A 72,089-nucleotide genomic window follows, 5' to 3' on the forward strand; every position below is an offset into this window, starting at 1 on the left:
AGTAAGTACTGCACACCTGACTCTTGAGGCAGAAGTTGTAATCAATGGGGAACATAATATATGTAACTGAGAACAAGAGAAAGGAAAGGTTATAGTGAGTCATCCTTCTTCAAAACACTGTCTACAAATAAAGTTCTTGCTAACACTCTACCAGCCATATGGCGTCCAGGGTGCTTTTGTATTTCATATTGACAAATGAAGCCTTAAACCTTTTTAAGATAATGAGCATACTGGAATGTAAGTGGTCAGCATTTATGCTATATGTGTCTCATAGACACATGTACCTGCATATTTCTGGGGTTTGTAGAAAATATAGTGTGTTAGCACTATATTTGTTACTGAGAAGATGTTATAGCATAGAGTGGGAATACAGAACCAGGGAAGGGAAAAATATGAATTATTAGTTCTAAGACTCAACATGGAAATACCTATTGCAAAGTCCCTTCTGTTCATCTCCAATCTGGTGCATATTTTCATATTCTGCTTTAGGTACTGTTTTGCAGTAATGTAGGGACAAGCCTTTCTATTTAAAAAATAATTACATTAGAGAACTATATTTTATGCAGAAAATAACTGGTTTGGAGACACAAGTTAAATAGAAGTAAAGATTTTTCTATTAAGAACTCTGTAGTTCACATGTAATTGTTGAACGTCGTAAGATGGAAATTATAGTTAGACAGATGCTGAATTATTCTCAGGTAATGCTGGCTTTCATTGAAATTATCCATTCTTCATGTGTGAAAATATCTATCTGCAACAGTGTATTGCTTTATAGGTCCATTTCTTCTGTTGAAATTGTCATTGTCATCTTCATTGACATAAAGAAAGACAAGTTCTAAACACCACCAGGTGGTTTACAGAAAGACTGATGTGATGTTAACAGACTAGTGGAGGATAATTATTACTAGAAGGATTGACTTCATTTTTATTTTCACCATGGTGATTCAAAACACAACTTTTCCCTGCAAGAATGATCTTATTTATATAAAACTTTCTGAATCAACTGGAGAATAGTTATTGGGACTAAAATATCAAGCTCTTTACTACTGCTCTGGATAGAAGCCAAATGACAGTAATTGCTTCTATGCAGTGCCTAGAAGCAGGTGACTCACCATCTGGACGTGTGTCCTCCACTTCAGTGAGCAGGACTGCTGATAAAATGCTGCACTCCTGGCCTTCAGGCAATGAAGAGTAGGGGAGAATATAATCCTATAGCTCAATAATAACTTTCTTTTCCCTTAGGGATTGAGAGCCCCTGTGCGTTTGGTGACGATTTTAACAAAAAGACCCAGGGCAGGAGATTGAAAGGTGCCTGTTGTCCCAGACATTCAAGGTCTGATTGTGGTTGAATGTTTCTTGATTTTCTGATTGTAATCCAAAGTGTTATCATAGTCATAGCCTCATAAAACATTGCCGAGTAGCATGTGAAATCTACCAATGTGGATCCTGAATGGAAGAGCTGTGTTCTCCATCCGGGAGATCCTCTTTCCATCAAATGTAATTTGGTAGACCTGGCCAGGAATCTCAATGCTCCACTTCAACCAGCCATCCATCTTCTTTCTGGGGCTGTCTTTAACATTTCCTGAAATCTCTACTTTTTCTCTCCTCAAATCAAGAAGCATTACACCCCTGGTCATCTCTCTGTGACTTAGATGCTTGCCCCTTATGCTTAAGTTCTTAATCCAATAGCCTGGACTCACCCGAATTCACTTTCAGAACAGTCACTGGTTGCCTTGTAGCTATTACTTGACAAGGCTGTAATTAGTTGGGCCATTTTACACCTGCTTGCCCAGCTGGGCACTATTCTCTGCTTTGCAGTGATTTGTATCAGAACTGAAAGGGCCTTCTTTCAAGAAGTGAGTTCCTTGTATCCAGAAATTGCAATGAAATGTAAAATTGTACACATTCTGTATGATAGACACCAGACAGCAAGGAAAATTTATTCACCTGTCCATACATCCTTCTGTTCCCTATTTTTCTTACACATATATTTTTCTTCTACTGTGTTGTCCTTTTTCTTGGGCTTAGTGAATGGGATCCAATAGAGAAACCCAAATTGAATCTTGGTGTGTTGATAGCTCCTTGTTTAACAAATAAACCTGTTATTTCAGAAGTGTTTCAGGTAGGATGGATGTTCACAATACTTATCATTACAAGCAAGACTAATTCATAGGAGTATGCCTTCTAAATACGTCAGCAGATATCTTCAATAACCCTGAGTGCAGAAATTAATTCTCATGCCAAAGTAATATTATTAAAATATGGCAGGCAAAGATTGCTATTTGTTGGTTTGTTCAATGTTTGATGTCTCCAGATCTTTTCACAGAGTGCTGGCCATGAAGGAATGTGGTCCAGCGAAATGAAGTAAGTTCTTCCAAATAAATCCTTGGTGTCAAAGCAGAGTATCTCACAACTTTCCTGATCTGCCATGTCTGAGGAGGCCAGAAGAGGCCATTGGAACCCTAAAAACTGCAGTTGTTGGCAATTGTGAACCACGGTATGGGTGTTGTGAAAGAAACCTAAGTCCTCTGGAAGAGAAGTCATTAATAGAATTTTTTAAAAAGATTTAAACACAAGGGTTAAAAGAAAAAAGAGACACACAGAGCTGGATGAGTAAAGCTCCATCCAAGAACAGGGATGTAGGTTACTCTAAGAGAGTCTTTTGCTCCTCTTTCTAATAAGGTTTACTGTAGTTTTATTTACTGATATTAATTCACGTTTAACTGATATTTGTTTGTGAGAAATACAGAAGAATTATAGAAATGACAGTAAGTTCCAAGAAATAGTATGTAAACATATAGTTACTGACCTGATAGGTCATCCTTGGAGCCAGTATTTGGAGAGTAGTGAACTTCAGTTACTACTCATCAAATTAATTATTTCTACCAACAACACCATCTTTAGGCTTATGTTTTGATTCAGAAGTCTTAAGAGCAGATATAGGGATGCCTAAAAGCCCTGAGTTAATTTCTCTGTAAAGCACATTCATCCCAGGAAATTAATATGCAAAATATCATCCACAAAATTTTAATATTTTTCCCCTGTGACCTCTGAGAAGAGGTCAAAACTCTGTCTCTGATTTCCTCTGCCTATCATTTTTTTCTTGTCAGTAATGACAAGCATCCCCTTTAACAAAAGCATTGTTTATTTGTTCCTGAAACACCCCATGCACCATCTTCTCCCCTTGCCTCTCTGTGCGGCTGTCAGTCTAGTTTAGACTCTCAGTACATCATGCCCGACTTTCTGTAAAAGTCTCATCCATCCAGCTTGTCTCCCTTTCTCCAGATTGTTCCACTCATGTTGCCAGAGTCATTTCAACATTTCACTCTCCTGCTGAGCGGGTACTCTTTTACCCCTAAGTCTTTATTTGTCGTTCAGCAACAGCCACAATCTGTTACTAAATTACCCTTTCCTTATTTCTGTTGATCCACATAGAAAAGTTTTTTACTTATATTTACAGTTGGTTTTGAATATATTTGATAATTGGTTTTCCATACCTCAGATGATGCAACTATTTTTCCATACTAATGCAATTCAACTCCTGACATCTTTTTACCTTATAGTGAATTTTTATTTATATCTGCTTTGAACAATCTTGTATATCTAAGTAGTAACCTACACCCTAAAAAAACATATATATGCATAAATATTGCTCATATATTACCTAACAATATCTCTTCTGTTTTTATTTATGTTCCATTTCTTTTCATTTCTGCTATTCATTTGTTAGTCTATGTATAATTAAAATCTTCTAAGCAAATATCTTACTCTAAATTGTATCCTTATAGCACCTGAAAAATGGCCATTGTGGAATGAAGGCTCAATAAATCTATGCTAAATATACTGTTTCTTTTGAATTTTGAGAATTGCATGCTTATTGCAATTCTGGATAATGGAACTTCTATTATACTATTAAATAATCATAAAGTGTGTGCCCTTCTGTGAAGCACTTGGTTATAGCAAAAGAACGATGTTCTTTCATTTCAACACTCTTTGGAAAGAATGTCTTACATATTCTCTTTTGAAAATCTTTTATAATAACGACTTGTTAAAATGTAACGCTTCCACGGAACAATGAATTGCACATAAATTGAACTCTTTCTTGCCAAATTCAGGTTGCCATAGATATGCGTGCTGAATGTACACAAGGCTACTTTTTCTATGGCAGTGTATTTGGAGCCCACATTTGGAAGCCAGTTATTTTGATGTGTTTTTGGTTTTAAATGTCTGTTTAAGTCTATTATCATATGAATATTAAACAAAAGCAGGTATCTCTAAATTTAATTTAAACACCAAATTATTTTTATTATTTATAGAAAAATAACATTGAATCTAAACATTGATTAATTTTATATTATGACTTACACGGTTTTTGTTTCAAAGAGTGACTTTAGTTGGAAAGATTAACCATCTTCAATTGACTTTGTCCACAGTGCTTTCTAGATGATCTTTCTTTTATGGTGATAATCTAGTAAGATTTTATGTATTCAATAATCTTGTATTGGTCTAAATACATAATGTCATGTTTAAATCTCTAGTATATTAGGAAAGAACTGAATTCTGAATTAAGTGAAGAGCACTATTTTTCAGATTAAAGTTGTATATTATTTACATTGAAGTATGTATTTATATGATGCTGAGGCAAGAACATCATAATTATATTTCCTAGGCTTTTTTGCAGTAATCATTCTAGATCCAAGTTAGATCTAGATCTGGATCAGTTACATATATGTCTGTGAACCTTGATTATCGAACTGACTCTTACTGGGAAAAAAGGCAGATTTTGAGATGTTGACCTCGTGTTTGCAGATTTTAGCATCTGAAGTGTCCAATTTCCAAGGTCTTTGCAACCTTTCTGATTCTTTAGCTACACAATCAGCAATATTTCCACAACAATCCACTCTGTCTGCATTCTTCTTGAAAACAGTAAAATCTGCTTCTATTTTTAAAAATATTTATTTTATTGGTTCTTTATGAATTTTCACATCATGTACCCCAATCTCACTCATCTCTCCCTTGCAACCTTCCATACTACAGAGGAAAATAAATCACATTGTGGAAGCTTATAGTATGCCACAGTGTGTCTCACAGTATACCCTTTTGTCTATAGCTCTTTGCTTGCAAATGTTCATTGCAGTGACTCATTGGTCTGGTACAAGACCTCCCTGGCTTCTATTACTCTATAAACACTGGAACCTCACTGGAACTCCTCTCAGATATCCACTTGTTGCTGTATGTCATGGAAACTCTGTGGGTTTGGATCTGTAGCACCAGCCCCTTTATGTGCTCCAGCAGTTCATCAATGGGGTAGATGTTGTGGTGGGCCAATTCAAAGCTCCGGATCTGAGCCTTAGAAGTATGTGAGCTACTCAGCCTGCTGGTTCTCCTACTCTCATGCCCTTGGGGCCTGCTCACCAGCCTCTGCTGCTACCAGAGCCAGCTCTACCTTATTGTCCAGATGGCATGCAATGTCCACTCTCCCAGCTGTTGCAGTTGGTAGGAGACATGGCCAATTCTCCCACTCTCATTATCCCGGGGAAAGCTCTCCTGCCTACCATAGATGTCAAGACCTGAGGGAGGGTAGAAGGACACCTCTCCCTCATTAGCACCACTGCCCAACAAGCAAGAGGCAGAGTTAGCTCTCCCATATTAAGAACCTTGGTATGAACTCATCTGCAACCCCCATAGTTAGGGCCAACTACTGTGCTTCCCAGGTGAAGCACATGGCCTGATCTCCCACTCTGTTATCTGTGTGACCGTTCTCCTACTTGTCATTAGTGGCAATGGACAAGACAGAGGCAGGGGCCATCATCTCTCCCTCACCCATCCTGTTGCACACCAGGCAGGTAATAAAGACCAGCTCTCTTAAGCTCTCACCTTCGGGGGTGGCTTGCCCACATCTCTGTCGCCAAGGTCAGGTCTACAGTGCTGCCCATGAGTTACAGGGCTCTGCTCTCCCAGGTGCTTCGACTGGTGAAGGACAGGGACAGGTTTCCTGCTCTCATACCACCAGGGCCAACTCTTCCAGAATGCCCAGGTGAGGGTTGGGTCCATATCTGCAGAACTCTCAGAGTTCAGCATGTCCCTGGGTAGCATCCAAGACCAGAATGTCTGGCTGACCTTTGGTGGTTACAGATCCCTGTTGCTCCAGGACCACAGGACCCGGATATGGTCTTCAGTGGCAGGACGGGCAAAGACCCTGCCAGATGTTCCAGATGACATCATTGGCTACTCATGTAACTACCCCCGAGTCTCCAGTTATGGCTCTCTTTACTGTGCCCACATCTTTCTGTTTCTCTTTGTCTTCTATTTTTCTTGACTTGCTCCTTCCTCTTAGGGATACCCAGTGTCTCCGAGTACCTGGCATCATCTCAGAAGTTGTCTCAGAATGCTACACTCCATTCATGCATTATGGCTACCAGAATAGGTCATCTTCAGCATGGTCTCCCCCCACCCCAGGCCTGGGCAGTGGCTGCCTGGTGGTCACTTAGACGCAGAAGATACCTGTGTAGGGCCATTTGGGTGAGTTGAATGAGGATTAAGCTGAAGATGATCACCAGACTAGCACTATGCCCCCCCACCCCCACGCCAAGACAGGGAGCTAGCCTGAGAAGACCACATTCTTTGATTTCTTCATTTCATGGGCATATACTCTGTGTATTTTAACTATGAATAGTGTCATATTTTGATTGGTGTCTATATCAGGTATAAAGATTTAATCAGAGTAACTTGAATATTCATCATCTTAAGCTTTTGTAATTTATTTATATGAATAAATACAAATTCCTTCTCAAACAAATCTCTAAATTGGTATAAATAATTTAGCATTTACTCATTTAGAATAATTTTTATTTATTCTTTGAAAATGTTATATAACATATTTTGATTACTTTAATTTCCCTCTCCTGAATCCTTCCAGTTCCTTCTCAACCTCCTTATACTCTCACCTTCAGAATTTGTCTCTCTGTCTGTATTTTTACTTCTATTGATAAACCAGCCTGCCTCCATCTTAGGCTTGAAAACCACCTTATAATAAAAACAAACTAGATTCATTCCTGTTTATGATTAAATCTGTTTCTCATAGATTTGGCTATGCCCTACCTGTAACTTTAACTACAAATGGTTCTGTACGGTCTTTTTTCAGGAAATGACAACCATGTCTTTATTTCAAAAGGTTACTATGGCCAAGTTGTTATGACTACCTTGTCATGACCACCTTGTTATGACCAGCTTGTTATGATTGCCTTGGTATAGCCATCTTACAACCATGTCTTTGTCTCAGGAGGTTGCTGTGACCAACTTGCTATGCTGTTGTTTTTCTCCTGTAACTCTACCCATTTGCCTGCCAAAGCCCCCCCATTTGGAAACCTCCTACACCTGAACTATAAAAACCCCTATTTTACCCATGTTTATTGCTGACCTCTCAAACATCACCTTTAGAGAGAGACAGCCCAAGTACAGGAATTCAAAATGCTTACTATAATTAATTTAGCGATGGGTTAGTTTTTCTCCTTGCATCTATAGGATTAACACCATGTTTCTCTATCTCTTACAATAATCTAGTTTATGTTGGCCAACTACTACTATTGGAGTATGACTAGTCTGTGAAATGTCACTCCACTGAAGAAACTGACTACCTCTTCAATCAAGTTCCAAGAACTCCTTAAGTAGGGAAGAGTCCTTGTACCCACTTCCCATGCTTTATGCTGGAATTTTGTTTAGTTTGAGCTTGTTCAGTTCTTATCCAGGCTCTCACATTCTCTGTGCTCAAGTGTACATCTACCCTGTTGTGTTTGGCAAAATGGTTCCTTGAAGTTATCCACCATCCCTGACTTTTTACATTTTATGTACCCTTTTCTGACTAGATCCCTAAGCTTTGAGAGAGGACTGTCACATAGATATCTCGTTTAGGACTAAATGAGAATTCTAAAGTTTCTTATTGTCTGCCTGTTGATGAGTTATAGGTTTCTGTGTTAAGAAGATATCTAATGCAAGAAGCTCCTCTGGGGCAGATCATGTGACAGCCTGATCTATGCAAGAGGGAGGTTATGTGATAACCTGATCTATGTGTGTGTGTGGGGGGGAGGGGTTATGTGATAGCCTGATCTATGTGTGAGATGGAACTATATCAAGAGGAGGTATTTTACTGCTATGTTCACCCCCTCACTGATAACATTCAGTTTTGTCATTTTATCCACTCAGTAGACATCTATTGAGTGCCTTCTGTTTGCCAGCAGTGGATCCCAATGAGCAGGAAGGTCACTGCAATGGGGAAAACAAGATCTCTATGCATGCATAACTTAGTCTTCCACTTTCAACTCAGGTTGTATTAAATCCCCATGTAGCTTGGCCACCAAATCATTTAAAATATGTCAAAAATTTAAGATACTGGCAATACAGCATTATTTAGAGTGCTTACATTGAAGCTTATATTGCAAATATAAAGCATAGCCTATAAGTAATTCACAAAATGGGGGGTTATATTTTTTTCCTGTAATGAGCATGGAAAAATAGTTCTGAGATGAATCACTTATATGTGGATAAATCAAAGTTAATAATCTCTTTAGCTCTGGTGATAGGAACTGTAAGCATTTTTAACTTTCAGCTCTAGCAGTAATGTGGAGAATCTGATGAGAAGCAATAAAAGCATCCTTCAACAGCTTGCATTAAAATGAAGTTAAGGTTGTTATTATTGCAACATGTACACCACTTAAATCATCTCATGAGCAGGAAAGCTCTATGAAAATAGCCCATCAATTTATCTGCATTATAGTCAACTTTAAGAAAAGAATATAAAGGAAACGTTCCAAATTGTAATGAATTAATTTCTGTTTCAAAAGCAGCAGTCCCAAAATAGACTATTCTTGCAATTTTTCTGTTAAGCAGAAAAGTGGATGTAGCTAGAGTTTGAATATTTTTAGTTACAAATCCCTTATGTATCAGGATGTTTGCTGTAGAAATATTCAAGCTTCATAATATTTGTCTCAATTTGAATATAAGTCCTTATATAAATATCTAATTATTAAAATTAAAATATGCATTTTATGCTGATTTTCATAAAGCAGAAATAGAGAAATTTGACTCTAGCTCTTTAATAGGGAATGACTGTTAGCAAAGAAGAATGTTTGCATGGAAAGAAAGACAATCCATTTGCCTTTGTCAATTACATTGCAGTTGTGTTCCTATGCCCATTTTTTTTTTCAATTTTCTTCTATGAAACACATGAGGTAGAAAGAATTTAAAAGATATTAGAAAATTCTCAGCACAGTCATAGGATGGAACAAGATGATGACAGTTTACAATACACCAAAAGGTGACAATGAAAATTAATACACAGGAATGAAAATTTAAAATTAAAGCACTATTTTCTGGAACATCTACTATAACCAAAGTAAAAGGCAATGGGCAAGAAGTTAGTAATAGAGACATCTAGAATGGGAACCAAACTTAAGATATGGCAAGAAGGGAAAAGTATCTGGTTCATGTCTCCTATTTTCTCTCCAATGACGTTATGTTTTATGAAAGTTTGTCCCCGTCTAATAGAACTTAAATAGATGCCTAATTTTGGCATATAACTTGTATTTGCAGTGACTTCTAATGGCTGAGAATGCATTAGAATGTTAAGTCTTGTTAGTAGAGGAACCTGTTAGATTTAGCATTGTAGGCTCCAGAGAAAGACAAGATGATATATGTGCATATCATTAGGAAGCTTGCCTTTGCAAAGATTAAATGATCTTGAATCAAAGACAGAGTACAGCATCTTGGTCTATGTAGAGATCTCAGCAATTTTGACTGTAATGATTAAGAAGCATAGACTTACCCCTCTCTCTTGCATCTGAGTTAATGTGAAAAGACACTCAGGCAAAAGTAAGCCATCTTCAGTGTACTTTCTACATCTTTGTCAGATTCCATCGCTGTATTCTTGTCCTGTCCTATCAAGTTTCAATTCTTATTACCTTGTTTCAAACAACACTTTGAATCCTTTAAAACTGTTCTTATACCAAACTTTAGATCAACCCTAAGGCAGGGTCCTACTATCAGCCCTAACAAATTCTTTTTTGGATGGTCATAAGATGTTTTCAAACTTCTTAAGCCCCTGCCTGAGCACCTACACATTAGTTCTCTCTAAGTACTCCAAAGTCATCTGCATGTTTGAAATGAGGCACGAATTACATTTCTTATTCCCTTGAGTGAGCTTATGGTCCAAGCCACAGTGATTTAAATGGCTGGGCAAGAGATTATCTGAATTTTAAAAAATGGGGGAAATTGTAAACAAGCTAAACACTAGGAACAGGAAGAGATGCTTACTTACATTGTGTCTCCCTGTGCATTGCCTAAGATACTGGATAAAAACCTGATCAAAATCTCAATTGAAAACTACAAAGTAGGAATGAGTTAGTTTTTTTTTTTTTTTCTTACAGCTCAATTTCATTAACTAAGCTGAAATGACCATTTTTTCATAAAGCCTTATATTGTCTATGTCATGTTGAATCCTTTCTCATTTTTAAAAAATTTTTATTAGGTATTTTCCTCATTTACATTTCCAATGCTATCCCAAAAGTCCCCCATACCCTCCCCTCCCCCAGGCCCCTACCTACCCACTAGAAGTAAATGTGCCTGGTAGTGGTGGCGCACGCCTTTGATCCCAGCACTTTGGAGGCAGAGGCAGGCAGACTTCTGAGATCAAGGCCAGCCTGGTCTACAAAGTGAGTTCCAGGACAGCCAGGGTTATACAGAGAAACCCTGTCTTGAAAAACAAACAAACAAACAAACAAAACAACAACAACAACAAAGGCAAATAAATAAATAAAAAATAAATGCATTAAATTTTTACTTGTTTTCCAATACATTGTTACTTTCATTCAGTTTCGTCTTTTGTTGTTGTTTTGTTTGTTTTATAGTTTTCAGTTTTGTCTAAATGTGCATTTTTTACATTCACCTTACCTGGGCTATTTAATTTTCATTATGTCAGCAGGAGTGTGATAGAAGCATAACTCTGGTAATCAAATAGAAATCTTTTACCAACTAAGATAAGGATATTTACACTATACCACATTGTACTAGAAGTATGTGAGTTGGTTTTAATTTTACAGACCCTCAGAGTAAAGAGATTTTCTTGCATGTGACCCCATCGCTTTTCTAAGGCGGGGTTTGTTTTAGAGACTGGTGTCTAGGCAGAAATAAAGAAATACAATGTGGTATGAAAAAAGAAATTGGATTTTGTTACCTACACTATCAGGAGAGTAAGTGTGGTAAACTAGATTAGATGACAGCCTGTTTTCTCATTTATATTGGGTAATATAAAAGTTCTAAACAGATTGATTAGTCAAATGGTAAATTATGTAAATTCAATGCATTATCCTCAAGCAAAGGCCTGAGACCTACCAACTAGCTAATATATACTAAATATCCTCAGATTATTTGAATATTCTAATTCTCTTTTACTGGCTACCTAAAAATTATTTTAAACATATAATTAATGTACACTCTTGGTGGACAATGCTCAATGAGATAAAGAAGAAAAATTAGTGCCAAGCAATAGGCAATGTGAACAAACACTATCTAGTGATGCCATTGAACTGAAAATTTCTACCTGAAGGTCATCAAGAATAGATTGTGCCTTGCCTTTCATTTCTCCTAAGGCTTATTGACGTTTCCCTTAACCTTACCTCTGAATGTTAATTGTTTCTAATGAGAATAGCAAATATCAGTAAAATAAACCATTTAGTTATACGAGTTAATTTAGTTTCAACCTGCTACCTTAGTGAATGAAAGTGGACTTTGATGCAACTTACAGACAACACGATAAGTGTACATGTACATTATTATAAACTCCTCAAAAGTTAAAAACCCACAGAATGCTTCTACATTCTCCTTTCTTTCCTCTCTGTAGCTTTGTCTACTGTTCAATATATCATATCATTTATCTTCCTAGTTTCCCCTTCAATTGTGTGTTTTAAACACTCGCTCATCAACTTGTACCTTCAGCCTTACCACTTCACTTCACAAAGGAAATTGAGCTATTGTTGAGTGTGAATGGGTAGAAATCTATGAGAAACAAACTTTATTCTACTCATTCTTACTTCTTTGCATCGTGGTCTCTTGGTTGCACTATCAACTGGGAAACTTACTGAAGTCTGTTTTATTCATAGCTGAAAATACTGGAAGGCTTTTTCCTACCTATAAATTTGAAATGGGGGCTCCTGAATATATTTTTGTAAAGCTAAAACTTGAACATGTTTGCATTCCTGATGCATGAAACAGGTGGAAAGGAGTAAAGTAAGGGTAAACAGGATTCTTGTGAGGTTTGGGGGAAAGGTCTTGCAATAACAACAAGAGTTTCTCATGGGCAGATCACAGATAAACATAGAACAAGCTTGTGCTGAAGGCCTTTCTCCTAGTTTCACCAGGCCCCCTCTTTTGCTTGTGATGGCTCACCTTTATTGTAAACCTGGTGGAATCACCATGGAAATAATGTTTTCGATGTGTGAGAGATCATCTAGGGCAGTGGTTCCCAACCTTTCTATATGCTGCCACTCTTTAACTCAGTCCCTCCTGTTGAGGTGACCTTCAACAAATGAATTTATCTTGTTGCTACTTCATTACTGTAATGTTGCTACTGTTATGAATCTTAATACAAATATTTGAGATGCAGGATGTGAGGATCATGGCTCAGAGGTTGAGAACTGTTGGTCTAGATTAAATTAACTGAGCTTGGTGGACCCACTATAATGCGCCTCATTCTAGTACCTAGAGTTCTAAGCTGAATAAAAAGGGAAAAGTGAGCTAAGGTTATGCATTCATTGCTGTGGGTGCAATTTAACCATCTTCTCCACCTCTTGCTGCACACTTCTCCTGCCAGCATGGACCATATCCTCAAACCGTGAGCTGAAATAAGCCCTTCCCCCTTTAGGCTTGCTTTGTCAGATTATCTTGTCACTGCAAAGAGTAAGGTAAATAATACAAAACTTTTATCCCCTGTACTTCTTCCTGCTCCCTTGGACTAGAACTAATTCGACATGCATGTTTTAGAGTAGGTACACATGTAGTTAGTGGTTCATATTGATCGATATTATACATGAAGATACATAGCATCTTCCGTGACCCAACTCCCAACCCAATATATCATCTATTCCTAGGCTTCTCCAAAGTGCTGCTTCATGATCCAGCAAATAAAGGGCTAATACCTCATGGGAGGTGAATTCCAGGACTTTATTCCAATGTATGTGCTGTTTGCATGACTATGATATATGCCATGTAACACAGTTTTAGGTAAAACAATCATCTATACATTAATATCTGTGCCATCAATTACATTCATAGAAAGTCTTAGGAAAAGAGAAAGATTTATAGAAAAGACAAAAAATAGATAGTATTTCCTAGTTCATTTCTATTGGTACAGTAGACTAGCTTAGAGTGGGTAATATAAAGACATGCTTAGAGTTTTATTTTGGTTCATAGGACTTTAAGTCCAAGACCATATAACCAAATGTGATTGGCTTCTATTGAGAACATTGTGCTTGTTTTACCCACAGCAGAAAACAGAAACAAAAGTGACATCACAGAAACGTACAAAATGTCTACCACAAAGGGAGAAGCCAGACACAAAGAAACAGTATGCTGCAAGGACTTAGAGTACTTGTGAGCAGAAGGAGCTATTGAAGAACCTACTGACAGAGTAGCATGTGGTTAAGTATGAGGGTTGGCCCCTGTCTGTTCATAGCACTCTTTCCACCTAAGACACTGGAAGATTAGAAAATAAGGGACAATGATCATCCATGTCCTAGAATAATGGGAGGTGGCCGCTGTGCCACTATAATATGAAATTTTTCCAAGGAAAAGTTTACACTTATTCCTCTCTATCATCTCCCACCCTCATCAAATGTCTGTGGAGATGTGGAGAGATAGCTCACCGAGCATCGTGCTTGCTGTTCAAGGATGGAGAGTGGAGTTTAGATCCTTGTAACATACATATAAACAAGTGGGACTGTCAGCACATTCTCATATCACACATCATGTGTGGGGAGCGGGTGTGGCGGCAGTCCCAAAGGCGCCAGGGACTGCAGCTAAGTCATATGACTTGCACCTGACTTCCTCATATAAGACACAAACATCTTGAGTGCTGCGCAGGTGTACCAGGATACAGGTGAATCCAATTTGGTGGAGATTTGCCCTTGCTGCCCTGATTAGCTGAAGCCTCGTGACTGGCGAGGGGGCGTGGCCTGCAGTGCGTGGATGAGAGAGAGTATAAAAGGAGTGAGAGGCCCAGGGTTCAGGGGAGATATAAAAACAAGGGAGATATATAAACAAGGGAGATATAAAAACAAGGGAGATATAAAAACAAGGGAGATATAAACAGGGGAGATATAAACAGGGGAGATATAAACAGGGGAGATATAAACAAGGGAGATATATGGAGAAAGAAGAAACAGGACTGAATAAATGTGTGCAGAAGGATCCTGTAGCAGCGTCGTTCTTCCTGGCCTGTTGAGCGCGCGCAACAAGTGGTGCTGAGACCCGGGAAAAGAAACATCTTCAGGCAAGAGCGAAGACCCGCTGCTACAGGGAGGATTCAGAACTGCATCACTGGGAAGGAGCGGTTAATAAAGTGTTCCCGTAAAACAGACTGTTGAGAAGGATCTGGCGTGGATTCAGAACTCTTCAGCTGGGGAACGGTACTGATGAAGAGAAAGAAGAAAGATGAAGACAGAATAAACTGCTGTTAGAAGGACTGGTGGTCGCGTCGTTCTTGCTGGTCGAGAGCGGGCGCGACAATTGGTGGCCCGTACGGGGAACTGACTCCCCCACCGAGTTCAGAACTTTCAGCAGTCAGTGGTTGCCGGCAGGGTAAGTTCACGGTGAGTGAAACTTGCGACCCCAGGAGTTTAGGAAGGACCTCGGATAAAATAGAGGTGAGCATAAAGTTGCCAGGAAGTAGGCACAAAGTAACCCAGGAGTTTGGGAAGGACCTCCGATAAAATAGAGGCGAATATAACGTTGCCAGGAAGCAGGTACAAGGTAACTAAAGGTTCATGGCTTTGGGACAAGTTAAGGTTCACGGTTTCAGGACAGATTAAGGAACTATGATAACCTCAGTGTAGTGATCAATAGATCCTCGCTGTGTAGTTATGCTTTTTTCTCCCGTTGACCCTTTGTGGGTAGGTCTGATAGTTTTGGTCTTGTTTGTTCTGATATATGGACTCTGTTACTGTTTGAAACTGTGTGTAGAGGCAGTCAAGACAGGTCAGAAAATCCTTACAGAGCAACAAGAAAGTATGTTGGAAGAGGAGAAGGGCTTAAAAAGAAAAAGGAAAAAGAAAGACACAGTGTTATCAGGTGAACAGAAAGGACAAAATAACAGAGCTCAGGCGGAGGAGGAAGGTGAATTAGCTTCTGCTCCCCCTCCCTATGCCTCCTCGGCAGCCATCTATGGGCAGACCTTCTGTCCGGAGGTCTGGAAAGAGGATAGATTCTCCTTGCTGGGATGTCCTATTTTCACTGATCAAGCTGAATTTGCATGGGATAGAGATAAGTTGCTTGATCAAGGTCGATTTGCACAACAACAGTCAGGATATCCAGTGCAGGTGTTTAAGCAGGTAAATCAGATTGCCATAAGGGCACGGAAATCATTGCCCAACAGAGGGGAAGCTAGTGAAAACTTGACTTTCATATTGACTTCCCAGATGGACACACAGGTGATTGAGGTTATGGTCTCATCACCACGAGGTATTGTGTCCATCTCCCCTGGGGATCGAGTAGATCAGGTGTTGACTTGGGCGAGAAGGTCTGTTTGTGTTTCCACAGGACCAGACAGAACCTCTTTGGGTGCCGGAGAGATTGGTGAGACGCTGCAAGAATGAGGCTCCTGATCCAGTTGCCCCTGTGGATGTGGTGGATGATCCCACAAGCACAAAGGATGGAGCTGAGATGGGAGATCCTTTCGGTGTTCCAGAAGCCGATACCAGCTCGACATGACATTCAAATTTTTCCACGCTTTTTGATCCCTGAATTCCCCTTAAAGAGATAGCCCCGCTGGCCATCTATCCCTTGCTTCAGGGAAGATGAGCAGGGATGAGAGCCCTGGGATGTATGCTTGTTATAGTGTGTGTGTTTTTTGTGTTTGGCACATGTGTTAGGTGCAGAGTGTGCGGCCCGCACTTTCGCCATGGTAGCATAGGCTTTTGCTGCAGTGGAGGCGGGACAATCTCCTCAGATTCGGTTTGCTGCTCTAAAATTATGCTGCGTTATGCCATGGGTTGCGAGGCTAAGCACTGCACAGAGGATAGCTTGCTGTTGGCATCCTGTGGAAGGTATGTCTGATTGCATGAAGGTTCAGTGTCCTAGTTCCCTTCCCTCAGGAAAAACGACACGGGAGCTGGCCAAGACCTCTCTGGGTGATGAGCCTAAGAGATGGTTTTGTGTAGGGCCCCTATGCTTGCACACTGGGGATCAGACCTCTACCTTCACCCATGAGGCTTGCTTGCAGCAATTAAGATCTGGCCATAGGTTAATTAATATCCTGGCCTTTTGATGCACCTGCCACAAGCAAAACACAATCTCCCCAGGTGTGGCTTGGCATGATAGAGAGGTGGTCAGTGATAAGACTCCCTGGGCATGTCACCAACCTAAGACAGGGATCAAACCAATGCTGTTTGTCACCCAAGGACGGGTAAGGGGCATGGCTGCGGGGGGCTATCTACAGACATTCTCTCTGCCAAAAAAGAAAAAAGGGGGAATTGTGGGGAGCGGGTGTGGCGGCAGTCCCAAAGGCGCCAGGGACTGCAGCTAAGTCATATGACTTGCACCTGACTTCCTCATATAAGACACAAACATCTTGAGTGCTGCGCAGGTGTACCAGGATACAGGTGAATCCAATTTGGTGGAGATTTGCCCTTGCTGCCCTGATTAGCTGAAGCCTCGTGACTGGCGAGGGGGCGTGGCCTGCAGTGCGTGGATGAGAGAGAGTATAAAAGGAGTGAGAGGCCCAGGGTTCGGGGGAGATATAAAAACAAGGGAGATATATAAACAAGGGAGATATAAAAACAAGGGAGATATAAAAACAAGGGAGATATAAACAGGGGAGATATAAACAGGGGAGATATAAACAAGGGAGATATATGGAGAAAGAAGAAACAGGACTGAATAAATGTGTGCAGAAGGATCCTGTAGCAGCGTCGTTCTTCCTGGCCTGTTGAGCGCGCGCAACAATCATGTATGTTCAGCACATGTGAAGACAACTCTCCTGAAGCCAGCTGGCTAGTCTGACTGAATCAAATGACAATCTCTCAGTTTGCAACAGACTGCCTCAATGTATAAGATGGAGAATAATGGAAGGAGCTATATCAATTTCAAGCCTTAACACAGAGGCATGCCCCATCACATTCACCCCTATACATGTGAACATGTATACACATACACTACACTACACACAGACACAGACACACACACAATGCCAGATGGTTAAATCTCCTTTCTTTATTTTTCATAACAGCCCTATTTTTTTAAATTAGGTATTTTCTTCATTTACATTTCAAATGCTATCCCAAAAGCCCCCCATACCCTTCCCCTCCACTCCCCTACCCACCCACTCCCAATTCTTGGCCTTGGTGTTTCCCTGTACTGAGGCATATAAAGTTTGAAAGACCAAGGGGCCTCTCTTCCCAATGATGGCTGACTAGGCCATCTTCTGCTACATATTAAGCTAGAGACACAAACTCCAGGGTTACTGGTTAGTTCATATTGTTGTTCCACCTATAGGGTTGCAGACCCCTTCAGCTCCTTGGGTGCTTTTTCTAGCTCCTCCATTGGGGGCCCTGTGTTCCATCCAATAACTGACTATGAACATCCATTTCTGTGTTTGCCACACCCTGGCATAGCCTCACAAGAGACAGCTAAATCAGGGTCCTTTCAGCAAAATCTTGCTGATGTATACAATGGTGTCAGCATTTGGAGGCTGATTATGGGATGATAATAATTTATCAGCTAAGAAAAATAAATGTTACTGATTATGTACTGTCTGTGATTCTAGGCATCATGCTATGTGCTTTCTACACATCGCTGAGACATAGATGTTCTGATGGTTCTAAGTGATAGATAAAGGATACTAGGTCCTAAAAGGCAATGTATAGTGAGAAGATGATCAATAATAATATGTAGGGGACAGAATGGACTTGTGAGATGGATCAGTGGGTAAAGGTACTTGCAACACAACATTGGCAATCTAAGTTGAATCCTTGGAAGTCGCATAAAGGTGGAACTGGATAATTAAACTATACTATGTTGTCCTCTAATCTCCACATACATGATGTGATATATGTGCCCCTGCTATGCTGCCCCAATCATGTACATATAAATAATAATAATGATAATAATAATAGAGAAAATATATCTAAGAATTTGCAGTAAAGTCTAGAATTCTCCCAAATCCATAACCTTTGCACTTTACAACTTCTATCATACATGGGGAAGGAATATTTACTTTTATCTTCTATACTTGTGAAATAGATCAATTCCATCCTTGGTTATATTCCTTATCACAATAATAGGACCAGATATTTGCTGCAGATAGGTTCTCCTAGGGACAAAAGGTATGTGATGGTTTGTATATTCTCAGACCAGGGAGTGGCACCATTTGGAGGTGTGGCCTTGTTGGAATAGGTGTGACCTGGTTGGAGTAGGTGTGTCACTATGGATGTGGGCTTAAGATCCTCACCCTAGTTGCCTGGAAGTCAGTTTTCCACTAGCAGCCTTTGGATGAAGATGTAGAACTCTCAGCTCTGCATACACCATGCCTGCCTGGATATTGCCATGCTCCCACCTGATAACAGAGTGAACCTCTGTACCTGTAAGCCAGCCCCAATTAAATGTTGTTTTTTATAAGACTTGCCTTGGTAATGGTGTCTGTTCACAGCAGTAAAACCCTGACTAAGACAGGGTACTAACATGTAAAGCACTCTAGACACATTAATACTGGTTTCCCTGTCTCTTTAGAAGGAGTGACATGTCTCTCAATTGAACTACTATATATTTAGTTACAATGACTGGCCTAACAATGAAATCAGACTCTGCTGATAACTCTTCTCTTGGCAAAGTCAAAGTCTCTCAAGAGTTGGAGAGTTACATCACCCCCATTGTTGGCAGCACCTCACCTATTGGCTAGGTTCATAGCCACACAATTACTCCAATGATAGGGTTTCTGCTAAATTTCCCTTCTTATGCTTACCTAAAGTTAGTTCTATTTAACTCCTTGTGTTCTTTTACAGGGAGACTAATTCTTCCACATAGCAATTCCCAGATAATAAAATATCCTACTGACTCCATTCACATAAGTAGACACTATCAATTTCTCTAGTTATTTAATGTGCAATGTTTCCAAAGTCATCTTCATCTTGAAACAATGATTTTATTTTCTTTAAAATGTGTCTTAAAATATAGTGTCCATGTCAGGTAAGGTTGTCAGCTCATTGAGTGAAGTTTAAAATTATACAGATGTATTTCTTTGTTTAGTATCATAGTAGCATTTCATATCATAGTACCAAAAATTATTTGGTTTTTGTGGTTTTTAAAAAATGTTATTGCTAAGCCATGTTTTGATGTCTACTTATATAATTTTCCTTACTTCATTAAAAAAAATAAAATAGTAACATTTCACATGTTCTTGAAGGATTCGTTTTACTAGGGTGTGTGAATTCACAGAGGCCCCTTAAAATTATTATCATAAACTTTTGTGTAGTCATTCCACACTTTTCTCCAATGACAACAATTTGTAATACCGTCATCAGGATATTGACACTAAACAGTGAGAATGAAGACTACTTCTATGACTGTGGGGTTCTTTGTATCAATTCAAGATTTTAAAGTTGTCAGCCCAAGGTTGCTGGACTCATTATTCTGCTGTGAGGATGAATACATTGAAAGCAGTTCTCTTCATCACTTCTGGAGAGCAGAAAGACAAGATAGAGTCCTCAGAGACGCTACGCTCATCTTCTGCCTCCACTGGGGCTCCTCTCTTAGATTCTCCATCACCTCCCAGTCATAAACAGTGACTTCATCAATTGATTCATTGATTAGATTCGTTGAAAGAAACTTTGTATCTAACCCACAGCATCTATACCTAAATCTAACATCCTACCTTCAATCTTTCCTGTAAGTCTCTAATGGAAGATTAATAACAAAAACCTCAAAAGCAAGGTCAAACTTATCTCTGTCCAGAGACTCTTAAACTCTCAAGTGGTTTGTGTCCTGTATTTAACACCTTAAGATTATGTTCAGCCTTGGTATGAATTTCTTTTGATTGTTTCTACCTGATTCAGTTTCCTTGAAGGGCTTTGGCACTTTGCCATCTGTGTCTTAGTCTTTATGCAACTCAAAGCTCAGCGATGGTAAAAAAAAAAAAAAAAAAAAAAACAAAACATTTCCCTTTTAAATTATTTGGCTTTTTATTTTTGTTAGAATAGATGCAATGTTCTCATGAGGCTTGCTCATATATATCTCGGTGAAAGAGAACTCCTAGGGTATATGTCATAATTAGCTCACAAATAACAATCACCAGGCAAAATTGAAATGTGAAGTTAGACTCTATGATTATAGATGTTTACAGAAAATACCACAAAGGACACAAATCATCACTATGCTGTCTACCGTCAACAAGGGATCAGATGTGAAATGTGTAAATACATATTTTAAATTGATAAAGAAAGACAAGCTACTTGTAATGGAAAAAGGATAAGGTAAGTAAGTCCTTGCAGCTAAACATAAAAAAATATCGAATAAATATTAAAGCTATGCAATCTTACAGTCATCAGAGAAACAAAGGGAGAAACTAAAATGAGCTGCCATTACACAGAAAAACAAAAGTTGCTAAAATTAGGAAGACCAACAACATGAAGTTGAAGGCAGGAGAGTCCATTGGTGCAAACACTTTGGAAGAAAGTTTGACACCATCTACTCAAGCATTTGCTACAGCTTAGCAATTTATCCAGTGGGCATTGAAAAAAAAAAACCCAACAAAAAACAGAAGGGTGTGTGTTGAGGCATATGTATGGATTAAGTATAGACATTTGTAGTAACATACTCTTTATAGCCATGCTCTGGAAATTGCCCAAATGTTTCTTAATAGAGTAATAGTTGGAAACTATAGTGAGTTTATACAATAGAATACTAAGCAGCAGTGAGAATAAACCACTTCCTGACAATAGGTTGTCTAACAAAAATGCCATGTACAAATGAGCACTCTTGACCTATTTATACATCACTGGAAAAGTTGAAAACCTAAAGCAACATGGTCAAAGTTGGTATAAGAAGGATCCGAGAAAAGAGACTAAGGTTGTGGGAAAGCAGAGGCTTGGGGAGGCTTTTTATTTATTTATTTATTTATTTATTTATTTATTTACTTATTTATTTATTTTCAGATTTAAAATTCTCTATCTTCTCTATCTTTCTCACCACTTTGTGACCTCCTGCTCAGTCTCTCTTTTTTTAATTTTTAAATTTTAATTAGGTGTTTTCTTCATTTACATTTCCAATGCTATCCCAAAAGTCCCCCATACCCTACCCCCTACTCCCCTACCCACCCACTCCCACTTCTTGGCCCTGGCGTTCCCCTGTACTGGGGCATATAAAGTTTACAAGACCAATGGGCCTCTCTTTCCACTGATGGCCGACTAGGCCATCTTCTGCTACATATGAAGCTAGAGACACGAGCTCCGGGGGTACTGGTTAGTTCATATTGTTGTTCCACCTATAGGGTTGCAGACCCCTTTAGCTCTTGGGTACTTTCTCTAGCTCCTCCATTGGGGGCCCTGTGATCCATCCAATAGCTGACTGTGAGCATTCACTTCTGTGTTTGCTAGGCCCCGGCATAGTCTCACAAGAGACAGCTACATCTGGGTCCTTTCAAGTAATGTTCCACTTATTGATTTGAGTGTTGGCTAGTTGGATATAGCTATTTTGTAATAATTAAATGAATTGAGTACTTATCATCTGACTTATTATCTATTTATAGTCTTAATGAAAGTTATACTTCATTACAAGTGGCCATTTATTTAAAATTTTTAACCCCCCCCCTTTATCTTCACCTAAGTGGGGATAGGTGGATGGTAAATGAAGAAAGGGATTTTCCAGGGCAACCCTTTTAGAATACATCCCTGAGGTTTTTATTGGTACATCTTAGTCAAGTCCTGGCTGAGGTAATGTTCATAGAGCTTTTTGTGACAGCTTTAGGTTAGCATCCTCTTAGGCTGGTATAAAAATTACACCCAAAATCTATAATTTTTTACAATATCTTAAGTGACTTATTTTTCCAAATACAGTCACTTTCTCAGTTTCATGTTTTGAGCAGTACATTTTTCCAAATTTTGAAACACAAGTTTTGTCTTGGTATTGCAGCCTGGTGAAGTCATGACTTGCAAGTGGGCATGTGAAACACCCACTAAGAGCCACCTGCTAGTGTACAGATCTGGGTTTTCCTTATTGTAACTGATGGACTTGACTGTGAAATGTGTTTGCGATTATGTTGGTGTCTTAAAAGGCTCTGTCAAAGAGCTGCAGAGGCAAGTGTAATGCAAGCTCTCTGCCTGGTGTGCTTAGGGCTGATGCCTCCTTGGCCATTTGTGTTCTGTACTTGGGAAAAGCTTGTGATCTCTCTTATATCAGCTTCCAGGGCTCTTCCCACATCTCTATTGAGGGCAAATGTCTTTGAACAACATTTTCCCCTTGATGTTTCATCTTTGCCTGCAATCATGATTAAAGTTTACATGATAAAAGGGGTGCTGAAAAGGCAATTAAGGTTACTGGTCAGTTAACCTGGAAATCATCAAAAGCAACATTATTTTGGTGGGATAACTGATCACATGAGTGCTATAAGAGATTTTTCTCCAAAAGATGGCAGGATAGAATGTAAGTATTAGGAGGCAGTGAACTAGTGATGGCTTTCAGAAACACATATAAAGGACAAGCAAGTAGCCACTGGTTGCTGATAGCATTATCTGGCTGGGAGCTTATGTGGGAAGAAACTGTGATCCTACAACTCAAAGGACTTTGCACTGCTAGCAATCTGAAAGTCCGTCAAAGTGGATTCTTCTCTAGCACCTTCAGAGAACTCAGTCCTACAGATAACCTGCTCTGGCCTTGGGAAATTTTATGGTGGTTACAATGTCCTCAAAAGTTCACTGATTAAAAATTAACCACCAAGGCAACGGTATTGAGAGGTGTGACTTTTATATGCACTGTCATTAATAAACTGATTCTGTTCTTATGAAACTCAGTATCTTGGAAATGGTTGTTATCAATGGATTTCTCTCCTTTTTCCCTCCTACACGGCTGTCTTCTTACCTTTCCAACTCTTTCTATGGTGTGATGCAAACAGATGGGAGAGAGGTCTTGATCTTGGACTTTCTAGCTGTCAGAACTGTAAGAAATTAATTTCTATTCTTTATAAATTTCTCTGTCTCCATTTTTCTCCTACAGTTGCAGAAATGGAAAACCCTTAACAGAGAATTGGGCCAAATCTACCCAGATGGCTGTTATACAAAACTATGGAGTAATGAATTGATGCTTACCATCTGACTGGACCACCAGACTGCCAGTGTACAATACTATGAAATAATAAATGGATGCTTACCATCTAACTGGATCCTGGTAAACAGGATGGTGAATTTATTATATGATTCTGACTCAATCTACCGAGTTTTTCAGAATCTTTCACACAGTGACACAGAATGAACACACCTTGCCAGATCAGGGTTGCTGCTGATTTCCATAATATGACAAATAAATGTCCTGAAGGACAGTTTGGCTTCTTACAAAGTTTTAATGAAAATTTAAAAGTTAATCATTAGGAACGTGTTATAGGTTAAAAAAAAAAAAAAACTCTAAACAAAACTTAGAAGTGAAGACTCTGTTCTTTCAAAGGCATTGAGCCTATTATTATCCTAAGTTCAAAGTACCTTTTAAAACATTGCTTGAGATTGTATTCATTAGCCCAGAATAGGTGTCATTTTAAAATGTTATCTGCATAGCACTCTCCTCCCTGGATAATGAGTTTTCATGTGTTATCTGATGTATCTTTATGACAATCCCGTGAGGCACTGATTGTTATGCTTAATGTAAAGATGAAAAAAATAGTGAGATCCAAGACATCTATCATTTATGTTCAAGGTCACCTAGCTAATAAAAACCAATAATGGGATTGGAAACCAGTCACTCCAACACCGTTTCCCTCTTAATTGCCGCACTTGGCTCTCTCTCTTGGTTCAACGATAACTATCCACTGTGTCTTATATCTTCTCTCACAAATCTTTAAATAAATTGCAATTGACAGAGTGATTACTCTGCAACACCAGGTCATGCTGAATAATGTTTCTTCTAAAAACCCCTTGAGAAAATCTCTACATCATATCCATTACAAGGGTTTTGAGGGTTATTTATTTAGCAAATGAATTGTCTGTTCTGATGGGCATTAGAGATATAATATTCATCAGATTCAGTTGTTTGCAGTGAATAATCCCACTTCTTTGGTCGTGGGTCACCATCCCATATTTTGAAAATGAGTTGAGTAGAAGCATTTTGTCACTTTTCTTTAAGCTTAGGGGGGGGAGTTTTATTTTAACTGTTTCATAGTGGGGGCAGGACAGTGGTTTTGGCTTTGATTATGGAATCAGGAGATGATGGTACAACTTGTTACATCTCCATAATTCAAAGAGCAGTGTTGTGTAAGGAGAGACAAGGCCAAGCAATAATAGATGACCTTACCACTAGTGACTTGCACCATCCAAACCCTTACCTCTTAATTATCCCCAAACATCTCCAAACATTATCATCTGGGGACCAAACATCCAAACAACTGTCCCTATGAGGACAATTACATTCAGCCCCTGCTTTCCATAGGCCTCAACTGTCTCATATGCAACAATGCTTTGATGCAGCTTCAAAAGTCTCCATACTTTATGTTGTATAGCCCCATATAAGATAGTGACCCACAACCAAAGAAGTGGCATCATTCATTATAAACAACTGAATCTGACTACAGTTCCAAGACTCTCTCAAAGTCAAAAGCTTACGATGCCAGAAAATCCCTTTACTGTAAGGTCCTGTAAAATTAAAACCGAATCACATACATCTAGTACAGTGTGGCCCAGTGTAAATAGCCTTATCTCAAAGGACAGGAATGGGATTCAACAAGAGACGATCTGAAGGAATCCAGACTGGAAGCCAGCAGGTTGAACACCAACCCTGCCATTCTAACTGTGGATCACCTGGCTCAGGCTGTCATCACCAGCGGCTCATGATGTCATCACCAGCGCTTTAATAAACTTAGCTATAGAGCTGCCATCCAGCTGTTACCTGTGTTGTGTATGGCCATCTCCACTCAGTACCTTTGTTAAGTATTTAGGATGTTGCTAATATTCTAGCATCTCCACTGAATCATGAACTTTTCTTTCCTGGCTTCAGATGAAGCTCACTCACTCAGGAACTCCATGCAAGGACTCCAACTCCACTGCAATGTGCAGCATGTCTGGATTACTGAAATCTTGCCACAAGACACCATAACCCATCAGCTCCTGCTTAACTGCAAAACTAGCACTGTGGCTAACAGCCATTGAAATCTGCTGCTGGCTTGAGAGGTAGTGATCTAGATTGAATCACAGATGCAGCCACCTTGAGTACCTGCCTGTCTGAACCCCTACAAAAAGGGGGTACCAAGTGAGTCTCTCATTTCAAATGGAAATTTTTCAAATGAGCTTTCACAGGAATGCCCTGTAGCTGTCTCTCCATGAGGGCTTGCCCTCAGGGCACTTCTCTTAGTGCCCCTAGTGCAACTAGGCATTGATCTCTTTAACATTTACAGCCACTTCACCAGCAACTACTCCTCATCTAGGCTCCTTTCCTTGCCAAATCACATTTTTCATCTGATTCTGCACTCCTCTCCATTATAAATCTAAAGCAAGGGAGCAGCAATCCCGCTGCTGCTCTGACGTTATGCTGCCGTGAAATTCTTCCATCAACAGCTCAGTCCATTTGATTTAGCCTCAGTCAAAGATTAAATATGGGAACAGAGTAGGATCAGGTTCTCTGCCAGAACATGACATGAATGGCCCAATTCCAAATAGAGCCCTGCTCCCCTCAGAAACTTTATGAGCTCAGCCTTTACAGCACACATCTCTATCAGCACTTTGGTCTCCTGAACTCTTGTCAGAGGGGCCTATTAAGCACCATTTACAACAGGCTAAGGCTTTTCTAGTCCACAGCACCAAACTCTTCCATATTCTTCTCTTAAACCCATTCCAGTATCATAATCCCTTTTCTGGTAACAATATGATGTTTTCCCCACATCACTGCAGCCATGTGTGATGGGACTGGAGGTGACTTAGGGGGAAAGGGACTTCATGGCAGGGAAGCTGAGTGGATAGGGCTTTATCCAAGGCAACAGGATATGGCATCTCAGTTTGTTTAACTTCATACTTTTCATGCAGATAAAGAAGGATGGAAGAGTGAATTCAACAAGAAGTATCTGGATCTATCCCATGTGCTGACCCTTAGTGACCTACTGTTCCATCTTGACCATACCTCTTAACAATTCCACAAACTCCTAAAACATCCACACTAGTTGAGAATCAAGGACTCAACCAGATGAGTGTCTGTAGATAATTCATAATCAAGCCATGACACCTTGCTAAACACAACAGGGTACATATCATACCAAGGTGCTGCAGTCGTCTTCAGTGGGAGACTGCCCCTTTAAACTCTTTCTCTATTATGAAAAAATAAACAAGTGCTCCCTTGGGAAATGTCTTGAAGAGATTCCCTTCGACTGAATTGAAAGCTCTATTCAAGATTCAAATTTGAAATGGGCTGTTTTGCCTTGCCAAGTGATAAAAGTGAGAATTTAAGTTTAGAGGAACAGTGTCTTTCACTTACCATATTAAATTTTCAGAGTTGCTGGATTATTGTATTCATCATCAGAAATATTGAACAAGCCTTAATACATGATTTATAAGAAAGTTAAAGTATGGGGGCATGAAAAGTATAATAGCAAATGCATGTTTCAGTATATGTGCCAACAAACACACCAAAAGTCGTTTTATAGCTAAAATACTTGTTAAATGGGAAATGAATTAGAAGTAAATATTATGAAATGATGTAATTACATGAACATTTCTTTTCTGGTCTATTCCACTAGTAGGGAGTGGACATTGCAAGAATCTATAACAAACCATTTCAAAATGGATGCTACTAATTCTTACTATAAATTAATACTATTATTAATTTATTTCTCTGACTGGTAAAATGTATTAATTTAGAGTTCTGGTCATGAAATACATTGTGAAATATACCAATTTGTAGCAATTTGTATTACAACAAATATAATTATTTCCTATTAGTTAACACTTAAGGAGATGTTAGTGTCAGGATTTAAATATGATAGATGAATATTAAGACAACAATATGAACTAACCAGTACCCCCCGGAGCTCATGTCTATAGCTACATATGTAGCAGAAGATGGCCTAGTCGGCCATCAGTGGAAAGAGAGGCCCATTGGTTGTGCAAACTTTATATGCCTCAGTACAGGGGAACACCAGGGCCAAGAAGTGGGAGTGGGTGGGTAGGGGGGTGGGTGGAGAGGGTATGGGGGACTTTTGGGAATAGCACTGGAAATGTAAATGAAGAAAATACCTAATAAAAAATTATATGAAAAAAATCTCAATAGCTAAACTAGCTAATTCTTTTCTGTATTTCAATTATCTGGTTTTAAATCAAAACATAAAATGCTAGCCATGTGCATCCAAAATTCAGGTGACAGCAGATGCTGGTGAGGATGTGGAGAAAGAGGAACACTCCTCCATTGTTGGTGGGATTGCAAGCTGGTACAACCACTCTGGAAATCAGTCTGGTGGTTCCTAAAAAAATTGGACATAGTAATACTAGAGGATCCAGCAATACCTCTCCTGGGAATATATCCAGAAGATATTCCAACCGGTAAGAAGGACACATGCTCCACTATGTTCATGGCAGCTTTATTTATAATAGCCAGAAGCTGGAAAGCACCCAGATGCCCCTCAACAGAAGAATGGATACAGAAAATGTGGTACATTTACACAATGGAGTACTACTCAGCTATTAAAAAGAATGAATTTATGAAATTCCTAGCCAAATGGATGGACCTGGAGGACATCATCCTGAGTGAGGTTACCCAATCACCAAAGAACTCACACACCAACTATTACTGTGGGGTAGGCAAAGTTTATGTGCATAATGGTTAACTTTACATGTTAACTTGACTAGGCCCTAGAAGATGTGAACATTCTAGATGAAATATCCCTTGATTTGTTTTAGAATTGTTTGGAAGTTTTCAGTCCTTCTAACTTACTTTAGAATAGCAATACAAATCCAATCTCTACTCCATCATCTGTATGTGAAAGAACAGAATCAGAACAAGATGAAAATTCAGCTTTCAGATGAATCATACCATCTACTTATATTTGTTTTACTATGTGTCAGATGACATCTTGGACTTTAGACTTGAGGGATAATGACTTATTTTGGGGACTTTGTCCATGAGGGTAGAACCACAATCAGGTAGCCTTAAAAGATTAATTTCTGTCTATCTCTGTCTTCTTCCTACCTCATTTTCCTTCTTCCCTTTTTCAATGAATGAAGAAGTGGATCAACACCAGAGCATGATCATGTTGACAACTTAAGTTTGTGAAAATAAGTCCCACTGCTTAAATAACTCTGTCCCTAGCAGTGTGTTATGACAGGCTGAGCTGCCTATGGTGAGCAAGAAAGTGGAAGATAAATAATATTTTCATGACAGAGAAAAATGCAATATAATGATATAAACCCCATATTACTCCAATGTAGTAATATAATATAAATAATATAATTTTGTGCATATAAACTTAAATAAGCATTTATAATTCACAAATTAACACATCTTAATGAGTTATCTCATGAGAAATATTGTTAAGCAAGCTTCTGAAGATACATTTCAAAGGGATGAATTTATAAAAATATTGATATTGAAATATTTATATTGTCTACTGTAAATTAATTAGAATTTCAAATATATGAATTTTCTTTACCATGACAGTTCACATGAAAATAACAATAATTTCAAACCTTTCATCAATAAAATAGATTTTTCTATGCCTTACCAGGAATCTGGTAAAACTCTTAAGAATAAAGCTAAAATAAGAAACACTTTTGAGCACAATACTTATGTGTGGTTATTGGGTGCTAAAATATTGACTAAGGTTCTTGACTCTCCAGTAACAGTAGACAGTATATTAAGCATTGTTATATTACAGAAGTAAGTAATTATGTAGTAAAACACGACAGAACAAATAGTGAAAATGCCAAGGAAAACCACCTTCCTTCTTCCTTTGTTCACTTAGTATGTTTTACTGATTGTCTTAGTCAGGGTTTCTATTCCTGCACAGACATCATGACCAAGAAGCAAGTTGTGGAGAAAAGGGTTTATTCGGCTTACACTTCCATACTGCTGTTCATCACCAAGGAAGTCAGGACTGGAACTCAAGCAGGTCAGGAAGCAGGAGCTGATGCAGAGGCCATGGAGGGATGTTACTTATTGGCTTGTTGCTTCCTCTGGCTTGCTCAGCTTGATTTCTTATAGAACCCAAGACTACCAGCCCAGAGATGGCCCCACCTATAAGGAGCTCTTGCCCCTTGATCACTAATTGAGAAAATGCCTTATAGCTGGATCTCAGGGAGGCATTTTCTCAAGGGAGCCTTTCTCTGTGATAACTCCAGCTTGTGTCAAGTTGACACAAAACCAGCCAGTACACTGACTATCTCTACTTTGCACTAAAAGATCCCGAGGCTGTAAACTTCATACCTTTAGGAGTACAGCGTTATTTCTTACCACACTTCCATTCAGCATGATGGAGACTAAAAATGAGCCAAATAAACTTGCTTAATAAATCAAAAAAATAATTCCACCTCGTGATGAGGATTGCACGCTTGAGGGGAAGGTGGTGTGACGGGCTGCTGCTGGGAATAATCGGCTGTTTTAAATGGAACTGCAGGTGACTTCTCTGAGAAAATGTCATTGAGCTAACAGTGTGACAGTATGAGACTATCCATTCCAGGAGCTGCAGTCGTTTCTTATTGGAAGGGACAGTGAACGAAATATAGACTAGTCAGCTTATTTTGAAAAGCTTAGAGAGAAGAGCCACAGAGATGTCATCTTCAAAGATGGACAATATGTTTAAATGAGTACAAAATGCTCTTAATTTCCTTAAATTTTATCTAGATCTATTTTTTGCCTACATTTATGTTTATCTAAATTATTATCATTATGATTCTTTCTTTAATTCAGTTATGGATGCCTGGTGAAGACATATGCTCTTTGCTGATGCACTCACTGAGCCCTTTGTAACCTTAAACTCCTCATGGGCATTTAACATGCAACAGGTAGGGTCTCAGCTCACAAGACTGTGGCAGGAATCATCATAGTCTTCCTCAGAGTTATTCTGAATTATTTAGACTGCTCAAGTAATGATTTTCTGAAATGGAATTATGGAAATCATTTGATTTATGTTTTATACTTAAGTTGATAGCTCTGACACACATTTTCCTTACACTACCAGATGGACACATTTAACTTACAAGTGCACTCTGACATGAATTTTATGTCAAAAGGATCTAAAAGTAGAATTTCAGATTCCTGAATATACACTTAAGTGTATAATAGTAAATATACATTTACTATTAAATATATTTGTATTTTTCCAAACCATAAAAACAAAATATGTAGATAGAGTAGATCATGAATATGTTTGACTTTATAATTTCAAAGTATTTGGAATCTCTCTGTACAAGCAGCAATGTACATGTGGCTATGTTGTTTAACTCTCTGTACATATGATTATAACAGTTAATTTTTATTACTAACTTTACTGGAAGACACAATTAGAACCACATGAGTGTTTTAACTAAGGTTTTTGTTTTGTTTTTTGTTTTTTGGGGGGGTGCGGGGATGGAGGGACTCACTCTGAATGTGAGTAGAGCTGTATACTTGATTAATATCTTCAATTGAAATAATATCACCAATATACTTATACTTTTATCTCTTTTCTGCAGACATAATATGACTAGGCACCCCCAAATTCCATCATGCCTTGTCTCCATGATGGACCCCCTCAAACTATGAGTCAAAATAATCAGTTTCTTCCTTATTCGCTTTGATGAGATATTTGGTAAATGAGATGAGAAAAGTAAACAATACAGATATTGGTACTAATAGGTGGGCCTGTTACTGGGAGAAACTTGGCTGGATGGCTTTCAGCCCTTCTGAACTTGTTCATAGAAGGAAAGTTGAGAAATGTGAGCTTCTGTGTAGAATATTAAATAAAGCTCAATAGGCCATTATAGTGGGAGCTCAGGAAAATAGAATTTGAATGGTATGTAGACAGTGGAGAGCAAGCTAGTGAGGTTTCAGAAGGGAACAAAACACTATTAGGACCTGGATATTGACCATTCATGTTACATTCCAGAAAAGAGTCCACCTATTGTCTAGAGAATTCAAGGAGGACAAATTGAAAAAACAATGCATTACTTGGGTAGAGGGAATTTTAGGATGTCCTGACATTTAGGCTTTGGCATTGCTACTTCCTGCTTCTCTTAACTACATTACAGTGAGAGAGAATAGAAAGACTTGGAAATGTACAGTTTGAAGAGGAGCATGAGTTTAAGGTTGTGAACAAGCTGGGTACTAATGGTCAGGTCATAGTTAGAAATTAGCATAACTAAAGAGAACCACTTAATTTATACTGCGACAGAGAAAAAATGCATTAATTCAAGACCATGTTCATCAAAAGTACACCTTATGTAAAATACATGCCGTCTGAAAGCAGACTGAATTGAGAATGCACTTGAAAGGGTTCACTGTCCTCAGACAACCACTTGTGGAAGAGTATTCTCAGGTTTAGTTGGCAAGTTATACTGAGGTCACTATAGCTATTAGAGGACAGACTACATCTTAAGGTGGTGACAGAGCTTGATAGTATTGTCCATCCAATGCTAACTTTGCTGGTATATAAAATTCTATATTCATGGAGTTACAGAGGCTAAAACCATGTGCTGAAGTCAAGCTACATGTGGCAAGATCAGGTTCTCTATAAGAAGGCCGTGAGAGGACATAGTGTAATATAAGCCTGATGCCTAATTTGGAATGAACATGTCACGTTGGAAATATCAGGACTAGGAGACAGCATGTGAAGAAAGCTGCAGGCACAGAATGGTGCTGGCCCAGGAGAGAGGCTGTATACAATACAGGAGTCAAAACTGAAGCCCTGAGACTACTTAAGGCTATTGCAACCCAAATCATACCACCAACATGCCCAGAATGTATGTGGAGCATGGAGTTGAAGAATTTCCTGTGTGCCTGGCTGTCTTTTAGTTTTACTCCTTTTCTATGCTCTTATTTCTCCATCTTGGAATATAAATATGTGTTCTCTGCCATAATGTATTGGAACCAACCATATATCTCATATCTTTATTTTACAGTAAAGAGATTACCTTAAGTCCTATAAGAGAATGAATTTAGGGCTTTTGAACAATGATAGAGTCACTAAGACTCATAAATTATGAGTTGGCCTTGAGGCTTTGAAGACCACAGATAAAAGTTGTGGGTGAAGTGATGTGTTTGGATGTCAGGTTGACAAGAGGTAGTCATGTATTCATCAATCTCAACAAGATTCAGAGTAATCAAGGAGACTCATCTCTGTCCATGTCTTGGAGAGAGTTTCTACAAGGTTTGACTCAGAATGGAGGGCCTTCTCTGAATAGAGATGATATTGTCTTATAGGCAAAGGATCCAAACTGAGTAAAAAGTAAACAAACAACAAAGTTTAAAAACTATGAAATAATGAACACTGGTATTCATATCTCCCTGATTACTGATTGTAAACACAACATAACTAACTACTTCAAATTCTCATTCTGTCTTTCCTACCAGGAGGGTCTATGTTTCTTCTAATAGTAATCCAAAATAAATTTTCCTTCCTTTTTTTTTATTAGATATTTTCTTTATTTACATTTCAAATGTTATCCCCTTTCCTAGTTTCTCCTCCAGAAATCCCCTATCCTCCCCCCACCCCCCCGCCCTCTGCTCCCCAACCCACCCACTTCCTGGCCCTGGCATTCCCCTATACTGGGGCAATCCCACCAACAATGAAGGAGTGTTCCTCTTTCTCCACATACTTGCCAGCATCTGCTGTCACCTGAGTTTTTGATCTTAGCCATTCTGACTGGTATGAGGTAGAATCTCAGGATTGTTTTGATTTGCATTTCCCTGATGACTAAGGATGTTGAACATTTTTTTAGGTGCTTCTCAGCCATTTGGTATTTCTCAGTTGAAATCTTTGACAAAAGAGCGAAAAACATCCAGTGGGAAAAAAAGACAGCATTTTTAACAAATGGTGCTGGCACAACTGGCAGTTATCATGTAGAAGAATGTGAATTAATCCATTCTTATCTCCTTGTACAAAGCTCAAGTCTAAGTGGATCAAGGAACTCCACATAAAACCAGAGACACTGAAACTTATAGAAGAGAAAGTGGGGAATAGCCTAGAACATATGGACACAGGGGAAAAATTCCTGAACAGCAAAGCAATGGCTTGTGCTGTCAGATCAAAAATTAACAAATGGGAGGAACCTCATAAAATTGCAAAGCTTCTGTAAGGCAAAGGACACTGTCAATAAGACAAAAAGGCAACTAACAGTTTGGGAAAAATTCTTTACCAATCTGAAATCTGATACCTCTAATATCCAATATATAAAAAGAACTCAAGAAGTTAGACTCCAGAAAACCAAATAACCCTATTAAAAATGGGGTACAGAGCTAAACAGAGAATTCTTCCTTCCTTTCTTAAGCTGTTTTGCTAGGTGTTCTGTCACAGAAACAAGAAGAAAAACTACAAAGGTCTTTTTGTGCTTTACACACGCATTTTTAAAGAAATCCTATGCAAATTCTACTGCAGCAAATGAATTCATTTTATAAAATCTTCACAGGAACTTGGGTTCTTAAACATCTTGCAGAATCCTCTAAGTATATTTATAGTACAATTCACTTCTCTTTAATTCATTTATAGAAAAAAATTAGATCCTCAGTGACATATTTTCTTAAACTATATCTATTGCATCACATCCTATAGTCTCAGACAGGGTATTTATAGTGCACATAACCATGTAAAGACTTGGGTATGGATTCTATAATCATGCAGTCCATTTCAGAAGTCAACAAAGATGATGAGAAACAGGCTATGTTTGTGCTACTTTCAAAAGGATGCTCACAATCCTACTCTCTGGCCTCTGGCCCTTTCTAATTGGTGTTGCATGTGGAGAGTCTCTGCATGCCTGTGGCTAGAGTCCTGCTCCATCATGCTTGTGATTTACCACTGGATGTGGAGACAGTCCTGCTCCATCATGCTTGTAATTGTTTGGATGTTTCCTTAGAATTAGACTTTCAAGTGTCCTTTGAATAAAATTTTTTTTCACTCTGTGTTTGCTATTGTACTTTTATTTTACAGGAAGCCGACAGTTTACATAATGGTAAAACAATCATGGATTTTGGATGCAAAATCAAAAACAAAAAACCCCAGAAATCCAAAACCCAAAACAAACAAACCAAAAAAATCCACCACCGCAACCTACAAAACCTTTGTCTTAAGTATTTCTGTTCCTTACAAACTTTATAACCTTCGTTAGTATAATTTCATTCTCTGAAACCCAGATGCCAACTCTCAGAAAGGTGAAATTGGTTAAAGAAAGTCTATAGTAAACATGAACGGCTTTAGGAAGTGGTGCCACTACTTCCTAATATTCATGTATCAATTTAAATATAGTCTTCTAAGATTACCTATTGCTCCTTTAAAAATGTAGTAAATTGGGATGGGAATACAAATCAGGGCAGAGAATTTATGTAGTAGTCACCAAATCCCAAGTTCAATGCCCAATATCACGCCAAACACACACACACATACACACACACACACACACAAAGCAAATAAATAAAAGACCCAATAATTTGAATGAACTTTTAAATTGAAATGAAACCCAGTACAGATTTATTCTATGTTGGGAATCTTAAGTATTAATAACATAATAACATTGTCTATAAAAACTGAAATTATAGATATTACTAAATCATAGTACAAATGAAACATTTCAGTTTTGTTGTGATCAGTTTTGTAAAAACTTGTTAGTTATTATGTAAATTTTGTGTACAATGTTAAATCATTATGTAATAAAGACAAATATAGCAAGGCTCAAAAAATATAGAGATGCAAAAACTATTGAATAAATAAATACTTGTGGGGTTTTCCTTACTGAAATTATTTACAGTGCAATTAAAAATCAGTAATTTATAAAGAAATTTGTAAGAATTTTTAAGTGAAGTACTATTATCCTAAAACAAGTTCAACTCTCTAGCAGCACAAAACAGTAGAAGCAATAACAAAACACCCTCTTTTAAATAAAATGATGGAAATTATTCATATGATTAAAGCTTTACCTTATTGAGAGTAATACTTTTTATTCATATTTTTCATTTTATTTTAATATTTTACTAGCCAAATTATAAATGGGAGTTCAAGAAAATGTACCTGTATACATTACATCATGCATTAAAATTGACCACTGCAGTTTTCAAATACATGACTAAAACACGGAGTGTTTGGAGAGATCACTAAGACCTGCCTTTCAAAGAGCTGCTATTTCTATAGTAAAGAATAAATGTAGATTGACATACGGTATTTGTAATGCATGACCTGGTGTGTGCCTGTAACTATTATAGAGCATTAGAAGTCCATTAAAAATCTTGCAAACAAGAAAATATTAACTCACTAATGGAATTGGAAAACGACTTCATATGCACTCACAGAGTAGCCAAATAGTCCATTCTTATATGTGCATGAGTGCAAATGAGACTCACATTGTGTATCCACAGAGCATCAATGAACTTAAAATAATTAAAAAGAATGAATTTATGAAATTCCTAGGCAAATGAATGGACCTGAAGGGCATCATCCTGAGTGAGGTAACACAATCACAAAAGAACTCAAATAATATGTACTCACTGATAAGTGGATATTAGCCCAGAAACTTAGTATACCCGAGATATAAGATACAATTTGCAAAACACATGAAACTGAAGAAGAATGAAGACCAAAGTGTGGACACTTTGCTCCTTCTTAGAATTGGAAACAATCACCCATGGAAGGAGTTACAGAGACAAAGTTTGGAGCTGAGACAAAAGGATGGACCATCTAGAGACTGCCATATCCAGAGATCCACCCCATAATTAGCCTCCAAACGATGACACCATGGCATACACTAGCAAGATTTTGCTGAAAGGACCCTGATATAGCTGTCTCTTGTGAGACTAGGTCGGGGCCTAGCAAACACATAAGTAGATGCTCACAGTCAGCTATTGGATGGAGCACAGGGTCCCCAATGGAGGAGCTAGAGAAAGTATCCAAGGAGCTAAAGAGATCTGCAACCCTGTAGGTGCAACAACATTATGAACTAACCAGTACCCCGGAGCTCTTGACTCTAGCTACATATGTATCAAAAGATGGCCTAGTCGGCCATCACTGGAAAGAGAGGCCCATTGGACACACAAACTTTATATGCTCCAGTACAGGGGAATGCTGGGGCCAAAAAATGGGAATGGGTGTGTAGGGAAGTGTGTGGGGGGTTATGGGTGACTTTTGGGATAGCATTCTAAATGTAATTGAGAAAAATACGTAATAATAAAAAATATTTTTAAAAAAGGAAACTATTTCATTTCAATACAAAGTTACATATATTGCCTATCTTTGAGGTTGATGTTGCTAGTCTGAAAAATAAACTCAAATGGCATTTATAAAAACATAGTAGTTATGTATTGTCTTAGATTGTCAAAGCTGATTACTGGGTAAACCTATGCAAGTACGGTTGATTGTAATGCAACATAGCTATCCTAAAGGTAGCTTAAGAAAACAGTTTGAGTACGTAGTAGGCTAGCAGTCTTAAGTGACATCAAGTTGTATTATCAACTTTTATTGTGAAGTCTAGCCAAAGTTCTAGTCTCTTAGAATGTAAGGATTGTTTTCAGACTATTGTATCACTATACCTCAATTAGCCTAAACTCAGTACTCCCTCTCACAGGTGCTTAGAGACCTGTGTTTGGTGAATCGAGATTTTGTCAAGTTGACCATCAAGTTGACACTGGCAACTGTAAAACCACCAGCTCATGCTTACAATAAAGACTAAGATGGGTAAAATCAATGTCATTTCCATTTTAAAAGTATTTACTTATAATATACTTCCTTGTTGATTATATCTAGGACATAGTACTTGCTTGGTAGATGTGCAAAAATTATTTTGAAGGAGATATTCCTATGATTTTCTTCCCACTTTTGCCAGATGTATAATTTGTGTTTGCAGTGATATAGTGTGTTGAACACAGATTTCTAACATTTGTATGTGAATCTCTGGAATGTTATCTCTCATTTGGCTTTGTTCCTTTGTTTTTGAATCCATGAAATAAAACTTTTAATTTGAAAAAAAAAAAAAAATAACCACTTCTGAGCGTTGTCAAAGACGTGCCGCCAAAAGGAGCCCTGGCATCGAGAGCTAGTGTAGCCACCTAGGGAAATGTCTAAACTCAGTTGTGCAGTTTCTACACCCAACAAGTAGGCATCTTACAATCAAAGCAATCTGCCAAAGGATTCGGAACATAAGCACATGTAAGAGATCCATTTTATAAATGCAGATGAAATTAAGCTGGAGTCCCTGAGATTTCCTATGTAGGAAGCGGTGCAAATGAAAAAAGCATTGAGAACTCATTGCTAAAAATGTATTTCTCAGACAGGGAAGGAGTATGGGGACTGCAGATCCTGGGGAGTCAATTTGTCATCATGTGTATTACAGGAAGTTAATTAAGATCCTTTATTTATGGTGCTTTTTACATTTGATTTCATATTGTATTTTAATCAATTAACTTATTTTTTATAAGAAGAATGATTGCTGATATGTTTGGCTTTCCTTTCTTGGCATTATTCTTTATAATGTTGAAAGGTAGTCATGACTGGCAGCCAAGGCAGTGCACAACTTTTATAAAAACAACAATTAACTCATCAATCAACAAAACACCCAAACCACAGCATTTGAAAGCCATCAACAGACATGTCAGCTCCTTGGCTCTCATTCTTTTGGCATTGAGTAAACAGAGACCAAATTGACTTCAACCTTCTACCTCCTAATGGCTAAGGTATTGAGGTATTTGATGATGAGATTGCAAGCATCCTCCTACCCAGCAAAAGCAGTAGGATGAAATGATGTCTGGTCACACCCTTTGCCTGACTAAGCTTGTGCTAGGCTACAAGACTGTGTGTCACTGCAGGATTCAATGCTGGAGACCGAAGCTACTTAACATGTCAAACACTGTTTATTAGTAGTCAAGAGTTTCTCCTCAGGCTAGTTAGTGAACCATGACAGCATCAAGCCTGTAGTCACTCATTTGCAAAGACACCAAGAGGACCAGGAATGCGCTTTGTAGTCATAGACTTGAAAATAGACTGTCTTCTCTGAACCTCCAATACCTTTGTTAGCAAACACAGGAGTATTTCCTGTGATTGAAAAAATGAACCCAAGAATCCTCTTAAATTCCCGACTTTCACAACATGGAACAAAATTCTAAAATTTGACAATAAATCATGGATATTTGTGTGGAAAACTTAAAACAGTTTTGGTTATGAAGTTAAAAGTTTTAGCTGAAAGTTTAGATGCTAAGTCATTTCCCCCCCCCCCCATGGGGTCTTATTCTATATCTCAGGATGGACTAGAATTCACGGTAATTCTTTGGCTTCACCCCTCCCCAATCCTGTGAGTTTTAAATAACATATAAAACTTCAACAATAAATAATTAAATACAGAACAGGGCTGTATATTTAAACAGTATCTACCAATTGTTCCTAAATATTAACATAATAAGACTATATTTTACAAACAAGTAAAAATTATTTTTTCTGTTTTTTCTTTGCTCACAGTCCAAAATTGTAAGACAAGGTGTTTAAAGTATGACCAAAATAGAAACAGAATTTTGGAAGAGAGAAAATTGTTGTACTTACACCAAAAATGAAACCACATGCTGACAGACTGAAGACTAAATCTCCTCTAGGAATCATAACAGAACTTACTTTTGCTTTAACGTTTAAATTTTAAATTTTAGTTCTACTATGAAAAACACTTATTGTTGGTTAAGTAGCACTGAGACAATAAAGTTCAGTATCCAGTCTATCTCCTGCTTGGAAGAGAAGATGGATAGAGTCTTGCTGGGATCTGCCACCTGCTGGGTGCTGAATCTTTGCCCTGGCCCACTGCTTTGTGATCAATATAAGTATAGCAAATTCCTGCAGCAGTTTTCTGGATTCCAAATTCAAAAGTGGTTTGCAGGAAAGGGGAAGAATCTATTTATTTTCTTTTACCTTTGTTCAGTGTAAGAGGCACATTAAATCTTTATGCTCTTTTCATTATAAATGATCCCACTCATAAAAATCAACATGGTTATATTATTCTTTCTGCCTGGAAGGCCCTGGCCAATATTTCTAGCATGATCGTTTGCCCGTTTTCAGCTTTGGTAATGTATTATCACTCAACCTAAGGGTATTACTACCCCAGTCATCTTTTAGTCTCATATTTAAGTGACTATTAGGATGTACTTCATGAAGTTTGAAGTGACCCTCAGTTCCTTTTCATATAAAATATCTAAAAGATATCAGTGACAGACAGATACTATTTCTTGGGGAAAGCTACTATATTTTCTCCAAGGTCATAACTGCAGTAAAGCATCCAAGGGCAATGTTTTCAGACTGAATTCTATTTTTTTCCCGAGACATATAAAAGAGGATTGATAAGCCTATAATTCAGGACCCACTTACAGACTAAGAGGGAAATTATGTGTTTATAATGCTCCTGATGAAAGAACACAGGTCAAAGGCAAAAACAAATCAGGGGCAATCAAAGTTCAAAGTAGAAAAAAAAATCTGTGAACCTTCTTTGAGTGTTAAATAATTTTTGTGGAATGCAAAATGTACTTCTAAAAATTTAATTTTTTTTTGATTTATGTGTGCAGTTGTGTGCCTCTGTTATGTTATGTGTTTGCAAGTATCTGCAAAGGCCAGAAGAGAGCAATGCATCCCCTGGAACTGGAGTTATAAGCAGTGAACAGCACCCTTATATGGTGTTGGGAACTATACCCAGTTCCTCTGGAAGAGCAGTAAGTATCATTAACCATCAAGCCATGTCTCTAGCCCCATAAAGCTGTACTTTTAAAAACTAGAAAGGCCTTGGCATGCTTGGGTGCTCCATACCATAGCCAAGCATCAGTGAGTATTAAATGGATCAAAGCTTTACAGGAAAACAATGGTTTCTGGAGTCAAAGCACACAATAATTAGGGATCGCCATGAGCTTGATTTCAAGCGGATGTCTCTGTGAGAGCCATGTCACTGGGCGCAGTACAGTTTTCAGAACTGGTAGATTTGGACATCCAGATGTTGCATACATTCCTTGATATGGTCAGTTTGTCTTGTAGACCCCGGGTTCCAATCATCAGAAATACAAGTATGGGAATCCATTTTGACTGATTAGGGGAGATGCTTCTTGACAAACCTTTATCATCTTTCTCCATTTTGCACGGGGATGCTTAATGAGAAAAAGTTAACCCTTCAAGAGTGATCTCTATCTACTTGCAACCCCTCCAAATCCCATCAGTCTCATTCATTTCTACACTCAGCCTAGCTCCATTCCTCCAGATCATGGAATGGTTATCTCATCTCCTTGCCAAAGCCCGACCCTTCATCTTTTTCAGTGGCAACATTGGCTCCTACCCATTGCTTTTCTTCTTGAGTTTCTTTTCCAAATTACTTTGTATCTTTCTTTTATTCTACGAGTCCTCAAGATTCTTCTATCTTAAAGGGATTTTCTTCCTGGGGCGAGTGTGTGTGTGTGTGTGTGTGTGTGTGTGTGTGTGTGTGTGTGCTTCATCTGTACATACTGTCTCTATACACAATGTTGTCTACTTTATCATGTCATCTATACTCTGGAGAATATGGTACTTTCCTCTTATTTTCAAATATTGTTGACCAGTTCATACTCATAAAATATTAAAAAAATAAGTGTCTCCTAATTACCCAACCCTGTGGTTCTCCTTAAATTCTATTTTTAGATTAATCTGTTAATGAAACTTTGATCCACCATCTTAAAACATCCTGTTCTTTGTTTGCTTGTTATATTGTTATATTGTTATATTGTTATTCCTAAAGCTAGCCACCAAGTCTACTTCCTCATTTAGCCCTTTGTTCCTCCTGAGGCTGTCAAGGTACAGCTATCAAAGTATTGAAGTCCCTAGTTAACGGGCCCACACAAACCACATTATTCTAACATGGGGAAAGGGAATCCCCTTTCTCTTTATAAGCTGCCATTTGCCTACAGGCCATATCTGTTTCCTATCTATCTAGAGGCAGACCTTTGTCCCTCCAGAGCAAATGTCCCTTCCCATCTCTCCCCTGTTTCTTTCCCTTCTCCCATGTCCCTTTTCTCCAGACCCTGTCTTTTATTCCCTGCCCTTTGTCCCTCTGGGGCAAATAAATCTCCTTTGGGTTGAGAACTTGGCCTTGGGTTATCTTCTGCTGATACTGGTCCTTTCAGTGATCACTTGCTAATGGGCTACACTTACCTAAAACAAAACAAAAGCCATATCAATCCTACCAGCCACATCCAAACCATGACATTTAACTTGTGACAGATTTTTTTCTTTGATAATTTTCCTAAATAAGTCAGTTAGTAAGTGATTATGTTTAATAAAGTATTGTATTCAATATCCAGTGAAGTATATTTTATAAATATAAATGTATTTAAATATATGCTAAATATATTTAATATCTATTTATATGCATACATATTTATATTAATGTATTTTTAATAAATGTTAATTATTGTTGTAGGAAAACCCTAGATATTTGCCTTGTGTATTTAAATATATAGTTTCCAAACGAATTTATGCTTCAATGGCCCTTGCAATCATATATAAAAACCCAAGAACTAGAATGTGCTTCAGAGATAGAGTCTACAATTATTCCTGAACAGAAGGAGTCAATGTAAATCTTATGAATTTCATAGCTGGCTGCCAGAAAATGTACTTAATTATGAATGAAAAACACTTGGAGATGTTTTCTCTTTTGGCAAGCAGACCTTGCTCCTCTCTAAACTGTGGTTCCTGAGGGCAGAGCTATCAGCTATCACATGGCCCTCTGCTTAAAAATAACACCAAGCTTCTCCATGGGGGCCCTGTGTTCCAACTTATAGATAACTGTGAGCATCGACTTCTGTATTGGCCAGGCACTGGCATAGCTTCATACGAGACAGCTATAACAGGGTCCCTTCAGCAAAATCTTTCTGGCATATGCAATAGTGTCTGGGTTTGGTGGCTGATTATGGGATGAATCCCCAGGTGGGGTAGTTTCTGGATAGTCCGTCCTTTCGTCTTAGCTTCAAACTTTGTCTCTGTAACTCCTTTCATGGGTATTTTGTTCCCTATTCTAAGAAGGAATGAACTATCCACCTACTGGTCTTCCCTCTTCTTAATTTTCTTGTGTTTTGCAAATTGTAGCACCCAAGGAGCTGAAGGGGTCTGCAACCCTATAGGTAGAATATCAATATGAACTAACCAGTACCCTCAGAGCTCATATCTCTAGCTGCATATGTAGCAGAAGATGGCCTAGTCAGCCATCATAGGGAGGAGAGGTCCCTTGGTATTGCAAACTTTATATACCCCAGTATAGGGGAATGCCAGAGCCAAGAAGCAGGAGTGGGTGGGGAGGGGAGCAGGGAGGGGGGAGGTTATAGGGAACTTTTGGGATAGCATTTGAATTGTATGTAAAGAAAATATCTAATAATAAATAAATAAATAAATAAATAAATAAACTACCAAGACAGTTCGGTAGAAAGAGGATACAACAACATTTTGTGTTTTCTTTGGGTTTCTAAGGTTTTAGTACCTTAACTCATTTTTAGCTTAGTTGCTATTCTTGAAACAGTTTGGTGTGACTTCAATATTATAAATTGAATCCAGCTATTCAAATTGTAACCTAGATGTTTACCTTACACCCTTTTTTGTTTGTTTTTGTCTTTATTTTTGTTTTTTACTGTAAAGATGGGACCTGTGTACATGTTGGTTAACCATCATATGCCAAAGACACGAACTTACAAACTTTATCATTTTCGAGTCCACCTCTCCCACATACATTTTAGAAGAACCTAGCCATCAACAGTCCCTGCCCAAGTTGGGCCATCAGACTAGTAGAGCATTGTGAGGTTTGATTAAATCAGAAATCACTTTGGTAGGCCTTTAAATCACTGGTCTTTATAGAAACACTACTAAGCCTTCACTTGGAGCATTTCATCTAAGATGTATTTAAGACCTAGCTACCAGTCTATCTGAAACAAGGACTTTTCCGCTAGCTACAACATACTATGATGTGTTACAGGTAAAGAATGGCTGGTGTTTTGCCCCTTTCTTGTGATAAAAGGATAAGTGAGAAAATTAAAGTCCCCTACCAATTTGTCTCTTTCCATAAGAACTCCATTGCTCTGTCCCATGCTAAAGCAAGTCCACATAGAGACAGAATGTAAGGATTGAAAAGCATTGCCTTGATAAGAAGCAATTAATTTTCATCAAAGCATGGTGAGTTTTCAAGAATTGGAAGAATCTGTGTTCCTTTTCCTAGGAAGAGGCACTAAGACACTTCAGTGCATCTGATAGTACACCAAGAGACCAAAGAAACAATGCCAAACAAATACCGGTTGATGTACCAGCGGGTACTGAAATATACTTGCCGGAGAATCAGTGATTTGGGCTCATTACTGGAAAGCTCACCTCAGCATGGATGATCACTCATAACTAAAGGTCCTTGTGCAACATTCAGGCACTTAAGCCACTGAAGAATGACTCCAGGTACTGTGGATTGCTTATATAACCTTAAATGACGTCCTAGTAAATCATAGATATTTCAAGACTCTTGTGAGTTCTCCTGAGCTTCCCCCTCCCTTCGTGTGTAATCTGTAATCTAAGCACCTATGTTTAGAAGGTGATCTTTCAAGCACATCATTACACCCACCAAAGCTCAGATAGTCTGCAGAACAGGCAGGGACCCAAAGCCTGCAGTCTAACAAGGAGTCTTCAGTTGCCCTAAGTGGTCCTCACCCTTAGGCAAATTTGGCCACCTCTTTATGGGAGTAGGTAAGGTGGCTTCCTCTCCTACTCTAGTGTGTGCAGTGGGAGTCTCTCTATTGTCTACCCCTTCAGTGAGCTATCATTAATATTTTAAAGACTGTCCAATGCTTATGAGCACAACACTTCGTTTGCTGGTATTTTCCCCCAGGGAACCTCACTCATAGTTTGAATGACCCAGACCATTTCTATTTTGTGTTTGTCTTCTTCTTCCTTTTTTTTTTTTTTCGAGACAGGGTTTCTCTGTGTAGCCTTGGCTGTCCTGGAAAGCACTCTGTAGACCAGGCTGGCCTCGAACTCAGAGATCTGCCTGACTCTGCCTCCCAAGTGCTGGGATTAAAGGCGTGTGCCACCATGCCCAGCTTGTCTTCTTTAAAAACAAAACAAAACAAAACAATCAAACAAAAAACAAACCCTTACCTCTTTTTGTTTGCTTTAGCACCATATAAACCCGACATACACTCTGGTCTAAATCATTTTACTTCATAAGGATCATGTCCCACCACTGGGATCAGCAAAGCCACTAAAGCACCATAGAAATAGCTGACTCCAAACTCAGTTAACTTCTTTGAAATACTTTTATTAACACACTTCTTAAATCTTGGTAAGGTGGGCATTAAAAACTACCTTCTCAAATCTAGTCCCCTCTGAAATGCCTGCCCTTAGTCTAATGGCTTGTTGTGTACACGGGGACCTAAGCCAGTAATAACTGAGCCCCCCCCCCCAATTGTTGATATAAACGTTTATCAGAGGCTGACATTCCTTTTATCCTGGTTAGATTTCATTGTCTACTTGACAAAACCTCTAGTCACTTGGGAAGAGGCAACCTCAATTCCCAGTTTGCATCAAGGGCTGGAGAGATTGCTCAAGACTTAGTACCCAGTTGCTCTTCCAGAGGACCCAGTTTCAATACCCATCACATACATGGTACCTACATCACAATTGTCTGTATTTCCAGTCCCCAGGGATGGAATGTCCTCTTCTGGCTTCCACAGAATTGCATTCATGTGTGGCACAGACAAGAGATGCAGGCAAAACACACATACACATAAAAATAATAAATGTAAAACAATGTTAAAATTGCATCAATAAAATGAAATATTAATGAATCAATAAATTAATTGTGTTAGTAAAATTGCTCTGTAGCCACATCTGTCGGTCTTGACTGATGATTCATAAATGAAAGGTCAGGTCACTATGAGCTAAGAAAGCTAAGTGAGCACTCCTAGCAAGTGATCTGCTAAGCAGTGTTCCTTCATGGCCTCTGTTTGAGTTCCTGCCTGAGTTTCTTTCCTGACTCCCCTTAGTGATGGATTGCAACCTGTAGTATAAGCTTTTCCTCTCCAAGTTGCTTTTGGTCATAGTGCTTATTACAGAGACAGAAAGAAAACTAAAGATAAGTTCTGCCTCCGATTTGTTCAAGGTTTGCTTCAAGGAGGACAGAGTAGTTCTATTGCTAATATTCCCTGTTTCCATGGTACCCACACTGATCCCATCTACCCTATGTGCCATAACCTCACAAGCTTGGCTAACAGAGGCTTTTCCATTTCTTGTATAAAAGTCTTTCCTAATTAAAGCAATTCAGAAGCATCACATTTCCTGATTATCATTTTCCTACCCTGGGCTGTTATTAAGCCCCTGTGTGCATGCTGAAACATGCTTCTGTTTCTTGTGCAGTGCCTTCCATGGCTTCTACCTCATCCTCTCCCTGCTCCATACCAGGCAATTCTTCCCATTAGGTTCAAGAGTTGGAATGCCAGGAGTGACTTTCTAGTACTGATCTAATTTGTACTCTTCTTTATATCCTGCCAGCTGTTAGAAATGCCAGCCCAGCAGTTCAATTTTCTCCTCTCTGTTACCCACTCTCCTAGCCACATTAGAGGCTAGCAATGGAAGATACTATAATCATGACTTTTCCCTTTATAATATCTCCCTTACAGGGACAAGTTCTTTCCAGGCAGAGTGCTCAGAACCTCTGTTGCATGTTTTATCTCCCACAGCAGGGGACACATGAAACTCCACTATAATCCCTGGATGCTCCAATCACTTTCAGGGATTGCAATAGTCTCTATTTCATCAGCTATTTTGAAGGTATCCCATACTTCTATGATAGACCCTATTCATCCCCGAAGTGTACAACCTTGTACAACATAGAAGAAATAGCCATCCTTGGAACCTCCCCCAAACCCTCAAGGATGCTTTACCACCAGACAGCTTAGTTTCAGATGATGCTGTATCATTCACAGCAACAGCCAACTTCCGAAGAGGGAGGTCCACCATTCTATATCACACAGAGGAGGATTATCTCAGGGTATGCCCCGCCCTTTGATGGGTCAGCCTGTTACTTGTCGTAGTGTCAATCCCTGGGGCCATGCAACTGTTTCTGCAATTTTCTTCTTTGGTTTTATTGAATCACTGTTTGAAAAATAATTGTGCTATACTTTTTCTGGAGAGACTTTGAATTTATCCCGAGGTGGGGGGGGGGGGGGCAGTAGCGGTCCAGAGAAATGAATCCCCTGAAGTCTAGCTTGGTGAATTGGTGAGTTTGTTGGGATTATTTATAAGAGCATGGGTGCTCCAGTCATTGGGACTGCTGAAAAGCCCACCACTATTTGGGTGAAGTCTCACCAAAGCTACATTGATAAAGCAACTCAAGCTGTTTATTATGTTCTATTTATACTTTCTCGTTAATTTAGTAGGGGTAGTATCATTTTTAAAATTTTTTGAGTTTGTACTCATTTTGAATACCTACAAAATATGTGCTATACCATATATTTTGTTCATGTATTCAAAAATAATATAATATTTCAAATAATGTCACTTTCCAAAATAAAAAGATCAGGTCTTTCTTCTTTCATAAGGTCTCTTGATGGGATTGACTGGGTAGAAGTATTTCATGACGTCAGTCCAATGATTGGGTGCGTTTGTCCCAGTCAGCTGCTTGTTGAGCCTCTCAGAGAGAGGCTGGAAGAAGCTGAGGAGGATGGTGACCCCATAGGAAGACCAGCAGTCTCAACGAACCCAGAACCCTGAGATCTCTCAGACACTGAGCCACCAATCAGGCAGCACACGCCAGCTGGTCTGAGACCTCCGCCACACGTACAGCAGACGACTGTCTGGTCTGGCCTCAGTGAGAAAAGACGTGCCTAAACTGAAGAGACTTGAGGCCTCAGGGAGTGGGGAAGTATGGAGGGGTGGATGGGTGGCAGGAACATCCTCTTGGAGACAGGGGGAGCAGGAATAGGAAACGAACTATGGGTGGGTGTAGCAGGCGGGGGGGGGGGGGCTACATCTGGACTGTAAAAAAATAAAAGTATTAATAATAAAAAGTATGAAAAGAAAAGCATAAAAAGGAGAAATATCTCATGACCCCATCCATTTAAATTTGAAAACCTATGTTCCCCCACTGATGTATGTAGTCATTGCTGAGGAAGATGTGGAGGAAGGGAGACTGAGCAGACCACAGCTGGAATGAATATTTTCAGCTCCCGAGCCTGTTCTTTTCATAACATAACATAACTAGCAGTTTCACCTTCAACAAACATTCATTCCACTTTTTGCTCAGAAAAAAAAAAAAAAGAAGTGTTAGATAAGATGATATATTAAACTAATGGAGCTCACAAACACCGTGTTTACGCCCCCTTCCTTTGAACAGCAAGGGTCAGGCATTGTGCACTCAGGGCTGGCTGAGCTGATCTCTGACCTCTACGCTAACCAGCTTGCCTTATGCAGCCGTTTGGAGAGGCCACGGCCTGCATGGAGAGAAGCGGAAATAGTCCAAGGGCAATTGTTTCCATATGCATTTCCCCGAACTGAGACACTGGACCACTTTGGAGCCAGCAGGAAAGGGAAGCAATTTATCGTCTCACAGCCTTCAGAAGCTTCCTAGGGGGTTCATGACCTCGGTCTCCCAAACACCTTCAAATATTGATTCTGAAAGGAGTTAGAAGAAACTGGAGGAGTGAAGGATCTTTGTGAACCATACATTTAGGCTTAACAAGTTTTTTGAAACGTGATATGAAATTCTCCAATGATACAATTAAGCAACACAGACATTAGAGTGTACGATCACTGCGTATTGTCTTGATAAGAGTCAGATTCAAACTGGCAATACATTTTGAGACTTTTCCAATTCTATCCCTTGGTCCAGTTGCAAATCAGTAAATGAAAAATTAGTAATCCCTTCTTTTCTTCAATTAAGCCATGTAAGTATTCAAGATTATACTTAATAGAGATGGAAAACTTAAGACTTTTAACTGCCTCTATTCATTTGTTTTCTAGACAGATGCTGTATCAATGCAGTTCCCATACACACCAAGGGAGAAAACTGAATTCCCACAAATGATGTTTGTAATAAAGACTTCCACAATATTGGCCTAAATATATACTAAAAAATGAATAAGGCACTGATGGCCATGGATATCCCATGGCTCACTAACATTCTCCTCCTTTCAACTACTGACTTTTGATTGCCATCTGGGAAATTCACTTCCAGTGAAGCCTGAAGCCAACAATTATGTGCTTCTAAATTATATACATTAGGACTATGGTTCTCACATGCCTCTGGCTGTCGCCAGGAATTCTGACCATTGCTCTCACAAGTTTGGTCTCCTGGGCAAAACCAAAAGCAAGGGCCAAACACTACCACGCTTACTTCTGGAGCACATGTGAATATTCCACTTTGTCGTTCTAACGATGGTGTCCATTTTTACAGCCCAGATTACAAGTGACGTGTTCATGTGCTGGTAGCTTACAATGTTAGAAACAAGAAATTGTGATTGTTTGCATATATCTAGAAAAATTTTTGACTGTTTTTAAACTAAATATTTGTCAGGAGAGAACACAGACACTTGCATGTGCCATGGCTTTGTTTCTTTGACCAAAGATTGACTAACCAGCATCATACCAGAAACCATATTTCATCCTCTGTAAATTGGAGATTTTGATAATCCCACCTAATTACTGTAAAATCAGACTTTAGAAATTATTTGGAAGGTCCTATAAGATTTGCATTGGGAATAGGGTATCACACAAAGGAGAAAACTGGGGTGAGAATTTAACTCTTGGAAAGAACTTGCTGAGCATGTGTGAGGGGCTAGGTCTAGTTCCCAACACAGCAAAACAGTGGGGTACTATAAAATTAAAACCTATAAGATTATACCATTTAAATTCTTGCTGTTCAGAAAGTACCTCTCTGCTCTTTACCTAATCTCTTCCTCTGGCAGGATTCTGGACTAAATCCCAGGACAGTAGTATCACTGAAAAGCAACAGCATTAGTTTCTGCCAATCTCAGGGTCTTTGAGGAGGCTTCAGTTTTGTCACCAAGTTCTACTCAACCCCTTGGATTAAGACAGGAGGTGGAGCATTCGACAGCCTGCGGTAAAGGAAAATCCAAGTCTCTTGATATATTTTAAATAGGATGTTACTTCCCTACACTGAGCATGTCATGTAGTTCACAAGCTACAGTGTTCTCTGCTGAAGGCTGACTTCCCAAATGAGGGCTGCTAGGGAAAGAGATAATGGGTCCTGACACCTAGAGAATTGGATCCCCTTAGTTACCAGATGTCTCCTGGTCGTCGTCTTCTTCTTCCTTTTTTTAATGTTTTCGGTTTTTACACAAATAAGAATCACATCTAAAACTGGATTATAAGTATGAGCATAGCCACCACCTGCTCCTATTGGAATTGTTCTGCCTATAAACTATTAACTTAAAACTACTCAGGTTTCGGATCTTAATGACAATGGAAATGTAATTATACAAAGTAGGATTAGTTCACTGTGGGCCTTGGATCCAATTTGTTGTCATTTACTTCAGAGATATTCTTCATCAACTCCTCCAAGAATATGCATAGGAAGGTACCAATTGAGGATTATTTTATTAAATTCTCTCTTCACCTGCATCCTTCCCTCCTTCTCTGTCCCCATCTTCTTCACACCTGTACACGTTCAGGCACCAAACACGTAAGCACACACACACACACACACACACACACACACACACACACACACCTGACAAATGCATTATAAAGTAAAATATTATCAAACCTATTAAGTTTCTACTTTTCTAACAGAATCCAGAGAATATATTCCTTTGAATTAAGGACCTTGAATACCCCTGCTGTGTGGATTTATTTAGAGACCCTCAAGTCAAAACAGCATTGAATTTGTCATAGTTATCTCTCTTTTCTTGAAGTAGAAAACAAAATCTGGTGCATTCATTATGAATACCTATATGGCAACCATTATGCAAAAACTGTTACCATGATTTTTAAAGATATAATGAGTGAGAGGGCGCAAGTTGTTTCTGGGTTTTGTTTTCATTAAAATGTCATGATTTAAAGATAACTAGCCAGAAAATGTCAAGGATGAACTACTGTCTAAGAGGAGAAGTCCACAGAAACGAACTTAAATACCATTTTCTGTCTATTTGAAAATGTTTTCTTCTATTTGAAGAATGTATTGTTTATTTACTTATACATTATTTAGTAATGACTGTATCCGTGCACTTCACTAGCCAGTCTCAACAGTGAGAAAAAAAAACAGATATAATTATTCAAAAACAAAAGAAATTAGAGCTAGAGATAGATTTAGACATTGATGTGATGTCCTAAAGTCTCTGACGTCTCTCTTTCTCTCCCTGTGCTTGTGTGTGAGAGAGATTTTTTTTTTGACAACACTTTAGAAAATTCTTTTCAGGGTGGCCAGGGTAGGCAGTGGACTGAGTCCTCAGGCCAAGTTGTAGATATTACAAACAGGATGGGGATGGTAGTGACTAAATTAGTTATATTAATGTGATATAAGTTAATTTCTAAACTTAGAATACCCAAGATACAAGATACAATTTGCAAAACACATGAAACTCAAGAAGAATGAAGACCAAAGTGTGGACACTTTGCCCCTTCTTAGAATTGGGAACAAACCACCCATGGAAGGAGTTACAGAGACGAAGTTTGGAGCTGAGATGAAAGGATGGACCATCTAGAGACTGCCATATCCAGGGATCCATCCCATAATCAGCCTCCAAACGCTGACACCATTGCATACTCCAGCAAGATTTTGCTGAAAGGACCCTGATATAGCTGTCTATTGTGAGGCTATGCCGGGGCCTGACAAACACAGAAGTGGATGCTCACAGTCAGCTATTGGATGGATCACAGGGCCCCCAATGGAGGAGCTAGAGAAAGTACCCAAGGAGCTAAAGGGATCTGCAACCCTATAGGTGGAACAACAATATGAACTAACCAGTACCCTCGGAACTCATATCTCTAGCTGCATATGTATCAGAAGATGGCCTAGTCGGCCATCATTGGGAAGAGAGGCCCCTTGGTCTTGCAAACTTTATATGCCTCAGTATGGGGGAATGCCAGGGCCAAGAAGTGGGAGTGGGTGGGTAGGGGAGTGGGGGGGGGAGGTATGGGGGACTTTTGGGATAGCATTTGAAATGTAAATGAAGAAAATACCTAATTTTTAAAAAGTTAATCTCTATTGCTTTTAATATAGTAAATTGCTTATGAAACACCAAGAGCATAGAAATTGTATTGTGGAGCCATTGCCAGCTTCAATTTCCTGCAGAATTGTTTCCTTTTGCAAGCGGATATCCCGGTGCTCTCTGGACAGCGGAGGAAATCTGCACACACATGCAGGATGAATGGCCTGAGGGAGGTTTTCTGAATTTTTTTTTCTGGGTTCCATTTTCTTTGTGGTTTTTCTCTTCTTGTAGGGCAAGTATAAAACTCAAAGTGGCCTCTGAGTAACAGCAAGGCAAGCAAGAAGACTAGAAAATCAGGGACCACTGGAAGGAAAGAAACCCTTATCTGGGAATCCAGTCAAAGTCTCTTAGCGGAAGCCCAAAATCCCAGCACTGTTAAAACAATTTTACTGTAAAGGTTACATACACAGAGACAACAATTCTTTTACATAGAGACAGTTGGGCTATTTAATTAGCAATATGTCCTATTTAAGAGTGTATGTAAGAGCGTATGACCAAGTACATTGCTGTTCTTCTCCTTCCCCTCTGTGAACTCCAGGAATCTCACAGGAAACTTGTTTATGGTAAAACGTATACCTTGGCTCCTTACACAATTCTTATAATCCATAGTTTTATCTTATCATATTGTAATCTTGGCCAAGTCATATTACAGCTATGTACTTGTCTTCGAAGCGCACCTTACCCATACACATACATGAGTATGGACTGTCTCTGAGCACCTGTCTTTCACTAATTGTTGTTTATTAATCTATTAAAATACCTTGCCAATAAACTGTAGCTCTGAGCCCTATGACTTTTCTTACATTGTTTTGTAGGGAACAGTTAGGACCCCTGGTGTCACCTGGATGTCACTGAAAAGAACTCAGGCTCTCACAGAAGGTAGCGTGGTGCTGTCTTTGTCCCCTGCCCCTCTGCCTCCAACAACTTGACAAAACACCCAGTCTCCTTCACTGGAAGCAGACTTGTCTCTAATTTTCCAGGGTTAGTTCTTGTAACCCTGTTCGAGTTATGGGTGAAAAGTCTGGGACAAGGTGGCATATGTTTGTCTCAGCTATCTTAATAAGGAGAGCAGCCATTTCTCTGGACATATCCTGCTATTGAAACTTGATTCTCCTGGTAAATCATGAAACATAAGACACACCACTGCCCTGGTGTTTACTTTATTATCTGACATGCTTACAGGGGTAGTCTGACTTTTGTCTATCTCTTTCATATCACAACAATTGAAAACAGCATTTTCAGACAAAATCTTAGTACCAAAGATGACAGTCTTTCTTGTCAACCAGATTTGATAATCATGTAAACCCAGGAGTTCCATATGCTTAAATCCCCAAAGTTCCTCAATAATAAAATGGAAGCCAAGAAGAACTGATTTCTTTCTCCTTTTCATATTATCTTTCAGTTAGATCAATGGTACCTTTTCAATGAATTCCTGGAATGTCTGTTAGTCACTGTAGCCCATCTGCATAACTTGTTTTGGATTCTGCAGTGAGTTCGAGCTATCTTAGCTTTATATATTCGTATGTTATCTCCATCACTGGGCATTTATAAGCTTTGAAACACAGGATAAGGTGTAGTAAACCTAGTCAGCAGAGGAAGGCACTGAGGATGCAGGCATTCATACACCCCTCCGGAGCTAGGGAAATAGCCCACTTAGGGAAGAGTTTGCTTGGCAAGTGTGAGGATCAGAATTTGTCCCTTCAAACTCATGGTACAACTCAGAGAGCAGTGAGGTTCACTTGTAAACCCAGTGCTGGGGAGGCAGAGGCTACAGAATATCTGGGGCTCCCTTGCTAGAAAGCCTAACCTGATTGCTGAGCTCCAGGTCCATGAGAGATCCTGCCTCAAAGAAGGTGAGAATGCCTGAAGAATGACACCCAAGGCTATGCTTTGGCCTCTGTGCACAGGCATACTCATTTGCATACGCATCCCCCCTCCACCCACCTGCGTCTGCACAGACAGGCAGAAACATGCACATGCACTCACAAACACAAACACATGGACCAACATTCAAAGAAACTCAGTATTAAATTAAAGTTATAGCACTATTGGTCAATAGTGCTCAGATTCTAACCACAAGGGGTTTTGTTTGTTTGTTTGGTGGTTGGTTGGTTGGTTGGTTTTCTATTTATTTATGTTTTTGGTTTCTCTGTCACCCAGGCAGATCTTGAACTCATTATGTAATCCTTGGCTGGCCTCAAACTTGAAGTCTTTTTGCCTCAACCTCTTGGGTGTTGTTATTACAGGTGTGTGCCCCTGTACCCAGATTCTTATGAGTTCTTTACTCTCCTTTTTCTATGCTGGGTTATGTAACATACTTCACATAAACAGATGTATCACCAAAATACAAACATGTTGGTGGAGGGCATTTGTTTAGCATGCCTACAAACACTCCTGGGAAACAAATGGTAAATTCATGTAGTTAGGAAGGATGTACTCAGAGTTTCTGATATGCTAGACAATAATTGTAGTCATGATGCATTTCCTAACAAATAAGTGAGACATTAAATCTATGCATAACTGCTGACATTTTGTGATGTGATTAATACAGAGGAAGAGGGCAATGCATTTTTTATTTGTGCATTTAGTACACAGAATTCTGTCCAGAAAAAGGCATTTTATCTATGGCCTGAACTTATCTACCAACCCTTACAGAAACTCTTTTGTAACTTACATGCTGATATTTGCTTAGTGCCTATATGAAAAACATTAATATTTTCTTTCCTAGGAACTCCTCTTTCTATGTAAACTTTGTGTTTATTTCTGCTCTTTCTTATTTCTTTAAAACATCTCTGAAGTATTACTATTTCCCTGTAACCTTGTGTATACCACTGAACTTTGACCTATTGCTTGGTAAGCATTAATGGAAGGGGCTTTGTGAGCTTCACTATCCCCATTGGGAAATGCTACCCTGTTCCTTTCAGGCCTTGTGGATTGACTGCACGAAGTCCTGTGACCAGCTTGCACAGCACCTGAATATTTATTATTATTTTAAATTAAGATGGGCCTGGTTGAACTTGCCTGAAACCCCAGCACTTGAGAAACTGAGTCAGGAAATCTATAAACTGGTGACCAGCCATAGTGATTTTGAGACAACCCTGAGTACAAAGCATGGGTGTCCCAAATAAAATGCTAGCTGCTAGGGACTGACACAAGCATACTGAGCCAGCACTGCTATTTCAAGTTTATCAATGAGACTTGTATGCTTACTTAAATTTAAGATCTCTGTTTTGGGAGTATTTGAGTTTTAAAAATCACTAACCTAACTCCTACTCCATAGTTTAGAAAGACCTTTCAGTACATTTGATCATTGTGATATTCCATTGCTTATGTCCCCTTTATGGAAGAAAGAACTGAGTAGAACAGACCAGCAAATTCATCCTGTCTGTCAGCCTAAATTCACATCAAATTGCATGATGCCTAGGTCCAATTCTATATTTTGGACCTCCCTCTAACAACCAGGGAGAATCATTTCTGGAAACAATTTCCAAGCTGTGTTTTCTTTCCTTTATGATTATTACTCTACTTTTTAACCTTTAGCCTATATTTGGTACAACATTTTACTTATTGTTGCAAAACAACTACTCTGATCCACTGAGCCATCTCTACAGCTCAACTGACATCTCTCTGAAATGGCTATAGACATATCATTGTTTTTTAAAGATACACACACACACTAATTATAGTCCCTATGAATTAAAGAATCTCATCTTCTTGGGTACAGTAGTAACAAGGTAAATACTCAAAAATATGGTAAATAATATCCTTTGTTGCAGGATATTTCATTACATTGTGAACTGAGATTGATTTGTGTAATCAAAAAATAAATAAAACATGTTTCTAGTTGTGGTGTTCCAGCCCTTCATCCCTCTGACTGGAATACAGACAGGTCCTCAGTACACATCTTTAATTCCAAACAATGAAGGTAAACTTAGTTTGTGGAAGGAAGCACCCGTGTTTGAAAGTGATGTCTAATTGAGTGACAGACAAAGTGAAGAATCAGAGAAAGATTTAACAGAATACAATATGCCCAACACTCACAAGAACAGAAAGAAAATAGATGCTACTCAAGAAAGACAGTGCCTGGAGAAAAGAGAGGAGAGGAGGTAGTTTTACTGGGATGATTGTCCAAAGATAGGTTGCACAGAGAGAGAGAGAAAGAGAGAGACACAGAGATGGAGACACAGAGAGAGACACAGAGAGAGACAGAGAGACAGAGCAAGCTAGACAAAGGTAAAGATGGAATGAGCCAGAAAATGAGAAGAAGCCAGAAGATTAGAACAGACTGCCAGATTGAGGCCAAGCAGAGCAAAAGATCAAGGGGTCAAGAGAGAAGCCAAATTGGATCAATTTATAGAGGAGTTTGAACCAGAACAGCTGAATGAAACCAGCCAGGCAGAGTTCAAAAGGAGCAGGAAAGGATGAGTTTATTCAGCAGTAAGTCTTAGAGGCTGAAACCATACTAGCGCTAAATAAGATTGTATGGAGGCTAAAAGTTTCCAGGACTAGTCCTAGGTTAGCCAGTACAATTGACCCCTTGTCAGCTTGACATAGCTGGAGTTATCACAGAGAAAGGAGCTTCAGTTGAGGAAATGTCTCCATGAGATCCAACTGTAAGGCATTTTCTCAATTAGTGACCAAGGGGGAAAGGCCCCTTGTGGGTGGGACCATCTCTGGGCTGGTAGTCTTGGGTTCTATAACAGAGCAGGCTGAGCAAGCCAGGAAAAGCAAGCCAGTAAGGAACATCCCTCCATGGCCTCTGCATCAGCTCCTGCTTCCTGACCTGCTTGAGTTCCAGTCCTGACTTCCTTGGTGATGAACAGCAGTATGGAAGTGTAAGTCAAATAAACCCTTTCCTCCCCAACTTGCTTCTTGATTGTGATGTTTGTTCAGGAATAGAAATCCTGACTAAGACAGAGGCTAAAAACATACTAGCCCTAAATAAGATTGTATGGAGGCTAAAAGTTTCCAGGACTAGTCCTAGGTTAGCAGGCAGAGGCAGTAAACCTCCAAGATGAGAATTACAGCAATTGAACAAAAGTTACCTCAAAATTATTTTTGTGCCAAAACACAAAGGATTAAGCCATGCAAAGTAAAACAAAGTTTATAATATATGCACCCATAAGAAACCCAGGGATCATTTGATAATGCTATGATTTCACACTGAAAACCACTTCTGTAGTTGAAAAATGAGCCTGAAGATCAGGAAGGAGGAATCAGAGCTTCTAATTGCTTTCTTTGGCATTTACACACTGATATGTTCCAGCCAGGTAGTAGGCTAAATTAAGCTCCTGAAAATAACCAGTTTCCTCTCCTTCTGGAGACTCATATTGGAGATCTGACAAAATGTACCTGGAAACAGAAGTGAGTCAGCAGACATCAAATAAAAACACCCACCAGCACAGAGAGCTCAAACCCCTCGGTTAATAAACAAGGCTTCAAGGCCTCGGTGGCCTCCAACAGCTGGGAGACCAGAAATGAGTGGAAGAAAGATGCTGCCATCGTCTTCCCCATAACTCTTTTCTCCACTCCTTTCTAATGCTGCCCACCCACTCAGCCAATTTACTAAGAGCTGACTCACTGGAAGATGAGAATAAGAGCTCCCCAGTGCAAAGCAACTCAGACAGTGATGTAATTAGAAGAGTATGTGGACCTTCATCTAGATGTAGTGCCATTCCACCAGGTGAAGGTACCACTGCCTCTTGCATTAGCCTTGATAGCAAGCAGCTGGAGCCTAGCTAAAGTCACACATCATTGAGTGACAGTGCTGGCTTTGGGCTGCCTAGCCTGAGCATTTCACAGCTGGAAACAGTGCCAAGCAAGGATAAAATATATCTACCGTTCCTAAAAACTCTCTGCTTTTATTCAATTTATCTCCGAAGCATGCCCTGTCTCCGTAACCGATTATTAGAGTTGCCCAGCTAATCACCTTCAAGCATCCACGCAAATCCCAAAGATGTCAGTATGTGTTTTATTATCCACACATTTCTACTGGAAATCCTGCCTAGGTAGCAGTATATAAAAATGCTCCAAAGAAACCTGTTGTTTTTCTTTTTTTTCCTGAAAAGTCATTCTGATAAGCACTTCTGCACAGTGTAACTCCAGAAGGACTGTTATACATATTCTGTTCATTAAAGACAATTAGCTTTATGGACAACATTGCCCAGAATTTGTATATAAGTAAGTGTTTCAGCTCCCCATGGAAAAGGTGGGACAGGGAAGTAATAGATTGTATCCACACAGCCTTTATGTCATTTATTGATAGCAAAGGAATTAAACAAAATAATCCAATCCCACATTCTAGTGTCCCTGGGATATTAATATAAGGGAGAAAAAAAAAACCCTTACAAACTATGAAACAAAACATGCAGTCAGAATCTGCTCTTGTTTGTACTCTGTTGGCTCTCAAGGCTGCGTGGATGTCATCTTTACCAGAGTAAACAATTCACAACCAGGGGATTTCAGTATTTCTCCATCCAGCAATCCAAGGGACAGGTTCTATGCTGTTTCTTTTTGTCTTTTGTTTTGACTCCTTGCACCCTCTTAATATACTTTGACCACCCCTCCTTTTCAGCTGTTCATCTACATTCTATTCTATGTTTCACCCCCATTCTATCTCTGGATATTTATTGTGAGTGTCTTGAGAACTTCCAGGCTATGACACCATTGCCCTTTGGCTTAATGCTGCTTGCCCAAGTCCATTGAGATCAGAACTCAAAATGCAGCACATGTGGCTAATTAGAAAAACCTGTTATGCAGACAGGATGACGAGATTAACACAAGTCTTAAAGTGAGCTGTGCAGACAGAGCCCCTGCTATCGTTAAAGTGAGCCATGCTGCCCTGGCATCATCTTTCAAGCACTAAGATTGTTATTAGTGTTACAAGGGAATTATTATTGCAAAGAGAAGCCATAATAGGATAAAAGCTTTTCATTTTAACTAGAGATAAGATCACCTAAACTTTTACTCTTAGTCTTTGTTTAGTCTTAGAAAACACCATGTGCCGTGCAAAGAATAGGTTATGACTTGCAATCGTAGTTCCCTAGGTATATAACTTATTGATTCACTATGCTGAATCAATTCATGGAATCATTACATCAAAGTCTATTTCAGCTTAGTTAAGAGCATTGCTTTTCAAGGATATGTAAAGTTCTCACTTGGAAGTACTGGTTAGACCTGGATACAAGCGTTCCCATGTCCCCTAGCTTGGCAGAGGAGCTTAACACAACTGTGGTCATGATGAGTGAGCAGTTGCAGTCAGATTGTGTCTCTGTAGTAATATCCTTGCTAATTAAATTAAATATTCATTAGGCTTTAATTGATGATTCTCTGTGTGCCAGAGACTTAGAAGACACAATTGAAAGTATAGTAGTGATGGTAGTTGTGGTTTGGAAACTTAGAAGCCTATTCCAAGTGAGACAGGGACAAAGGAATCTTAGCACATTTTAAAGAATATTATGAGATAGTCATTGGTATCTAGTGAATTGAGAAAATACATAGTAGAAGTGACTTGGAATCAATCTAGAAAGTTCTGGGGAATAGCAAAGAAAAACAATGTTGTGGAAGTATATAGGGAAATAGTGAGAAAAGTCGAGGTTGCATTCATTCAAAACTAGAATATGAATTTCATTTTTTTTTACAAGGAAGATGTCCAGCCATGTAGCTGTTATGGTTATTGACAGGATTGTATGGAGATTTCAATTGGACATTTCTGGTTTTCCAGATGTAGTTATGTTACAAACATACTTTTTACGTTCGAGACAGCGTCCTCCATTAATTTGGCTCATGGTATGACCTATGAGCTCCAGGGTTCTACCTGCCTCTGCATGCTGTGATTACAGTCAGGTACCACTGCACTGAGGGTTTATGTGCTTGCTGAGGATTTAAGCTCACATCTTCATGCTGTGTGGCAAACACTCACTGACTTAACAGCTAATATTCTTATATAAATGAGTATACACCATATTTATCTTTCCGGGTTTGAGTTACCTTGCTTAGGATGATTTGTTTCTGGTTCCATTTACTTACTTGAGAATTTCATAGTGCTCATGGATTGATAAAATTAATATGGTAAAAATGACCATACTTCCAAAAGAAATCTACAGATTAAGTGGAATTCCCATCAATATTCCAACACAATTCTTTACAATCTTGAAAGGGCCATTCTTAGCTTCATATAAACACACACACACACACACACACACACACACACACACACACACAGAGAGAGAGAGAGAGAGAGAGAGAGAGAGAGAGAGAGAGAGAAAGTGCTACTACAGCCACCACCACCATTATACAAACAAACAAAAGCAAGAGAGATAAAAAAATACAAGTAATAAAAGAACTATGGACATGTGTGTGTGCTATCATATCATCTGTGATACAGATACTCTGACTTTTTTCTTTTCCATCTTCTGATATCTTCTTCAATTTCTTTCCTCGGTGTCTTAAAGTTTTCTTTTCATTATGAATTACCATTGCAGGTTATTTCCTAGACAATATTTTCACAAATGGAAAATTATTCTCCACTTCCTGAATGATGCTAAGGACAGTTACTATTTCCCATCTGATTCCATAGAGCTCACATTTAGATTTACCAGCAAGAAGGTTCATAAAATAGGCTACTTCCAATACCAATTGAACACACCTCTACAGTGCGGCACCTCTATACCTGGTGACAATGCATCACCTCACAGATAGCATCTTCTGAATGATTAAACAAATTCATTGCATCACTTCTAGATTCTCTGCCATATGAGAGCTCTTTAAGTAGATTTTCTATTGCCTTTGAAATTAAAAAAAAATGTTGTATGTGGGAATACAAAGGGAGGAAGTATAAAAATGAACACATATTTGAAGGTAACCCTTTAATATTTACTTTAAAAAGAACTAGCAATAAAACCTTTTCTGCTGATTTAGGAAATGACTTATGTCTAATGTTTAACTTCATTTTTCAATTTACTTGAAGAAGTCATTGGACTATTATACATGGCTTTAATTTCCCTTATCCTGTTGGAGGCTGGTTTGATCTTTTAAATCATAAATGTGTTTCATTTGCTTGGTTAGAGTTTTCCCAAGATATTTATATATATATTATTTGAGGATACTGTGAGAGGTGTTTTCTGATTTATTTCCCTGTCTGCCATTTGTATACAAGAGAGCTTTTGTGAATTTTTCGTGAATTAATTTGGTATCCAGCTACTTTGCTGAAAGTGTTGATCACTTGTAGGAGTTCCTCGGTGGCACTATTAAGGATTTGTGTGTGCGCTATCATAACGCCATCGGTGATAGAGATACTTTGACTTTTTCTTTTCCAGTTTAGACTCCTTCAGTTGTTTTATTAATCTAGCTAAGGCTTCAAGTGCTTTAGTGTTTTAGAGACAATGGGGAGCTTTGTCTTGTTCCTGATTTTAGTGGAATTTCTTTTGAGTTTCATTCCATTTAAGTTGACACTGACTTTTGGCTTGCTGGACCTGTCTTTATTATGCTTAGGTGTACCCCTTGTAGTCCTAATCTCTCCAGGTCTGTTATTATGAAGGGGTGTTATATTTTGTCAAAGATATCTTCTATAGCTACTGAGATGATCCTGTGCAAACATTTGTGATTTTTATAAAATAAATATTTATTTATTTCATCTTGTGTTTAATGTTTTGGCTAAATGTTATATTGTACGTTCCCATGCTTTGCCTGAATGCATGCCAAGAAAGAATCACAACTCTCTATATCTCTGTCTCTCTTTAAAGACAGTTTACATGCATCAAATGTTATTAAGAGGAAATACCTGTTATTTAACTTCTTTAATCACTAGACTTTGAACATTTCTTTAGGTGCTTCTCAGCCATTCAGGATTCCTCAGTTGTGAAATCTAGGTTTAGTACTATATCTATTTTTTTATAAACTATTTTTTTTGACTGGGTTGTTTGACTTTTTGGTGATTAGCCTTTTGATTTCCTTATATATTTTGGATGTTAGCCCTCTATCAGATGTGGGGTGAGTGAAGATTTCTTCCTAATCTGTAGGTTGCCAATTTGACTTACTGACAATGTCCTTTGCCTTACAGAAAGAAGCTTTCTAATTTCATGAGGTCCCATTTATCAATTCTTGATCTTAGAGAGCAAGAATCATTGGAGTTCTGTTTAGGAAATTTCCCCCTGTGCCAATGAGTTCAAGGCTCTTTCCCACTTTCTCTTCTATTAGATTCAGTGTATCTGGTTTTATATTGAGGTCCTTGATCCACTTGGACTTGAGGTTTGAGCAAGGTGACAAATATGGCTCTATTTTCATTTTTTCTACATACACACAGCTAATTAGACCAGCACCATTTATTGAAGATGCTTTCCCTTTTCCATTGTATATTTTTGGTTTCTTTGTCAAAGATCAAGTGTCCATAAGTGTGTGGTTTTATTTCTGGGTCTTTAATTCTATTCCATTGATCAATGTGTCTGTCTCTGAACCAATATCATGCAGTTTTTATCACTATTGCTCTGTAGTAAAGCTTGAGGTCAGGAATGGTGATTCCCCCAGCTCTTCGTTATTGTTAAGTATTGTTTTCGCTATTCTGGATTTCTTACCTTTCCAGATGAATTGAGAATTGCTCTTTCCATGCCTTTGAAGAATTGTGTTGGGATTTTGTTGGGGATTGCATTGAATCTATAGATTGCCTTTGGTTTGATGGCCATTTTTACTATTGTAATTCTGCCAATCCAGGAGCATGGAACATCTCTCCATTCTCTGAGATCTTCTTTGATTTCTTTCTTGAAAGACTTGAAGTTATCGTCATACAGGTCTCTCACTTGTTTGGTTAGAGTTATCCCAAGATCTTTTATATTATTTGTGGCTATTGTGAAGGGAGTTGTTTTCCCAATTTATTTCTCAGCCTGTTTATCATTTGTATCAGAAAGGCTACTGATTTATTCGAGTTAATTTTATATTCAGTCAGTTTGCAGAAGTTGGTTATCAACTGGAGAAGTATTCTGGTAGAATTTTTGGAGTCACTTACGCATACTATCATATCATCTGCAAATAGTGATACCTTTATTTCTTCCTTGCCAGTTTGTATCCCCTTGATCTATTTTTGTTGTCTTATTATTCTAGCTAGCACTTTGAGTACAATATTGAATAGATGTGGGAAGAGTGGATATCCTTGTCTTGTCCCCGATTTCAGTGGAATTGTTTCAAGTTTGTCTCAATTTAATTTGATATTGGCTGTTGGTTTGCAGTAAATTGCTTTTATTGTGTTTAGGTATGGGCTTCAATTCCTGATTTCTCTAATATTTTTAACATGAAGGGGTGTTCTATTTTGTCAAATGCTTTTTCTCCATCTAAGGAGATAATCATGTGACTTTTTTCCTTGAGTTTGTTTATATAGTGGGTTACATTAATGGATTTTCATATACTAAACCATCCTTGCATCCCTGGGATGAAGCCTACTTGATTGTGGTGAATGATGGTTTTGCTGTGTTCTTGGATTTGGTTTGCAAGAATTTTTTTGAGTATTTTTCTATCAATATTCATAAGTTGAGATTGCTCTGAAGTTCTCTTTTTTGGTTGGGTCCTTGTGTGATTTAGGTATCAGAGTACTTGTGGCTTCATAGAATGAGTTAGGTAGTGTTCCTTCTCTTTCTATTTTATGGAATAGTTTGAGGAAAATTGATATCAGGTCTTCTTTGATAGTCTGGAAGAATTCTGCACTAAATCCATCTGGCCCTGGGCTATTTTTTTTTTTTTTTTTGGTTGGGAGGTTTTTAATGACTTCTGTTTCCTTGTGTGATATGAGTCTGTTTAGTTAGTTTCCCTACTCTTGATTTAACTTCCATATGTGGTACCTGTCTACAAAACAATCCATTTCACCTAGATTTTCCAGTTTTGTGGAGTAAAGGCTTCTATAATAGGATCTGATGATTATTTAATTTTCCTCCATTTTTGTTGTTATGTCTCCCTTTTCATTTCTGATTTTGTTAATTTGGATACTGCCTCTTGGCCCTTTAGTTAATTTGGCTAGGGGTTTATCTATCTTGTTGATTTTCTCAAAGAACCAGCTTCTGGTTTTATTGATTGTTTGTATTGTTTTCATTGTTTCAACCCTGAGTTTGACTATTTTCTGCCTTCTACTCCTCTTGGGTAAGTTTGCTTCTTTTTGTTTTAGAGCTGTCAGGTGTTCTGTTAAGTTGTTAGTATAAGATCTCTCATTTCTTTACCAGGGTACATAGTGCTGTGAGCTTTCCTCTTAGCACTGCTTTCAATGTGTCCCATAAGTTTGCATATGATATGTCAACATTTTCATTAAATTTGAGAAGTCTTTAATTTCTCTCTTTATTTCTTCCCTGACAAAGTTATCATTGAGTACAGAGTTGTTCAGTTTCGGCAAGTATGTGGGCTTTCTATAGTTTTTGCTCTTCTTAAAGACCAGTCCTATGCCACAGCGAACTGATAGGATGCATGACACTACTTCATTCTTCTCGTATTGGTTGAGGGTGATTTTTTGTGACCAATTATATGGTCAATTTTGGAGAGCGTACCATGAGGTGCTGAGAAGAAGGTGTATTCTTTAGTTTTAGTGTGAAATGTTCTGTAGATATCTGTTAAATCCATTTGATTCATAACCTCTCTTAGTTTCACTGTGTTTCTGTTTAGTTTCTGTTTCAATGACATGTCCATTGGTAAGAGTGGGGTATTCCTCAGAAAATTGGAAATAGATGGCCCAGCTATACCACTTTTAGGAACACACCCAAAAGATGCTCACAATGCCCCAAGGGCACATGCTCCACTATATTCATAGAAGCCTTATTTGTAATAGCCAGAAGCTTGAAACAACCCAGATGTCCCTCAACAGAAGAATGGTTACAGGTAATGTGGTTCACTTACACAGTGGAGTACTACTCAGCTATTAAGAAAAAGACCATCCTTAATTTTGCAGGCAAATGGATGAAACTAGAAAATTTCATCCTGAGTGAGGTAACTCAGACCCAAAATGATATGCATGGCATCTACTCACTAATAAGTGGATATTAGTACCCTTAAAAAGTACAAAATAGCCAAGACACAGTCCCCAGAACTAAAAAAACATCAACAAGCTAAAGTGCCCAAGTGAGGACACCTCAGTTTAACTTGTGAGGTGGAAGAAAGAAATCACAAGTGGGGAGGGAGGTAGGGACATGGGATGGAAAGTACTGTGGGGAAGAGAGTTGTGGTGAGAAGGGAACATGATCTGGTATTGGGTGAGGGAAAAGGACTGAAGCCCTAAGGGCCAGCAGAAAGAATGGAAATAGGCAACCTCAGGAAATAGAAGGTTGGGGGACCTTCCAAAATGCACCAGAGACCTGGGAGGTGTGAGACTCTCAGGACTCAAAGGGAGGGACCTTAGATGAAATGACCCACAGTAGGGAGAGGGAACTTATAGAGCCCACATCCAGCAGGAATACATGGCAACAAATGAGGGAGAAGGTGGCCATCCCAGAGTCACAACTCTGACCCACAATTGTTCCTGTCTGAAAGAACTACAGAGATGGAAATGGAGAGAAGCCTGAAGAAAAGAAGGTCCAGCAACAGGTTCAAAATGGGATCCAGTTCAAGGGAAGATCCCAAAGTCTGACACTATCACTGAGGCTATGGAGCACTCACAAAAAACAGACCTAGCATGACCTCACTACAAAAGACCCAACAAGCAGGTGAAAGAATCAGATGCAGATATTTGCACCCAGTCAATGGACAGAAGCAGCTGACCCCTGTTGTTGAATTAGGTAAGACTGAAAGAAGCTGAGGAAAAGGGTGATCTTGTAGGAGGACCATCAGTCTCGATTAATCTGGACCCCTGAGATCTCTTAAACTCTGGACCACCAAACAGGCAACATACACCAGCTGATATGAGGCTCCAACACACATAGAGGACTGCCAGTTGTGTGTTCATTCAGAGATGATGCACCTAACACTCAAGAGACTGGAGGCCCCAGGGAGTTAAGAGGTCAGGTGGGATGGGGGTGGAGGGACATCCACATTGAGACTGGGGGATGGGGAGGAGTTATGGAATGTGGAACAGTGGAGGCTGGACAGGGAAGAATAAAATATGGTGAGTAAAAATTAATAAATTAATAAAAATAAAAAAAATTATTTAAAACTCAGCAATCATCAAGTAAAAATAAGATGTGTATAATGTCCATGTGTATAATAGCATAATGACTTCTTCAAGTAAATTAAATTGAAGTTAAAAATTAGAGATAAGTCATTTCCTAAATCAGTAGAAAAGGTTGTATTACTAGAGCTTTTAAAATAAGTATTAAAAGGTCACCTTCAAATATGTGTTCACTTTTTATCCTTTCTCCCTTTGTACACCCACACACACCTTCTTTTTTATTTTAAAGACAATAGAAAAATCTACTTAAACAGCTCTGGTGTTACAGAGAATCCAGAAGTGATTTACTTCCTAATGCAGTGAATTTTGTTTTATCATTCCGATGATGCAACCTGTAAGATGACACATTGTCGCCAGGTAGAGAGGTAACCGCTTTCAATTGCTATTGGCAGCAGCCCTGTTTTTATTGACCCTCTTGCTGGTAAATCTGAATGTGAGCTCTGTGGAATCAGATGGGAAATAATAACTTCCTTTAGTGCCATTCAGGCAATGGAGAATGATTTTCCATTTGCGGAAATATCATTGAGGAACTAACCTGCAATGGCAATTTGTCAAGAAAAGAAATCCATCACTAAGCTTGATAAGGCTGGTAGGGAGAGAAGCATGTATGTGCAGATTCACAGTTATCATTTGACCTGAGGAGTCAGGGACTATCAATCATCCTATGCTTCTCGTCCTTCATTTCCTCTACCTCCTCTTTTTCTTTGCAAGGAGACTAGTAGTTATATTGCTCCTTCAGGGTTATGCATGCAATAGCTTCAAAAACACTTTCCCAAATATTGTCTGTAATGTAATCATCATGGTGGACTGACAATGTACTATTGATAATCAGTAATATCTATGTTCCCTGAAAAGGGAAACTGAAAATGCAACTGAGTGACTTGCCAAGATCATACATCTAGACAGAGGCAAATGCATCAACAATGGTGTTTGTGAATTGCTGCCTGGCAGAATAAACTGATCGGTAAAATGTGAAAGGGGTCAGGTAGGAAAAATAAATACAAGTTGAGATCATGACGAGCGAATGTGTTTCGACTTTCCTACTATGTATATTTTTGAGTTATTTAATTGAGTTAGAACAGTTCAAAGTCTGTATCAGATACACATTTGCACAGTAATGCCAACCTTATGGACAGAGTGGAACAGGAATCCCAAAGAGTGAGCAAATATGAGTAAGAACTCTTTTGGCTAAGGCTCAGGATTAAATGTTATAGGATTCATTGCACTATATGGACAAAACAGCTAAAAGACAAGTCCAGAGCCACAAGGTCAGGTGGGAGGAACAGATGCCGCTTGTTCCTGGGAAGAGCTATAAAGCCACACAGCAGGGAAGATGGGTAGAAGTTGAAGTCACTGAGTATGATTTTGCCACCTGTGGAGCATGAAGACAACAATACATCATCCTCAATGTGCTAAGAGATTTAAAATCGACAGATGTTTGGACCATGTTTGAACTCTGGTATGCCGGAGTCTATAGACTGATGAAAGGAGCACACAATAAAGAGAATCACTGCAAGGCAGAGCAATTCAAGGAGAATCCACACAGAGATGAGCACCTTGTTCTCCAAATATCAGCAGCATAAGACAAACCAATATTTGTTTTCAGTGACTTGTAACTAATTTGTACTTTTATATTAATCCATAGAAACATTTAATCTAGATCACAAACTCTGAGTTTCTTAAATTAAATCTCTTGGTCAGTTTGCAACTTTCTTTTCTGTTACTGTGATAAAATATCATTATCAAGGGAACTTATAGAAGAAAGAGTTTATTTGGGTTTAGAGTTCCAGAGAGAGATTTCTTATGGCAGGGGAGTCGTGGCAACAGGGAACCAGAGCTGGGAGTTGAGAGATCATACCTTCAACCACAAAGATGAAGCAGAGAAACAGAACTCAAAGTGGGATGAGGTCATGAACTATCTATGTTCACTACCCCATGTGATTAGCTTTGTCCAGCATGGCTGTAGTACATCTCTTGGAGTTGGTCTTGTGCTCTCTGTATTCAGATGCTAAGTTCTGTGCCCCGAAATCAGGTTGCAGTCTGGACATAAGTATTGTATTGACCAATGTGCTGTAAAGGATGCTTGCCCATAATCTCTGATTCATTATTAAAAGGCTAGAGCCTGTGACTGGACAAGAGAGAGAAGGTGATAATTGAGATTGAGTAGGAGGTCTCAGATAGGGACCATGAAGAAATGGAGAACAAGGATGGACAATGAGCATGTGGCCAAAAGAAGCTCTCATTGAGGACATACATGAAACAGAGCAAGACTCAGTTGGTAAGTAATAGGGTATTTATCTGGTTATTAATAGCTTAGCCAGTTATAACAGTCTCAGAACCTGCCCAGTTTAGGTTTGTAGCTTGTTAAAAATTTCTGATATCTTTGTATTGTTTACTCAGGAGCAAAATGGGAAAGTTTGGCAGAATACTCCCCCCACCCCAGTAAAATTGCTTCAACACACTCCCCACCAAAGCACTATTTGCTGGGGACCACGTATTTAAATACAAGAGCCAGTGGGCCATCTGTAATTCAAACCACCATGACTAGTAAGATAGAGATGTTTTTTATCTACCCTGTCATGGAATCAGAAATTGAGAGGTTGTCTTAAACTGATCCGTGGGTATTTGTGGAGACACAGTTTTCTGTGTATTCCTCATTCTAAATACATAACCCTTTCATTTTTTTTTTTGCTAATGTATTAATACATAATTCAGTTAAATACATTTGATTGTATCACATGTATTAGAATATATATTCCAGTAACTTTGAAATCAAAGAAGAAATAATAATGAAGGATATAATATGTGGGGCATTGGGCTATGCACAGACAGGCTGGTCTCCAGTTGAGCTGAGATCTGAACCCTGAAGGGTGACAATTCACCTTCATGACATGGTAGGCATTCTCTCATGATCCTAGAACTCTGGATCCTGCCTAAGTTACCGCCCCCCACAGCCCCCACAAGAGAAGCATGGCTAGAAGTCACATAGGCAATGGCCCAAGCTTCTGACCTTCAGGCTAAACTCCTCCCCAGTTACCTAGCAACAGTAAAGACCATAAAAAGGGCTGTTCAGCCCCCAACTCACTCTCTTACTCTCTTACTTATCTCTCTTACCTCTTACCCCTTACTCTCACCCTCTTTCTCCCCTATCTTTGTCTTCTCTTCTCTCTCTCCTCTCTCTGTCTTCTTTCTCTCCACCTCTCTTTGTCTTCTCTTCTCTTCTCTTCTCTTCTCTTCTCTTCTCTTCTCTTCTCTTCTCTTCTCTTCTCTTCTCTTCTCTTCTCTTCTCTTCTCCTCTCCTCTCCTCTCCTCTCCTCTCCTCTCCTCTCCTCTCCTCTCCTCTCCTCTCCTCTCTTCTCCTCTCCTCTTTCTCTCTTACTCTCTTTCTCTCTAGCCTGTCCCCCCCCCTCTCTCTCTCTCTCCTCTCTTTCCCCCTGCCTTTCTATAATAAAGCTCTAAAACCATAGGATGTCTCTGCTCAGCAAGGCCCACTGCGCTTGGAGGATGGGACAAGCTTTCTCCTAATGAGCCGTTTCTAATCTCTGGATGGAAGGCCTTCTTGTGCTCCAGTCAAGATCCGCTGCACTCACTTTCACAGGTGTTGGGAACCTCTTCCCTCATCCCTCTCTCCTATAACCCTGGTGGCTTTAGCAAAGTAGCTCTGGGATTCCGAGGTACGGCTGGCTGCCCCTTGGCCACCCCTTGAAGAATAGGTCAGAGGCTTGAATGCCCACCCAGGAATGAGTGGAAAGTTTATGGCAGCTCTTCCAGGCCTGAGAATAGGTAAAACTCTGGCAGGATGTGGGTCTTTCCTCCCCCATCTTCCCCGGGCACCCTTATTAGTTCCCAACAATAATAAACTTCGTTTAGCACAAGGAATCAGCAAGTAAACACACATGGGGATTCATCTCAGTATAATGTATTTCCAAGCATGATTTCAGAGTGAACCTACTGAAGTAAACACTGCCAGACTGCAGATACTAGATCCTGTGTCATCCCTAGCTGTGCACATTCATCTAAGCACAGTCATTTCACTTGTGATTTCCCCATTGATTGAGTGTTAAGCAATGAAATATTTCTGTTTTTTAAGATTTCAGATCCCACCAGGCTTAGGAAATTGAGAATACCTAACAATATCAGTAAGGAATGGCAGAAAATGAAAGTAAGAGGGAGAGGAAAGAGAATGACAACCAAAGATAGACTCATAAACTCACAGGGCAAATAAGGATAACTTATTATCCCAGCCAAGCTTATAAATATGATTTAGAAATAAAACATACATATATAAATATGCGTGATATTACATAAGACGCTTCCTTATATGAAGGCATTGGTTAATTAAAAGGGTCTGCCTCACTATTCTGGTCTCAATTAACAGTATACGTATGTGTTCTGCTTCTTAATACCAGCAGCTAAATTACAGAAGGACCAAAAGTAACTTATATATCTCTTATTAAGAAACATAAGTTTCAATCTGTTCCAATTTGAAATAGTAGCAGTAATACTACTTCATTATGTAGTACTTCATTATGTATCAAGAGATTTGCAGTGGCTGAATGATCCATTTAGTACTAATGAAGACTTTTTTCAATACTTTACCAATGATATTTACTGACCATATCATTGGTTTACCAATTTTAGCATTACAAAAGTGTTTTTTGAGAATATTCTGTAGCCACATTTAACAAAAATTAATCCAATATCAATGAATCAGGTTTTGAGGTAATTATCAACAAATATAGTTTCTAGCTGAATTTGGCATCAAAGCAAGACACCACAAGGGTCAGCTAATTCTACTAAAAATGAATGGATATACATGCTGTCCTACCTCATACATAACCTGCGGGTCCATTTTCTCCTTGGAAACTGTGGCCATCACCTCGAGAGGACAAATGGAGCAGAGGTGGAGAGCAGTGTTCAGAGGGCTATGAGCTCTGTGTGTTTGAGTGCTATCAGCTCATTGTGAAGTAATGGTTCTCAAAGGATGCCTTGTCTTATGACAGTGACAGCAACAGAGGCAGAAGTTCTCTGCATTTGACAGTTGGCCCATCTGCTGGCTGCAGTGGTCTAACAAGCTCCTAAAACACCATTGGCTATCTTCACCTTGCGAGGTCAAGTTCAAGGTCCATGGGAGAGAAACAAGAGCATTCCTGACAGTTCCTCTGACCTTTTCAAAATGAGGGCAGCCAAAGGCCTGGAGTTCACAGTCTGTAGAAGGGCAGACAGCTTTCTCTAATGAGCCCCATCCTCATATTATTACACTTTTCTTAGTTGTCATTGTTAACCTAATTCTAATGAACCAAGGTAAGCTTTGCAGAAGGAGAGAAGGGAACTAAGGTGGACTTTGGAGAAGGGGAAGCAATTCAAATGTTATCTTGAGCATGCGTATAAACCTAGGATTGATACTGTAAAGCATATAACAGCTTGGCTTTGGGTACAGTTTACTTATTAAAGCTATTACTCAATAGAATTCTAATGAAATTTCATTTATATGATGCAAGAAATGGATAAGGAATATGGTTGCTAATGTTGGATAGGACAGAAAGAGTGGATGTGTTCAGAGAAGAAGAAATATGTGTATATGTCCAGCATGAGAGGTTGGAGAAGGCAGATGTTCAAATACAGAGAGAGCAGCAGATACCAGCCTCCTAGAGACATGTGACACCTATGTGGTGTGTCGTTCAGTAAAAGGGAGAGGTGCAGGACTGACAAGATTGATTTTATGTGCACAGAGTAGAAGAATGGGAGGAGCAGACTGAGTAGCAGGAAAAAAATCAGGCACAAATAAACTGCCCAGAGCATTGCATGTTGGGTGGAGGTGATGTGATTATTAGGACATAGAAGTTTAGTAGTGCCAAATAGAGCAAGGACTGAAGATGTAGCTCAATCATGGAGTTCTTATTTTGTACACATAGGCCTTGTGTTCGGTCTATAGCAACACACACACACACACACACACACACACACACACACACACACCAGAAAATCGGACAGAGCAACAAAAAGCCATATTACTTTCTTTTTAATACTTCCATTTGGGATATAAGAGGAAGCTTTCCAACTAATCAAGGATCATAAAGAAATGTCACAAATAGGGATAAAGTGATGATGACTCCGTGGTTAAGAGCACTGGCTACTCTTTCCAAAGACTTGAGTTTGATTCTCAGTACCCTCC

Source organism: Mus musculus, chromosome 14 (assembly GCF_000001635.26).
Source record: "Mus musculus strain C57BL/6J chromosome 14, GRCm38.p6 C57BL/6J".
Classification (NCBI taxonomy): domain Eukaryota; kingdom Metazoa; phylum Chordata; class Mammalia; order Rodentia; family Muridae; genus Mus; species Mus musculus.